General features: G+C 42.5%; 1 protein-coding gene and 3 long non-coding RNA genes across 6 annotated transcripts; 2 read left to right on the forward strand and 2 right to left on the reverse strand.

Annotated features, from left to right (window-relative positions):
• Positions 1 to 10,842: 10,842 nt before the first annotated feature.
• LOC143420449 (uncharacterized) lies at positions 10,843 to 13,206 on the forward strand. Of its 2 annotated transcripts, XR_013100278.1 has the most exons (4): positions 10,843 to 11,442; positions 12,449 to 12,543; positions 12,652 to 12,717; positions 12,881 to 13,206. It is a non-coding gene; the product is annotated as an uncharacterized LOC143420449 (long non-coding RNA). The 2 variants fall into 2 exon arrangements; XR_013100277.1 differs by lacking the exon at positions 12,881 to 13,206 and having other exon boundaries at positions 12,652 to 12,870.
• A 5,532-nt stretch (positions 13,207 to 18,738) lies between these two features.
• LOC143420564 (uncharacterized) lies at positions 18,739 to 21,758 on the reverse strand. Its single transcript, XR_013100376.1, has 3 exons — positions 20,873 to 21,758; positions 20,544 to 20,639; positions 18,739 to 20,371 (listed from the first exon to the last, which is right to left on the reverse strand). It is a non-coding gene; the product is annotated as an uncharacterized LOC143420564 (long non-coding RNA).
• A 13,808-nt stretch (positions 21,759 to 35,566) lies between these two features.
• Positions 35,567 to 39,132, forward strand: hccsb (holocytochrome c synthase b). 2 transcript variants are annotated; one of them, XM_004572065.6, is made up of 8 exons: positions 35,567 to 35,714; positions 36,198 to 36,312; positions 37,014 to 37,061; positions 37,181 to 37,272; positions 37,679 to 37,827; positions 38,031 to 38,150; positions 38,233 to 38,319; positions 38,537 to 39,132. In XM_004572065.6, the coding sequence occupies exons 2-8, from the start codon at positions 36,204 to 36,206 to the stop codon at positions 38,733 to 38,735; spliced, it is 804 nt and encodes a 267-aa protein (XP_004572122.1). In that variant the 5' UTR covers positions 35,567 to 35,714; positions 36,198 to 36,203; the 3' UTR covers positions 38,736 to 39,132. The 2 variants fall into 2 exon arrangements, with proteins under 2 accessions (XP_004572122.1, XP_014266460.1); XM_014410974.3 differs by having other exon boundaries at positions 35,569 to 35,714; positions 36,194 to 36,312.
• A 25,735-nt stretch (positions 39,133 to 64,867) lies between these two features.
• LOC143420450 (uncharacterized) lies at positions 64,868 to 67,499 on the reverse strand. The gene is made up of 4 exons (XR_013100279.1): positions 67,361 to 67,499; positions 67,136 to 67,283; positions 65,204 to 65,293; positions 64,868 to 65,000 (listed from the first exon to the last, which is right to left on the reverse strand). It is a non-coding gene; the product is annotated as an uncharacterized LOC143420450 (long non-coding RNA).
• Between the last annotated feature and the right edge of the window lie 4,590 nt (positions 67,500 to 72,089).

The raw sequence follows: 72,089 nt of genomic DNA on the forward strand, positions 1-72,089 counted from the left end.
GTTTTGTCTTTCGGGTGAACCAGTTTGTGTCTGAGCGTGTTGCTGGGTCTGAAATACACCGGGTTTCTCTGATACACCGGCTACATAGGGGGTGACAATGTTGTTGCGTCTGTCCTTCTTTTCCTCCCTCGCTGGTGTCTGGTCTTCTTTTCTGTGCCTCTTTGCTGACTTTAAGAACGCCCATTTAGGATAGCCGCACGTTTTGAGTGTTTCCTTTACATGTGTGTGTTCCTTCTTTTTCCCTTCAGGCTTAGAGGGAACATGTTCTGCCCGGTGGTGTAGGGTCCTGATTACTCCAAGTTTGTGTTGCAGAGGGTGATGGGAGTCAAAGAGGAGGTACTGGTCCGTGTGTGTGGGCTTCCGGTAAACTTCGATGTTGAGTTTGCCGTTCTCTTCAATGTGCACAGCGCAGTCCAGGAAAGGCAAACAGTTGTCCTTTGTGTCTTCCCTGGTGAACTTGATGTTTTTATCCACAGCGTTAATGTGCGCAGTGAAGGATTCCACTTCTTGTGTCTTGATTTTGACCCAGGTGTCGTCCACATATCTGTACCAGTGGCTGGGTACTCTTCCTTTGAAAGAGCCAAGAGCCTTCCTTTCCACTTCCTCCATGTAAAGGTTGGCTACAATAGGTGACACGGGGGAGCCCATGGCATAGCCATGTTTTTGTCTGTAAAAGCCTTCGTTGTATTTGAAGTATGTAGTGGTGAGGCAGAGGTCTAACAGTGTGCAGATCTGATCGGGTGTGAAGTTGGTCCTGTCCTCCAAGGAGCTGTCTTCTTGTAGTCGTTTTCTGACAGTCTCCACGGCCTCCGTGGTGGGTATGCAAGTGAAGAGAGAGACTACATCAAAGGACACCATGGTTTCATCTGGATCCAGGGTAAGTTTCTGGACCTTGTCGGTGAAGTCGGTGGAGTTCTTTTTTTTTTCTTTTTTTTTTGTAATTGAAGTCTTTATTTGTTTTTAACATTTAACAACATGAAAACATAAACAAAACAACAAACAAAACAACAACAGAAAAGAAACAAAAAAAGAAAAGAAAAGACAGCTTCCAATCCCATGGTTAATTCACCTTTGTATTTTGGGTCTATTTTCAATACTTACTATCGGTACACCCGCAAAAAAAAGGACAATAAAATCAAATTCTTAAGTTATTCCATTACTGAGTGCCTACACAAACATACAATACAGCAAGCATAATATTTAACTAAAGATAATTGCCCTGACCAAATAAATTCTAACCATCTCAGCCAAAAACACGTCCCCATGATTTGTCAAAACCCTCCCTATCATCATTAATCCTAGCCAAGAATTTTTCATACGACACCATTTTCAGCATATTTTCTTTCCACCTATTATATTCTGGAGGAGATGGTTCCTTCCATACATTGAGAATAACTCGAGCCGCTGCGATCACCCCCACCTTTATAACCACAAAGTCATATTTTGAAACCCCAGGTAACACCGACCGATCCCCTAATAAGCACAGTCTTGGTGACAAGGGTATCATCAAACCAATCCACCTTCCTATTTTGTCCAATACTTTTTGCCAAAAGGGATAAACTTTCTCACATTCCCAAAAAGCATGCATAAATGTCCCTGGATCTGAACTACATTTCCAGCATATATTACTGGGACTGATTCCCATTCTATAAAGTTTGGACGGAGTGAAGTACCACCTGTGTATTAATTTGTACTGAGTAAATTTACCCCTGACCTCTCTTATATATTTATCAGAGAATGACAAGATTCTACACCAGTCTTCTTTAGAAATTGCACAACTCAGATCTCTCTGCCATATAACCCTCAAGTTTTCACATATCTCTTTTTTTGGATTGTTAAACAGTTTGTAGAAAACAGCTGCTCTATGTGCTGTACTGGACAATTCTAAAAACTCCACCACCATATTTGAGCTTTGAGTAAATTTTCCTTTGGTAACACAATCCCTTATTTGTAAATATTTCCAAAAATTACATTCTCTTATCAAACCATATTTTTGGGTTAAGTCGGTGGAGTTCTTGATGTGATGTGGGGTGTTCCCCACAAGAGGTGCTAGGACGGTAGCAAGGTGTTTCGAGATGTTGTAAGTGGCTGAGTTTATGCTACTGACTATGGGTCTGAGTGGGACCCCTTCCTTGTGGATCTTAGGAAGTCTGTAAATGCAGTATATGGCATCCCCTGGATAAAGTGATATGTAAGGCGGTCAATGATTTTGTCCTTTTCAAGGTCTTGAAGGTAAACTATAACTTTCTTTTTGTAGCTGCTTGTGGGGTCTCGCTTTAAGGCTTCGTAAGTATTGTTGTCACTGAGGAGAGTAGTGATCTTTGTGTGGTAATCTGTAGTGTTTAGGACCACGGTGCACCTTCCCTTATCAGCTGGTAAAACAGTGATGTTGTGGTCTTTGCTCAGGGAAGCGACGGCCTTCTTTTCTTGTATTGTGAGGTTGGATGGAGGGACTTTGGCACTGGAGAGGGTGGCTGAGACTTTCATCCTGATTTGCTCTGCTTCTGTCTGTGATAATTTATTAATCCGTATGGCTGATTCTGTGGCTGTGATGAGGTCCACTATGGGCAACTGTTGTGGAGAAATGGCAAAATTGAGTCCTTTGGCTAATACTCTCTTTTCAGGTTCAGGGAGATTTCGGTCTGAAAAGTTCTTCACCCATTTCTCCTGACTGTCCTCAGCTGTGTGCTCTTCTCTGAGTTGTGACGGTTCAGACTGAGGAGTGTATGTTTTTGAAAGCAAGGTGTGGCATTTCCTGCATTGTCTTTCTTTTCCTTTAGAGTGTTGGGCCCGCTGAGCCTTGTCCACAAACTTGTAAACCTCTTCTAAAATAGGAGAGGGTTTTCAGTTCCTGCAGAGTCTGGCTATTCTTGCTCTGTAGGGCATTTATAGTGAAATGGACCTGTCTTATCCTTTCACTTAGAAGCTGATTTTGTGCTCTCCGTAGAATCAAGTCTGCTCTGTATCCCCTGATAGTGGATCCAAGACGCAAACTCTTAGGAACAACTCTGCTTTGTCTGACTTACCTTAACCACTACCTTTTCTAAATTTTGAAATTGGTCTGTAGCTACTGAGAAGAGAAGCATCAAGCATAGATTTTTTTTAACAACGGTGAATAACAGCAGTCTTACAATAAACAGGGACCTGACCAGAAATCAGTAAGGTATTGATAATTGTAAGCACACAGGGACCGATAGACCGAAAGGTTATCTAATGGGCTTCTTTTGATGCCCCCCCACAACACTGCACTCCCTGGTACTCACATAGAACACAGGCTGGTTGGATTCAGGAAGTAGGCAGAGCCCAGATGGTCTTGTCTCAAAGTTGACGCCTCCAGTCTTCAAAATGGCCATATGCCATCTAGTGCACTTAATTGAAAACACAGAAGCACCACCACCCTGAGGCAGGCGAGAGTGAACACAGAACACAATACAAAAGATATGACCTGGGTCATAACACAGGTTTTAAAGAGAACAGTAGTGGACAGTGTGGAAGAGAGAGCCGCTTGTTTCCAGTCCTACAGTAAGAACCTTGAGGCCTGAGACATCTGTTGTGGACTGGCCAACTGGCTCCAAGCTTCAGCACAAAGCTCTATTGTTGTCGTCTGTGTAGTAAGAGATAAATTTAGTGTTTTTGTTTTCCATTTGGCACGTCGCTGTGTCCCCTAAACAGATGCTGTTTAACTGTATTTATTACACAGCTGTACAGATGTAATTTGTGGACTGGCTCCATGTGAGCTGTGCATGGTTCTAAATTAGTCCCAAACATGAAGCACATCTCAGCTTTGGATTAAAACTGGCCACACACACACTCGGCCACAGCTGAAATAAATAGATTGTTCTACTTGATAGACACATTTTGTGAGATTTTACATGTTGTTAACACTATTCCTGCAATAATGTAACAACTCTGATGAGCAATGTTGACATTTGTTATAATGGTATAATCTCTTATAATAAATGGGATTATTTGATTCTGAACGATAATTCAACAAATATGACACAGACTGCTGTCGTACCAGCTACCATTTTGCTTAGTTTTTTGCGACCTCGTGTAGTTTGTTAAGCAGAGTATTTTAACACAACTATCTGTACTTCTACTTATGTGAGCAAAGTCTGTACTTTTTTACATTTGAGATGTGTCAAGTTTAAAGATTTTTTTAATAAATACTGTAGGAAAACTCTGTAAAAAAATACAATATAATGCACTGTATAAATGTGAAGGGATTTTTCGTGATAGTCATTTACAAGTATTTTTCAAAATTTTCTTAATTACTAAAATGCATTGTGGAAGCACGACCCCAAAAGGCGGGAAAGTGAAAGAGTGTTTTAATTAAGAAAGAATTGTTAATTTATTTGATATCTGGTTACAGCAAATACCAGTTAATTTAGGAATATTTTACTGACTCTTTTAAAACGCAACTTTATTTAGGTTTAACATGACAGACGCTTTCCATCTGAGTTAATATAAAATCATTTTTTGCTATGATATCACCAGATTTCCCCTCCAGTGGCTGGACCAGTTTTCATAAATATTACACTTAAATGTCTGTTTCTCTCTGGGTTTTAAACAGCTGTGACTGCTAGCTAATAAGCTAAAGCCAGTGATGTAAGTAACAGGGAAAAATAAAAACCTCATGGTTCTATTGATGTAGAGATAGAAAGGGATCATTTGAGGACTCAGGTATGGACAGCTTGCTGTATTTCTTAGGCACCTTCTCTGTCGCACCTTTCTGCAACTCCGTTAGTTGCTAACCTCCCTCCATGCTACTTTGATCTTGCCCTCTAGCCTCCTTCTCCATGGAGGGTACTGCCCCTTGTCGCTGTTCAACTTGTAGCCAAGCATCTCACTGATCACTGCTGCCGTATTGTAGATCAGCTTGTTAGTGTCGGTATTATAGTGCTGCATTAACATCATCTAGCAGACCTTCTGAGGGTACTTCACATAATCTTGGGAACCGGCTACGGGGGATCCAGGTTTCAAGCTTGGCCATGATCCTATTTTTCAGGTCAGTTCCTCTCGCACTCAACGATCCTTCTCCTATCGCACTTGGGGCTATGTACCCAATCTCGGGTGGGGGTGATGATATCGCCCCCCTGACCTGGCGTCCTGACTCCTCCTTGCCGTAGCATTTGTGTTGTACCTCGTCAATCTCTAGCTGTGAGAGCAGTCCCTTCTTTCGAATGTTGGAACACTGAGCTACTAGTTGTTTCGCCGTCATTGTGGATGTTGGGTATCGAAGAATCCATAGGTCCCTCATCCTATTCATGTAGCCCCTTCCGCCGGGGTTACTTGCGTAGTAGCATTCCAACAACGCCCTGTTTTCGTCTCTTGCCCACCGATGCCTTCTTGTTCCAGTAGCCCACTTTTCGTCAGGGTGCCCTGGTTCCTCAACACCTGACGCGGACCTTGTTGATCCGGGCGACGTCCGAGCCGGCATGCCTTCATATTTATCTGTCTCGCTCATGTCTGCGGTAGGCTTGCTTAGCATAGGGGGTCTAGCCTTAGGACCTTTACTGGATACAGACGCCCCAGGCAGGAATCGAACTTGCGATCCTCTGTTCCAAAGGCGTGTAGTCTAACCACTACGCTATCCAGCTGCTTTTTTTTATATATATATATATATATATATATATATATATATATATATATATATATATATATATATATATATATATATATATATATATATATATATATATATACACACACACACACACACACACACACACACACACACACACACACACACACACACACACACACATATATCTGGTCATTGGAGAGGTCTCCATGTGGCCTGCGAGAGAGAGCATCAGCATCTGGATTTTGCCTACCAGATCTATACATGATTTTGAATGAAAATGTGGAAAGAGCAGAGAGCCAACGGTAACTGGTGGCATCTAATTTAGCCGAGGTAAGTAGATAGGTGAGTGGGTTGCTGTCAGTAATGACAGTGAAGTTGGTGCCGTAGAGATAGTCATGAAACTTCTCCGTAACAGCCCACTTGAGAGCCAGAAATTCCAGTTTGTGAGCTGGATATTTTGACTCACTCCTCGACAGACCCCGACTCGCATAAGCAATCACCTGGTTTTGTCCTTGTTGCTCCTGGTACAGAATAGCTCCTAGCCCAGTAGAACTAGCATCTGTATGGAGAAGGTAAGGCTTCTGGGGATCGGTGAAAGCAAGTACTGGTGCTGTCGTGAGTTTTTTGATAATTGTGTCAAAGGCTTGTTGACATGCAGGAGTCCAGCGACTGGCAAGTGGTTCCTTAGGATCCAAATATTGCTCTCGCTTGAAGATGGCTCTGAGTTTCCGCTGTGATGGAGGATATCCAGCAGTAAGGTCATGCAAAGGTTTAACGATGTTGGAGTAGCCTTGGATGAACCTACGGTAATATCCTGCGAAACCCAGCAAAGAGCGGAGTTCTTTAAGATTCTTTGGAACCGGCCAGGACTCAAGTGTCTAGATTTTATCTGGATCTGTCTGCACACCATCCTTTGACACAACATGCCCCAGGTATTTAACGGATTTCTGGAAAAACATGCACTTTTCAACTGAGAGCTTGAGTCCAAATTCCTTCAAACGGTGAAGGACTTTCAGTAGTCTCCTCTCATGCTCTTCAAGTGTTGGTGCAAAAATAATCAAGTCGTCAATGAAGACCAAGACTTCTTTCAAGTTCATTTCTCCCATGCACTTTTCCATTAGTCGTTGGAAGGTACTGGGTGCGTTCGTGACTCCCTGGGGCATTCTGTTGAACTCATAGAATCCAAGTGGACATACAAATGCTGTTTTGCTCTTGTCTTCCTCCTCCATTTCAATCTGATAATAACCAGATTTAAGGTCAAGGACTGAAAACCATTCTGATCCAGAGAGAGCTGTAAAAGTATCCTCCAACTTTGGCAATGCATATGCATCTTTGATGGTCTGCAGATTTAGTTTCCGGTAATCAATGCAGAGCCGCACACTCCCATTCTTCTTTCGCACCACGACAATGGGTGATGCAAAAGGTGACTCTGACTCTCTGATGACCCCAGAGTCAACCAGCTCCTTCAGGTGTTGGCGCACAGCATCCAAATCTTGAGGATGGATTGGTCTTGGGCGCTGTTTGAAGGGAGTAGGGTCAGAGAGCTTTATCTGATGTTTCACTTTGTCGGTTTTCCCAAAGTCAAGGTCGTGTTTTGCAAAGACATCATGGAGGGCGTTTAACTTCTCAGTAATACGACTCTTCCATTCCGGTGTTAAGGGGGAGTTACCAAAGTTGAAGTTGAACCCAGAGGTCACAGGGTTAGGAGGCATACTGTCATGACTCCTTTCCTGACACTGAATAGACTGAATGGCACTGATCTCCGCAATGATGGCTTTGGCTGGGAGGGTTACATCATGATCAGACTGGTTGCAGATTACCACAGGTAAGTGGTATGGCTGGTGAGAAGGGAAATCCATGACACAAGACGGGACCATTAAGCCACCTGGGAGAGGCGACGAAGTTGGATGTTCCACCAACACAGCCTTCTCGGCCTGGAGGCAGCGTCCGCAAATTAACCCCTCCAAGGCAACAGTTTTTCCAGCTGGGATGGTCTGTGGTCCGTCAGTGTGCAGCTTGATGATTTCATGATGGTTACTGTTGGCCAGTCTGTATCGTTGCTCAAGGATTTTCAGCACCGTTCTGTATCCATGTGGGGCTGGAATGGAGGGTTGTTGGTCTGAGAATGCTCTCTCATATGCCAAGTCCAGAGTGTTTGTACCAATCAGTATTGACGGCTGTTGAGCTGATTGGACATCAGGAACTACCAGGGCAAGTGTGTCAACAGCTGTGGTGGAACCCAAGAAGTCGGGAGGGAAAGTGACGTTCAGCTCCACATAACCAAGGTATGGAACAGCTTGGCCATTTGCTCCTTCTATCTCCAGTAGATTTTTCAGAGGTTGTATCTCATGGTCAGAAAGATAATCATGGTGGAAGGAGTGAGAGATGGTGGTTACCTGAGACCCAGTGTCTAACAGGCAGTTGAATACAGTTCCTCCAATCGTGACCTGTGCTGTGCTTCTGGTTCCAATGACTCCTTTAGGCAATGTGATGGAACGTCCATCCTGCTTGTAACTGGGACATGGGTCGATTGCAGCCTCCGTCTGTCCCTCCACAGAGACTGCCTCTAGTTTGACGATTTGTTATTGCTGTCCCAAGCCTGCTGTCTTTTTTCAAGTTGTTTCTTCTTTTTCAGAACCAGTGTCGGGTTCGGAGGGTTGGCGCATCCTGCTGACATGTGCCCATCCTCTCCACATTTAAAGCAGTAGCCTGCTCTAGGCCGGGAACTGGTTGCACTGCTGCTGGGTCTTGGTTGTGCTGATCTGAGTTGAGGTGGTGCTGGCTTGGAGAATTGAGATTTCTGTGAGAGAAGAGCAGCCATTTGACTCTGCAGTTTCTGCATCTGTTGCTTCAGCTCATTAATAGCCTTGGTGTCTGAATGGCTACAAGCACATGTGCTCTGGGAATGAACAGCGGCACGAGGCTTGGATGCAGTTAGGTGCTTCTTCATGAGATTCTCCTTGGCCAGCTGTCTACCCTCCTCAGTTCGAAGCAGTAGGAGGAGCTCTGCAAAATATGGGGGATCGCTCCTCAAGTTCTCCAACTGTAGTTTGTTTAGGATATCGCTATCCCAGCATCCTCGACAAAACTGCTTGAGTAAATGTTTGTTGAAGTCTGAAGACAAGATACCACCTCTTTTCATCACAGTGTTTAATGTGAGTTGTAAACGTTGCAAAAAAGCAGAGGGTTTCTCACCCGGATCCTGTAACGTATTCAGGAATTGAGCAAACAACTCTTCACCATCTTGTACTAAAGCAAAAGCAGAATCCAACACTTTCAAATAGATGGATGGAATTGTGTTTGAGCCCAGCCCTTTCACAACATCTGCTGCCGGAGGTAGCAAACTTTCAAGGATGCGACGAGTGATCTGTAGAGGTGCCAAATTTGGATTTGCTAACAGCAGTTCAATGTGAGATCTCCAGGTCTCATAATCTGTTTCGTTAGCTGGTTTGGGGATCTTCCCAGAAAAAGGACGAAGTCTGAATGCAGATACGGTGTCTGTTTTTACAACATGCTCCACCACTAACTTTTGTATTTCCGGGGGGTTCATTTCAGTCTGTGACAGTGAAAATCTTTGTGGATGTGGCAGTGACCCCTGTTGGTCAGGTGAGGGATTGCTGGTAGCTGTCTCAGAGATTGCGGAGTGTCCAGACAACGACCCCTGCTGGCCAGGCAGAGATGATGCAGGCTCCACAATTTGGACTGAGGCTCCCTCTAAGTCACTGTCTTGTTCGATTCCTTCCAGATGCTCACTGATTTGTCCCATCATTTCCCGCAGAATATCTGGAAAATCCCTGCCGCTGCGGCGTGCAAGTTGCTTGAGCTCGCCGAGGTAATCTGCAGGGGTCCTGACTCCTCCTGTGGCTGTGCATTCTGCGGCAAGCGATCTTACACAAAAAGTCAAAGCCGAGTGATTCTTTGACTGATGAGTATATGGGAAAAACGTATTAAGAGCAGTTATCGCAGAACTATCACAATATTCAACGATCAGGTTTTTGTAAAAAACACTATTTGCGTCATCCACGAATATAACAGTTTTTATACGACCGTATTGTGTCAAATAATCAAGAATTTCCTCATCTTTCTCAGTGTTTGTGGCACCAGAAATAATGACAGAATGTGCAACATTGACCCCACTTTCCTGAATAAACTTCATTTTTTCTTGTCGCGGACCTTATCAAAACCACAGAAATTACCGAATATCAAATTACATCAAATAACACACAAAAAAAAACCCTCATTCACCCATCAGGCTCCTGGAGGGCTCGCCACGTGTAACGCTAAGTTATTTAAGGACTAGTTTATGGCAATGGATGAATTTACTGACTGACGCGCAGAAGAAATAGTTCTTTATGGAGCCTAGATGGTGTGAATGATGAGACCAAAAACTGCAATGTCTTGTACCAAAAATATATTGAATAAATAGGGGAAATGGAACAAAAATAATTAACACAACACACAACGTAAATGTCCACAATTAAATAATAAATCAGTGCTGTGATTTTTCTGTGCAAGAGTCCTTTTGCTAAGAGTCCTTTTTTTGGTCCTTTTCTTTTTAAAGTTCACTTTTAAGGTATTCCTCCTTAGGGTCCAGCTTCATACAAGGGGGAAATATGTCCGTAATCCAAAGACGGCTAAGTGGGGGAAAAGAGGGGAAAACAAAGGATCGTCCTACCAGCTCGCCACTTCAATATGAAGAAGATCAAATTCAAAGGGGGAAAAAAACCTGACCTGTAGGTCAGAAAAATGTCCATTAGCACATCAAGTTCAATTCAGTTTACCGGTAAACAAATATATTCTTCTGCAAGTCTAGGTAACAATGCAAATCATAAATCATCATCAATCTATGTACAACAGTTAAATCATTAATCATCTTGGCTACGTAGCTTACTCTATACATTCCAGTAGCGTTCGCTACAAACAATACAAAAACAACAATAAAGAAAAACAACTGTCTAACAGACAGCATAGCCGAATTCAAGGCAACACATAACAATAATCATTCAATCGCACTTTGTTTCAAAGTAAGCCCATAAAAATGCTTAAGTAAATAAAAGTGTTCAAAAACAGCGGTTTTTGAACCGGAGTTCTGCTCGCGGTGGGAGCGCTGCCGCACAAAGTCATTTTTTAAGTCGCGAAAACGATCGGCTGGTTACTGACAACCAAAGGTTGTAAGATATTAAGGACACTTACCGCTGAGGTGAAATGAGTTTATCGATGAATTGAGGAGAGAAAACTATGGAAGAAATATAGTATCATCAGAATTCAAGTATTTTTAGACATTGAATTTATGACACTGAATTTTTATCCTCCAAATTTCCCTGCAAAAATATTCACCTGCAAAAATTCACCTGCAAAAAATTCACCTGCAAAAATTCACCTGAAAAAAATTCACCTGCAAAAAATTCACCTGCCAAAAATTCACCTGCAAAAATTCACCTGCAAAAATTCACCTGAAAAAAATTCACCTGCAAAAATTCACCTGCAAAAATTCAACTGCAAAAGTGATGAACTTTAATGACCCAAGCCAGAGCAATCAGCACCAGATCGAGTCGAGTGGCTCTCAGCCAATTAAATTACGCTGTTTGATCACATGACACCGTTAGCCAGCAGTTTGTCTCCTAAAAGAGAGCTGTTTAGAGGTGAGTGATTAAGTTTTTCTCCTAAATAGAGATCATTACAGAACGCCTAGTCCTACTTAAAATCCCATTTATTTTTATTTTATCATCTACTCGAACTAAGGAAAACGTTTGACTAACTCAAAGACAATTTCCACGCCTCCCCTGCCTGACTGCAGAGGCAGTTTTGAATTTAGGAGCAGCAAGATGGCAGCGGCAAACCCTGGCGATTCTCCGGTAAGTATATTGTTTTTTATCTTCAAGTTTGTCTTTTGAAACCTTAATTTTATTTAAATCCGTTGCTCACGTATAAAGTACACAGACGGGGTCTTTGCTCAACTCGTCTGAGGCGTGTCTCACTAAGCGCTACATGCTAGCATCCTGCTAACCGAGCTACCCTTTACATGCTGTGCTTTAGAAAATAGGATACTCGTTAAAAAATACTCCGCAGATATTGATAGATAGACGAACACTGCAAATATAATGTTGTAAACGAAAACGGCCTTTGGTGAAGGGGTAAAATACACCATGAATAGAGCCATAGAGTGAATGGCTGCCATGGTTGCAGAACGGCCTGATTTAATGACAAGAATGGGGAAGAGTGAGGCGAAGTGAACCAAAGCCACAAAACACGGTCAGACAAGGCGGCAAAAGGGCAGTGATCTGTCAGTCAGTATGAAGTTGGTGTGTGCTTTGGTGAACAAAAACTCCAGACTGGTAGCAGGAAGATGGGAGACTCGTGTTTCACTGGAATAGTGGTGAATTAAAACATCCTTTGTTGGGGACATTTAGGTGTAAATGCATCCATACAGGCAAGACAGAGGCAGACCAGACAGTGAAGAAAACAAGGCAAACATTAGAAATATTAAAACGGAAATATAGGATTAATATAACATACAATTGGGGAAAATGTAAGGAACACAATGTAAATGATATTGTAAAGTCATTAAAACAGCATACTCTGATTAAAAGAAACAGATAATTGGGTAGGATGATGATGATGATGATGATAATAATAATAATAATAATAATAAAATAAAAAAACATGTACAAGATGGGTATGTATACTTGTAGCCAGAATACTACAAAGTTGTAGCATGCCAGACCATCTTGATTGAATGTAACTTCGCTCCACACAAGTTTTATGGTAGACATATTCATATTGGTATCTAATAAATGATTAATTCTTAGATTTTATCAAACGTTAATTTATAAATTGTTTCTGTCTTTATGTTTGTTTCAGATTATGCAAGATGTAATTATTCAGTCAGCAAGACACTTGCTGCAGTTGCTGACATCATCCAACTGAACTGCTGCTGTGATGAATCAGAATACAAGGTTTACTTTAGCAAGACTTATGAGTTAATGCTACATTTAACTAAATTGTTATATATTTTGTGTCCAATATTGTCTCCATATGATTTTGTTTTTTGCAACATCTTGCAGAGAACAGAGTCAAGGTACCAGCTTGGTCAACCCTAAAAGACCATCTGTTCATCAAGAAATGACCAGGTGAAAAAGTCATAAACTAAACACTCTGCATGAGCATGGAATTTAGGATGCAACTTTATATCTTACCTGCTCTACACTCAGGGCTTGAATTACAACAACAGTCAATCACATAAAAAAAAATATACTTTTGGTAGTTCTGTGTCTCTCTCTCCTCCAAACCCAGATGGCTGCTGGTACTGAACCGGGTTCTGCTGGAGGTTTCTTCTTGTTAAAGGGGAGTTTTTCCACTGCACTGTCACTTCATGCTGCTCAGTGTGAGGGATTGTTGAGGTTGAGTCCATATGTCCTGCGAACAACTGCTGGGCAATGACACCATGCAATCTTCTGGGATTCCTTGGATAGAAAACCTGTGAACTGCACTTGTCCTTGGTCTTCACAGCTCACCTTTTTACTGTTTATTGAATCAAAATGCTCCAGTGACATGGATTCTACATTGTAACTGATGTGATGTTCTATAAAGTGGTTTTAATAAAAAAAAGGCAAAAATTAGTTTGTTTCTTTATTCAATTTTTGAACAGTGATACTCATTCAGTAAATGCAAATTATTTACACGGCAGTGCACTATAGGCATAAATCTAGACCCCTAGATAAAACATGATGCCATTATAGCAGTGACAACTCCTCCACAGTAGCAGGTGGGATTTTTCTTTTTTGAGGACGGCTCCTTTTACCTGTCACTACAGATGGTTTGTTTGTTCTGATCAAGAGCCTTTTTTTGGGCAGCTGAAGAGGAGAAGTCTATCTTATGGCCAACCTCTGGCTGTATCTTGGTCATATTACCCAGCAAAACCCAGTATGCAGGTTCATCTGTAACAGTCCTTGTGCCACAGATCACTGTTGCTTCTAAATGGTAAATGGCCTGTATTTATATAGCGCTTTACTAGTCCCTAAGGACCCCAAAGCGCTTTACATATCCAGTCATCCACCCATTCACACACTGGTGATGGCAAGCTACATTGTAGCCACAGCCGCCCTGGGGCGCACTGACAGAGGCGAGGCTGCCGGACACTGGCGCCACCGGGCCCTCTGACCACCACCAGTAGGCAACAGGTGAAGTGTCTTGCCCAAGGACACAACGACCGAGACTGTCTAAGCCGGGGCTCGAACCGGCAACCTTCCAATTACAAGGCGAACTCCCAACTCTTGAGCCACGATCGCTAGCATGTAGCGCTTAGTGAGACACGCCTCAGACGAGTTGAGCAAAGACCCCGTCTGTGTACTTTATACGTGAGCAACGGATTTAAATAAAATTAAGGTTTCAAAAGACAAACTTGAAGATAAAAAACAATATACTTACCGGAGAATCGCCAGGGTTTGCCGCTTCCATCTTGCTGCTCCTAAATTCAAAACTGCCTCTGCAGTCAGGCAGGGGAGGCGTGGAAATTGTCTTTGAGTTAGTCAAACGTTTTCCTTAGTTCGAGTAGATGATAAAATAAAAATAAATGGGATTTTAAGTAGGACTAGGCGTTCTGTAATGATCTCTATTTAGGAGAAAAACTTAATCACTCACCTCTAAACAGCTCTCTTTTAGGAGACAAACTGCTGGCTAACGGTGTCATGTGATCAAACAGCGTAATTTAATTGGCTGAGAGCCACTCGACTCGATCTGGTGCTGATTGCTCTGGCTTGGGTCATTAAAGTTCATCACTTTTGCAGTTGAATTTTTGCAGGTGAATTTTTGCAGGTGAATTTTTTGCAGGTGAATTTTTGCAGGTGAATATTTTTGCAGGGAAATTTGGAGGATAAAAATTCAGTGTCATAAATTCAATGTCTAAAAATACTTGAATTCTGATGATACTATATTTCTTCCATAGAAAACGCTTTGTTTTCCAATACCGTTCTAAATGCCATAAGCTCACAGCCACAGCAGGAGTCGAACCCGGAAGTATCCCTCCACAGCCGGTTTTGAGAGTTGCCGCGACGTGGAAGGAGCCAATCAGAAGAGGGACCTCAAATCAGCTGACGTGGGTCATGTGACAGGGAGTAGTTGATATGGGTTACACACACAACTTTGCCGACATGTGGCCAACAGCAGTGTGCCGTATTTTGCGGCAAAATTATCCACACCCACAGCCGCGCTATGAATTGTGGGATATATGGGACCACGAAGCGTGCACCGGACCACGGTTGATATTTGGGGAAATCGACGGCACATTTGGAGTATGCATTTGAAGTACATTTCGGATTGGGACAGCCGTCGTCACGTGGCGGTGACGTAATCGCACTTAAAATGCGTACTTCAAGTGTGCAGACCCCGAATTGGGACACAGCCATAGAGCGAGCGATTCACTCAGGACTCACTAACCCCCTCCCTCCTGTGCTGAATCATAGAGCGAACGAATCACTCACTCACTCACCCCATCCCTTCTGGCTCACAGCTTCTTCTTCTTCTTGGTTGGCAACCAATGTTAAGGCGCATTACCGTCCCCTGGCTCACAGCTCAGTGGACATTTAGATGAGAAAATATATATTTGACACATTTAAGGAAAATACTAATAAAATAAAAATAAACAAAATAAATGTTTATTAAGCAATTTTGATAAGATAAGATAAGATAACCTTTATTAGTCCCACACGTGGGAAATTTGTTTTGTCACAGCAGGAAGTGGACAGTGCAAAAGTTATGAGGCAAAAATTAGAATACAATAAGAATAAATACAGTACACAGCTGTACAGAATAGAATAAAATAAAATAAATATACAATAAGATAAAAATAGAATACAAATACAAATACTATATACAACTGAGTAAAAATACAACGATGACAGAAAGGATTATTGCACTTAGTATTATTGCATATGTATGGATGTGTGTGCTTGATCAGTTAAAGTCTTTATTATGGAGTCTGACAGCAGTGGGGAGGAAAGACCTGCGATAGGAAATTGCTTAATTTTAGAAATGTTTTTGCTCTTTTTTGCTCTATAAAATAGTGGTTTTCTTTTAGAATCACTCATCTTAGCAGTAGGACATACATGAAAATGTACATTTTTTGAACTCTCTGGTCAACTGACTCACTGAATCAAATGATCCAAAAATCCGATTCATTTTGGTGAGTGACTCATTAAAACTCGATTCAGTAAAAAGAATCAAATTTACCATCACTACTCCCCATTAAATTCAGAATCCGCTTTAAGGTTTTGACCTTGACTTTCAGGGCTCTGCATGGACAAGCACCAACATATATAAGTGAACTTTTACATCCATACATTCCCAGCAGGTCCCTGAGGTCATGTGACCAGGGTTTGCTGGTTGTCCAAAACACAAGGCTGAAAACAAAAGGCGACAAAGCTTTTGTGACTGTGGCCCCCAGATTGTGGAACTCTCTCCCTTTGAGCCTGAGATCTGTGGACTCCGTGGTCGCTTTTAAAAAATAGCTAAAAACTCATCTTTTTAAACTTGCTTTTGGTTGATTTTTATTTTTAGGTTTTGGCTTCTGTGAAGCACTTTGTGATTTTTATCTTGAAAGGTGCTATATAAATAAAATTTTACTTTACTTACTTTACACACGGGTGCTCACACACACAAACTACACCCTTTTTGGCTCCTCAAAGCACACTGTGCGCTGTCGATCTTACGTGCTGCACAATAATGTTTAATATTTAGCATTTACTGTTATATTCCCATATATCATTGTGATGTTGTTTATTATATTGCTCTTTTTTTCTGCTTGTTTTCTCTTTTTTCTTTCTCAACAGGTGATCCAGGTGATTGATATACGTATTTTTTGTCTGCTTATTTTGTTGTTTTTTGTTTTTTGCCCTTTATCCCCGTCCCTCTTCCCCGCTGTTTTTCTTTCTCTCTTTCTTTCTCCCCTTTCTTTTCCCCAGTCAAGTCTGTTCCGTATTTAGCAAAGTGAAAATAAAATAAACAATAAAAGGTGAATCAAATAGACCATTACGGCAAGGCTGGGATGGTCCATTTGGTAAAGTAAATCCGTTGGGCATCTTTCTTTGCCTTTAGACAAGAATTCTGATGGCAAAAGAACCAAACGGGACAGGCAAAAAAAAAAAGAAAAAAAAATTCGATCTCTTTACCCGTCGGCTTCCCGTTGCTGTCATGCGACCGGCTGTTGCAGTTAATAATACAACAGCTTCTTGCCATTCTTTGTGTTTCTTTTTATCCCTGTGTGATTGTTTTCTTGTGAAAGCCAAATAATAGATCATGCCACCAGTGGAGTTTCTTGTAACTCTTTCACCAGTCAGATGTAGCTATGCAGTCACATGACCAGTTATACACTATGGCAGGCAAAGTGGGAAGAGCCAAAACAAACTGACATTTCAACGTGAAAAAACTCATTTCGTCTAACCTGAGGAAATGTGCCCCGGTAAGTTTACTCTAAATTTCTTTTTAGCTGTGGTTAGGTAGATGTCTGGCTAATGTTGTGTCGAGCAACTTTTTGATGTGTCCTTAGTTCAACACACATAAATTAAATGGCTGAATTGCCACCTCAGCATGCAGTAAAGTATTTGCTAATTAACTAATAATTTTATTCTGGCGTGTTGCGGTGAGGACATGTTTAATAGTTTTAGGACACTGGGGAGGAGGATTGGACCTTGGCCTTGTCCACCTCTAACATGTGGAGAGCTCCGTCACATGACTGTGGGGATATGGAGGCGGTTTTCCTCATGCCCTGAGTTTGATTAAACTAGAATTACATAATTTTTTCGGCGCTACGTTGTGGTGAGATACACTGAAAAAAATGTTTTGTTCAATTTACTCAATTTTTTTATGACAAGTGGTTGCACGAAATAAATTTGTTTGAATCCAGAAATATTTTTTAAGTACACTGAATTTAATTTAAGCGAGTAAAACCAACATATATTTTTAAGCTACTTTAACTTAACTGTTGTGGATACAACTTAGTCAAATATTATTAGTAATTCCAACTAAGGTCGTGTTAAATGTACCAGAATAATTTGTTTCCTTTACACTTATGTCCCAAACTTATATTCAAATCAATCAAATTGTTAATTTCTCTCTATTTCAATTAAGTTAAGTTTACTTAAAAAATATTGCTTACCCTGATTTGTAGTTTTTAAAAACGTCAATAATGAAAACTACAACATTCTTTCACATCATTTATTAATGCAAAATTTGTTGCAAACAGAATAAGAATCCACATCTCTAAGAAAAATTGCTGCAATTTGTGTAATACAAATTACAAAACTTTTGCCTATGAACTAGTAGCTTTAAAAAGCTGTATTCAAACAAAACAGAAACAACAGACAAGGGAAAGGTTAACCAATGTTTCTCTTCCTCTATAAAAAAAACAAAAAACAAAAAAAACCTTCTTACATAAAAGAATAAAACACTGCCAGCAGTATAAAGTATCACAATTAGAAACTGATGCATCCACAAACTAACCAGTTTCAGACTTGCTGTTCTGCGATCCATATTTAGAAATTGCATTTTAATAAGGTAATTAGACTTAAAATTAAACTTGTGTTTTCCTTACTGCTTATTGACCACTGTCTTTCCATTCTAGTCCTTCCTTGAAGATTCTGAATGTTTTACATATTTTCTGACCTAACATACTCGCTTCAAAACAATTAAGTCTTTAAAGTGTTACCAGTGTGCTGCAGTGTGGTAATCATGAATGGGTTTTTTTTGTTTTTTTTTAATTCGGTTGAGTTAACACTGATTATACGCAGGGCAGCAGCTATAACTGAATAATTACAAAGTTGCTCTTCAAGCTACTCAAATGTACCACACGTGAAACATTCATTATTGAAAGTTAAAATGTTCAATCGAAACATAACACAGAACAAATGATGGTTGTACAAGAGTTTCACTCCTATTCACAAGAGCACCAGTCATTGGTAATTTACATAACAGCATTCTCTTGATGTGTGGTTTTAGAAATCTTCCTATCCAGTAGCAATTTTGTTCTTCAGCCCAAAGACTTTGGGGGAGAGCTTTTCACCATCGAATCCCATCAACACTTTCTAAATGAATTCATAATAGTCCTTCAATTCCTTGGGGAAGGCTAGGTTTAGTGCATAGATTACTCCAAGCATCAATGCAATCAATCAAAGCTTTATTCGTCACATGCAGGTTGCCCTGCAGTGAAATAGGACCCCCCCCCCGACCTTACACATATAGCACAAACATTACATGGGGATACAGGTCAGAGATTGGTAGAATCAGAAAAAAACATTGAAATGTACACTACACTGGGGAAAGTACAAGAGGAAAAAAAGAGACCCCTACTCATGCTATGCTTCCATGGTAGGACAGCATGAGAACAGGAAACAAAAAAAACTCCTCTGCACAAGAAGCACATAAATGTCCACAGCACAACATTGTGAAGACATGACAAGCCACAGGGGTGGGTGGGGGTTGAGGAGTAATCCGAAGAAACACAGCAGCCACCCTGCACAGCGCTACCATTCCAGCGCGGCACACAGACCCGCCGTGCTGCCCCTTCAGGAAACAAGCATCGAAGGCGTTTGGAAGGGAGGGGGGATGTGTGAGTGCTTATCAGTGTAAGTGTATGTGTGTGCGTGTCCAGAGTTCAGCGGAGACAGTGTCCTTCGCTCTATCAGGCTAAGTAAACAGTCTGCCAGCCAACCCAGGTGGCCTTCATGGGACGGGAAGAATAGTCATCACACAGTCGTTATCAGGGAGTTGTTTTGGTGGGCTCCAGCCTTGGGCCTGCAGCTGGCGCCGTGGTGTCCGAATGTTGAATATTGTTAATTTCTGTTTTGTGAGCAGCTCGAATTTTAGCACTCTGAGACAGGTCCCTCAACTTCGCGTTGAAGAGCTGCGAGCCTCCCCATGATGGTATCAAACTTCAGTTCCAAGGTGTTGTCAGTCTTTTGATTCTGAGACTTCACAACTGCAGTGATCCGTTCCGCGATGTTTTCCAACTGTCGCTCAAGGGTGTCATTGTGAGCAGGCCTTTCTCTGATGTTTCCCCTCATACGCTCAATGGTGTTGTTTTGAGCCTTCACAGCAGCAGTAAGCGTCTCCAAGGTGTTGACCATATTACGTTCGTTGTGAGAGGTCGCACCTCGTCCCCGCGCTTCGAATCCAGCGGACAGCCATGTGGGGGTTTGAACAGCCGGTTCCGCTCTCTTATTTCTCCGATAAAGCAGGGCTAAGCCAACGCCGATCAGCATGAACCCTGTTATCATGGTTCCGAATAGGTAGATATCTTCAGCGTCCTCGATCGACAGTCCCGCCAGGCACACGGTCCTCCAGTTCTGCCACCCGTCCATCGTGTAACCGGCAGGGAAAGTCCCTCCAGGGCACTCAGGCTCTCCCGAGCCCCGACTTCTCGTTGAGAAAAGGGTGTCAATAGCACTCAGGGACCAGTTGATCAAATCCATAATTCTCTTTTAGGTTTAGAGAACGACAGTGAGAGACTGTTCCAGGGAAAGTAATGCACGCAAGACAGGACAAGGACATAGAGGCTAAGCAGGGAAGATAAGGGTGAGGAGGAGAGGAGAAAGTGCGACCGCCTTCGCTGAGAGCTGAGAGAGAAAAAGCACAAGCTTGGGCCAGAGATCCAATGTTGTCCATGACTATCTCCCCTTCAACAAATATTCCAATGTCATCATAATGTCCATTTTGTCCGTCCTCCCTGTTGATGACATAAATGCCCATGGTGTGCTTCTTCAGGTCTCTCTGGATATCATCTCCTTCAATGTCCTAAACATTTAATAAAAAGGTAAAAGAAAAAACAATTAACTCTACAATTAAATTCCAATCTAGTCGTTTGTGTGTGTGTGTGTGTGTGTGTGTGTGTGTACACACACACACAGATATCTATCTAAAAAGTGTGTGTATAGATGACTTGCTTACAATGACTTAAATGACTTACAAAGAACTCCCGAATAAAGCTTCCGTCCTCTTCACCAAGGTAGAGGCAAAGTGCCCTGAGAACTGCTTCCCTTTTCACTTTAACATCACTTTCAGCCTGTTTAAAGAGAGTTGCTGATTAAACCAATTTGGAAAAAAGAACAATGTCTGAAATTCGCAATAAGTAAATTTTATCATAAGTCAGTTCAAACATAGTAAATAAAATTTATATAAGAAATTTCAAAATTTAGATTGTTTGGCTGGTCACCTAAAACGGCTTATTGGACTCACCAGTGACCTGCCACTTAAGACAAAAGAAATCCAAATAGAATTTGCAATATTCAGATTTACCTCTTGCATGATCTACAAGTGGTGGGCAAGTTTCTGCCCAGAAACACCGCCCTTCTTCTGGAAAACTGTCATCAACTGAGGTGTAATTCTGTCTAACTGTGCCGCGAAGGTCATCTCCAGTTGAAGTGTTGTAATACACTGGAATTCAGCATTTACCTGTATCTCACACACACACACACACACACACACACACACACACACACACACACACACACACACACACACACACACACAAAAAAAGAAGACTGGTGCTTAATCATTGGTATGATTATTTTGTTATTTCTTCATTAAATGCTACAATGCAATTGCCATCACTTCATAAAGCATGATTATCATATGGGTTAGTATACAGTGCATGAAGGATGTTACTACTGTTAATCAAAGAAGAAATGAATGGCATCAGTCCATTTAACAGGTTTAAAGGGTTTTAAAAAGCAGATATTTGTCTGTTTCAGGTGGTTGGCAACACATTTTCCTGTGCTCTTTGTCCACTGGTGGGAGTGTCTCACCTGTGAGGTCAGCGGGGCAGAACTCTGCCGTCAGCAACAGAGAGCAGAGAAAATTTAGATGTGCAACTAAAAACATGCTTGCCATGTAAGCCCCAAACATCTCTGAAATTGCTCTGCAAACTTCAGAGTACTTGTACTTCAGGAGTCCTGTGGGTACCGTAAAGACTCATGTATGCACACAAACCACATTTTTTTTGCAATCTGATCCTCTTTCTCTTGGCTGTTTCCTTCAGGGATCACCACAGTGAATGATCCACCTCCATCTAACCCTATGCTCTGCATCCTCTTAACTCACAAGAACTAAATTCCTGTTTTTCATTTCACTTTCGCAAGTTTTTTTTTTCTTTTGTCCTGGATAAAAGAAATTTAATCATATATATTAACCCTCCTGCCATCCTTTAAAAAACTCACACCCATCACCCTAGGGACCATTCTCAGCCACGCCATAAAAAGACCATATATCCATATTTTATTCCACTTTAAATTAGCCAACCTTGTAAAACTACTTCTCCCTGAAATATTCATGTAAAGTTTTAATTATATTTTCGTTGTTTTAACCCTTCAAATCCCAGTGTTATTACATGAGCGCCCTGTGTTATAAGCCCCAAAAACCAAAAAACGAAACTAAATATTTCCACAAAAAACCAGTTGAAGTAATATGTGATTGTCATTATAAGTAGGCCTTTAGATGGACCAAAGATTGGCACCAACATACAGTTTGACCTGCCATTATATTTTTTGCATTTTTTTTGCAATTTAAAAATTAAAACTTCAAGGCCCTGAGTCTTCATTGACATCCAAGAAAAGAAGAAAAAATAAAATCATATGATGATAATTTGGGGTTGAAAAATAGCGTTTATAATGGAAGTCAATGGGCAGAAAATGGTCCCCAGGGTGATGGGTGTGGGGATTTCTGCTGCTCAGCCATTTTAGGCTGATTTAAGGAATTCACACTGGAATATTAACATTGACAGGTAAAAACTATCCTGTGGCAAGTTTGGTTATATTCCACTGAACACAGTGGAAATGGCAGCCATTTAACACATAGCAGTGGCACAAAAAGGTCCCAAGAAGGCAGGAAGGTTAATTGATATTAATTAATATCAATATTAATAATCACAAGAACCCTTAAGATGAGATAGATAAACTTGTCCCTGCAATACTGTGACAAATACTGTTGTGATAAATATGTAAGGAATTTGCATGTACTTACCAAAATAACACCATCTTCTTGAATAAACAGTAACACATAAGGGGAAGAAAATCTGCCAGAAAAGGAAGACAAATAAAAAAAAAAAAAACTTTAGAAAGACAAACAATTACCGTTTCCAAGCCATTAGTGCATTACTTCATGATACTCCCTTGTAACAAAACAAATCTTACTTGTGCCTCTGTGCAAACTACAGATGGCACGATACCACTTTTTTATGTCCGATACCGATATCATAAATTTGATTATCTGCCGATATGAATCCGATATAGTGTATTTTATAATAAATAAAATTGTATTTATAAATATTTTGCTGCATTTTGTATAAGTTCATACTCAGTTTTAAAAACAAAACATTAAAGCTATTCTGTTATACCTGTATGCAAAAAATACACTGCACCCAAAATATTTTATACTTCAGCAATACTGATCAACCTAAAAAACTTACACCATCCTCCTTATTCAGGTATTCTAAACAGTACATAGAAATATTAAACTAACTAATAGGGCTGCCAACTCCCAGCAAAAATATTAGGAAACCACCCCGCACCCTTCGCCTGATAATGCTTAATTGACGTAATCTACTTTAATGCACAGAAATCAATTATTTTTCTATAATAATTTGATTCAACATTTTTCTTCAATACAGTGGCAGACAGCGCAGATGGTACCTTCCCAAAGGAAAAAGTGCTATATGTACTACTATTACTAGGGCATATATTAGACTTAATATTTACTACATACAATAATGGATCTCTATACATTTAACCAGATCACCACTTTGGTAGTAAGATTTAGAATAATTATTTATTAAAAGCGAGACATTTTAAATGAGAATAAGAAAGAAAATTATGTCTTTGTGCCCCCCTTTCCTTGTTAATGCCCTACCTGGCCCCTGGCAAAACTTTGCTAGACCCGCCCCTGCACAGTTACCAGCTGTCAGCTACCTAAAAAAGGATCCTGGAGTTATTTGTCTCTCATAAACAGTTCATAACTTCAACTCATTCATGTCACCTAAAATGTAAACCTGTTTCTTCATTACCTGTTCAGCTCTAATGATTCAGTAAAAACTTCTCCTGGTTTCACCTTCATGTTTCCTTCTCACCACATATCCAAACTATCATGACCAGCAGCTATTACGGCTGTGGCTCCAGAAAACACAAGCGGATACTAGAAGTAATATTAAAAAAAATTCTAGCAACAGCTTATCAAGCTTAAACGTGCTGCTGTTGTTTATCTGCCGTTTTCCTCTTTCTAGCGCAAACTGGGTGACTAACAAATGAGAGAGACTAGCGACAGAAAAGCCGATCACCTGATAATCGATCAGTTTCATGATTGAAGTAGCAACAGGAGAGGGAGGGGGGAGAATGAGGGAAGAAGTTTTAGCTGTTCAGCATGAAGACACCGAATAACTCCAGCTTTGTGTCTTTTTTTCATTCTAGCTGAAGTATAAAACAAATCGCTTCCTTTCCCCCTCAATACAAAACTCCGACAGCCAGTCCAGCTGTGGCTCCATACATCGGTTGTTAAGCTCAACATGAAAATACTATGCAAACATAAAGAGATGAACTTACACACTTGCTTTACTTCTCTGTGTTAGTTTTCTCTGAGATTAAATGCAGCGGTTTGGAAGCACGTAGCGAGGCTTCAAATGCTAAACCAGACCGCTGACAGTTCTCGCACTCAGCTCTATCAAGTGAAGCAACTTCTTTTCTGAGTTAATTTCAGTCCTGACAAACCTCACTCTCAGTGCCTTTTGATCTCACATTTTTGGCAACCACTGAGTTATTCTCCTCCACAGTTTACAACCATTATTTGTTTCTGCACAAAAGACGTTGTGCAACGCCAATCCTACTTATTTCCTACTGCACCCCTGACTGTGCAGGTGCGTTCAGAAGCCCCCTCCCCCGCCCGACTATTCCTTAATGCCAATGTTGTGGCGGGAGGGACGATTTCTCAACTTAAAACTGCAGGCGACTGTAAAGTGAACTTTACAGCTAACTACAGAGAAATTGCCTCGTTCCATAATTTGTTAGTACAAAGTGTGCCACCAGAACTAAGCTAAAAACATATGACATTTTAACGCATCAATACAATTACTCTTTTAATAGAGCAGTAGCTAATAGAGCACATAGCTAGCTTAAGTCAAATCACGACAAAGTTCAGAGCTGTACAACTACTTAGACTTCTTTCTCCATGTGCACACGTCTTAAAGAGTCAACATGCTTTGACTGAGGTAAAAAAACTAAAACAAAAACGACCGTAAAAGGTTTACTTACCGAAGCTAGACCACCTTTATATGAAGTTGTGCGATTAACTTGAGCCTGCTTGCAGCACACAAAGAGTCCGCTTCTTCAGTCCGCGCGCAAAATGGTGGCCTGTCCTAACGCATGCGCAAAATGGCCCAGCAGGAGGCTATGAAAAACATACTTACGCATTTTGAGCTACATTTAATTAACTAAAATTAATTGGATTAAAACGCAGGGAATGTATTCTGGAGTTACTCGAATTATATATGTAGACAGGAATTACTCATTTGAATTGAAAAGATATACCAAAATATAATATGCTATATTTAAAAGGAGACAATATCACTTCTTTCAGTGTAAGTTTGTGGGTGTTGTGTCCGTAGCTTCGGCTGCCCTTTTGCTCGCTGGTTAGCTAGCGTGAGCTATAAGCTAACAGCTAGCCTGGTTAATGAAGCTAGAGTTCCAAGCACATGAAAACACAGCTCATCTCTACTGCTTTAACTGTTAAATCAGAAGGCAGTACTGTGGTTGACAGGGGATTTCTAAGAATCGCCCCACAGTTCTTCAGCTGAGACACCCGAGTTAGAAAACACAAACACTGGAGTTGTCTTTACTTGCGAGGGCGGCCACAGAGCGCTCGTCCTCGCAGGAGGCACTCACGGACTCGCGCTCTGTCACTGTCTGCGTTCTTTATTTATACAAGCTTGTGTGTGTACAAAGGTAACAAAGTTATTCCAAGAACTTAGAGCTGAGGTTCCCCTTTTCTAAATCTGTATGTTCTTAGAAAAGTGGAAGCTGTTAAATGCTAAAAAAGTTTATCACACAAGAGTTCATGTAAAAGGTCACGTAGACATGTGGATTGCTTAGTGATCAATAAAAAACACATTTCATGTAGCTGATCATGCTATGTACAATTTTCTTCTGACAGTGGTTGACAGGGTTTATTATGTGAAACAGCAGCTTGTTTAGCTTAAACAGCCTGCGTTAGGAGGCTAGCTTCATCAGCCACCAGGAAACACTCGCAGATCCTCAATGCTATGGAGATGAAGATGCTCAGGTGGATGATGGGCTTAATCCGCGTGGATCGTGTGACTAATGAAGGTGTTCGAAAACGACTCGGAGTTGTCCTGATGGAAAGGAAGATAAGGGAAGCATGCCTATGGTCGCATGGACACGTCATGTGCAGTAAGGAGAATTTGGTGTCAAGAACAGCCCTCCGACTCGACCCTGGAGGCCGCCGACCGCAAGGAAAACTGTAAAAGCGGTGGATGGATACAAAGACCGAAGACATGCGCGCAGTGGCTCTCACCCCAGAGGAGACTCAAGACCGATCCAAATGGAGAAGACAGAGCCACGCAGCAGACCCCGCGCTGGGAAGATGCTAGGAAAGAGTGAGAGACACCAAACAAGAGTCAGTAGCAGAGGAAGTTGTTTGGCAAGTTTTTCATAGATGCAAACCACATACTCTTATACTTAGCCCCAAATTCATTTTCCTTGCAATGTTTCATCATGTAAGAGGAAATAAACAGGCTTTCCAACAGTATAAGATTTATTTCCAAGAAGTATTTTTAAAACAAAGAAATAATCAGCCCCCCAAAAATTTCTACAAGTTTAGAGTTTTTCACAGTTTTTTTCTTCGAGGTAAGTTCATCTATGACATTAAAATACAGGGAGTGCAGAATTATTAGGCAAGTTGTATTTTTGAGGAATAATTTTATTATTGAACAACAACCATGTTCTCAATGAACCCAAAAAACTCATTAATATCAAAGCTGAATGTTTTTGGAAGTAGTTTTTAGTTTGTTTTTAGTTTTAGCTATTTTAGGGGGATATCTGTGTGTGCAGGTGACTGTTACTGTGCATAATTATTAGACAACTTAACAAAAAACAAATATATACCCATTTCAATTATTTATTTTTGTCACGGTCCCCGTGTCTCTCTGGTTGGCCCACGCTGGCTACAGGTTTTGTTGTTGTTAGTTTTAGTTTTTTGTCTCTCCTCCTCCTCTCTGCCTGGGTGGAGCTCATTACGGGCTCTCACTCTTGGCCCACGCACCCCTGTGGATGGTGTCCACCTGCGGCTGATCTGGCTGATTTCCCCAGCTGCTATTTAAGGCAGTGGCACAGAGCAGCTCACCGCTGGAACGTCGAACCACCTGAGTTCGTGCTCGCGGCATATTCAAAGCATATTCGCTTACACGTGTTTTATGTTGTGGAACTAACCTTTGACCTTCTGTCTGTAGATTCTGGACCGAATCACCGGACCTGTCCAAGTGGGGCAGTGTGTGGAGTGTTGGAGCGAGTGCGGCTGAAGAGGAGTGCGTGTGTGCGGAGGAGCGGTGGCGGTGACTGAGTGGAAGAGGAAGCGTGTGTGTGGATTCCCCCCCCCCCTTCTCTCCCTGGAGCCCTGGACCCCCTCCCAACTCACTGTACATATATTTTGCACTAAGGTGATCCCTATTGTAAATAAATCCCCTTTTGTTTCCTTGAAAGAACTGTCTGCGCGTGGGTCCGTTCAGTAGCCATGACAATTTTTACCAGTGAAACCAATATAACATCTCCACATTCACAAATATACATTTCTGACATTCAAAAACAAAACAAAAACAAATCAGCGACCAATATAGCCACCTTTCTTTGCAAGGACACTCAAAAGCCTGCCATCCATGGATTCTGTCAGTGTTTTGATCTGTTCACCATCAACATTGCGTGCAGCAGCAACCACAGCCTCCCAGACACTGTTCAGAGAGGTGTACTGTTTTCCCTCCTTGTAAATCTCACATTTGATGATGGACCACAGGTTCTCAATGGGGTTCAGATCAGGTGAACAAGGAGGCCATGTCATTAGTTTTTCTTCTTTTATACCCTTTCTTGCAGCCACGCTGTGGAGTACTTGGACGGGTGTGATGGAGCATTGTCCTGCATGAAAATCATGTTTTTCTTGAAGGATGCAGACTTCTTCCTGTACCACTGCTTGAAGAAGGTGTCTTCCAGAAACTGGCAGTAGGACTGGGAGTTGAGCTTGACTCCATCCTCAACCCGAAAAGGCCCCACAAGCTCATCTTTGATGATACCAGCCCAAACCAGTACTCCACCTCCACCTTGCTGGCGTCTGAGTGGGACTGGAGCTCTCTGCCCTTTACCAATCCAGCCACGGGCCCATCCATCTGGCCCATCAAGACTCACTCTCATTTCATCAGTCCATAAAACCTTAGAAAAACCAGTCTTAAGATATTTCTTGGCCCAGTCTTGACGTTTCAGCTTGTGTGTCTTGTTCAGTGGTGGTCGTCTTTCAGCCTTTCTTACCTTGGCCATGTCTCTGAGTATTGCACACCTTGTGCTTTTGGGCACTCCAGTGATGTTGCAGCTCTGAAATATGGCCAAACTGGTGGCAAGTGGCATCTTGGCAGCTGCACGCTTGACTTTTCTCAGTTCATGGGCAGTTATTTTGCGCCTTGGTTTTTCCACACGCTTCTTGCGACCCTGTTGACTATTTTGAATGAAACGCTTGATTGTTCGATGATCACGCTTCAGAAGCTTTGCAATTTTGAGACTGCTGCATCCCTCTGTAAGATATCTCACTATTTTTGACTTTTCTGAGCCTGTCAAGTCCTTCTTTTGACCCATTTCAAGGTTCAAGGTTCAAGGTTCTTTATTTGTCACATGCATAGTTATACAAGTATAACACACAGTGAAATGTAGCCTGACACGCTCCTCGACATGTGCAAAAATTGGGGGGGGGGTGTAGAGGAAGAACATTATATATATATATACATTCATATAGTATATACATTGGGTGAATGTGCAGTAGTAGCAGCAAGCAGGTGAATTCTGTACATTAATATGAATAGACATCTGACTATTTTACAGGATAGACAATATAAACATATTTAAAATTAAAGGAATTGAAATGTACATTGTGCCTTGGTTTAGTGTCTGGAAGAGAGTCCTGTCTCAGTCAGTTATAGATGATGTGAGAGGGCGGGTGTGTGTGTTTAGGGCACGGATGGCTTGGGGATAGAAGCTCCTCTTGAGTCTCTCTGTCCTTGCCCAGAAGATGCGGAACCTTCTACCAGATTGCAGAAGTTGGAACAGTTTGTTGCCAGGATGGGACAGGTCCTTCAGTATCTGCGCTGCTCTAGTCCGGCATCTCCTGGTGTAGGTGTCCTGAAGCGGGGGGAGAGCAATCCTGCAGCAGCGTTCTGCTGTACGGATCACTCTCTGGAGAGCTTTTTGGTCCTTCACACAGCTGTTCCCAAACCACGATGTCATGTTCTGTGTGGGGATGCTCTCCACAGCGCCTGTATAGAAAATCCTGAGGATCTTTGGAGAGACCCTGAACTTCCTCAGTTGTCGTAGGTGATACAGGCGCTGCCTAGCCTTTTTGGTCTGGACCTGAATGTGGGCAGCCCATGTCAGGTCTGAGGAGATGTGGACACCAAGATACTTGAAGGACTGCACCCTCTCCACTGGAGCTCCATTGATGATGATGGGCTTGTAGTCTCTGTGCTGACCCCTTCTGAAGTCCACCACCAGCTCCTTGGTCTTGCTGACGTTCAGCTGGAGGTGGTTGTCCTGGCACCATGATGCCAGATTCTTCACTTCATCCATGTAGGCCACCTCATCTTTGTTGGAGATGGCACCCAACACCACTGTGTCGTCAGCAAACTTCACAATGGTGTTGGAGCCATGGGTGGCCACACAGTCTGAAGTGTAGAGGGAGTAGAGCAGTGGCGAGAGGACACATCCCTGAGGTGCTCCTGTGTTGATGGTGATGCTGTTGGAGAAGCACCTGCCCACCCTCACCACCTGAGTTCTGCCAGTGAGGAAGTCCAACACCCATGCACACAGACGGCTGTTAAGTCCCAGATCCCTCAGCTTTGTGAACAGTCTGCAGGGCACTATTGTGTTAAACGCTGAACTGTAATCAACAAACAGCATTCGCACATAGTTACCCTGTTTCTTGTCCACGTGGCTGAGAGTGGTGTGTAGGACGTGGGCGATGGCATCCTCTGTGGATCTGTTGGATCTGTAGGCGAACTGCAGCGGATCTGTGGTGTCTGGGATGGAGGAGGAGATGATGTTCTTCAGCAGCCTCTCAAACACCTTCATTACTACCGAGGTCAGTGCAACTGGCCGGTAATCGTTCAGGGATGAGGGTTTGCTGTTCTTGGGCACAGGGATGATGGTGGATCTTTTGAAGCATGTGGGGACCACAGACTTCGCCAGGGACTCGTTGAAGATGTAAGTGAACACACCTGCTAGCTGGTCAGCACAGCAGCGCAGCAGATGCCGTCTGGCCCCGCCGCTTTCCTTGTGTTCACTCTCCTCAGTGCCGCTCGGACGTCATGCTCCGCGATGCTGGTCACCGGTCTCTCGCTGATGACGTCACTGTCCTCGGTAGTCAGGCGGTAGATAGCATTAGCCGCCTGGCTAACCTCGAAACGGGCGTAGAACCGATTCAGCTCGTTGGTGAATGCAGAGTCGGCGTTGATCGGCGCAGTGTCCCTGGCTTTGTAGTCCGTAATGGTGCGTAGTCCGTGCCACATACTCCGTGTGTCGCCCTGGTGGAAGCGGGACTCCACACGTTCCCGGTACCTGCGTTTGGTATCTCTCACCGCGCGCCGCATGCCATTTTGCCAAAGGAAAGGACGTTGCCTAATAATTATGCACACCTGATATAGGGTGTTGATGTCATTAGACCACACCCCTTCTCATTACAGAGATGCACATCACCTAATATGCTTAATTGGTAGTAGGCTTTCGAGCCTATACAGCTTGGAGTAAGACAACATGCATGAAGAGGATGATGTGGACAAAATACTCATTTGCCTAATAATTCTGCACTCCCTGTATAAAGTATATTGTGTTTATAGCTATTTGTAGCATCTGTGATACAGCATTTACTCACCCAACTAACACAATCTCTTCATTTTTATCATGCAAAATAACCACAACTTGTTATTTTTTCCATACATGTAACCAAAACTTTTTTCCCAAAATCTATTGGAGACAATATATAAAATGAACAATATCTGTCTCAACATATGACATATTTATATATATTCATCTTTGGCAACAACGTCTCTGAGATGAGCCCTGGTAAAGAAGATAGAAAGTTATATAACATTGAAATAAATGTACCTTGAATTTGGAGTGTAGCACAATCAACTGAATTAAATTCACCGCTGGTCATTTTTAGTATATTTCATATATTAGTATGGTTAATGTAGGCCCTGTTGTTTTATATTCTCAAAGTGAAATGACACTAGTTTCCTGAACTATGCTATTTGCTTATTATAAACTAATATTCACATTAGTTTTGGCTAAAGGGACACAGCTTAACAAATCTTATTTTTACATGGCTGTGGTCTTTTGGCCTCAGATAGATTCCTTCATTTTTATCATGAAAAATAACAACATCTTGTTAATTTTCTGATATGTACCTATGAAACATATCAGTTTTCTTCAGTAAAAGTAAAAATAAAGAAAATGAAAAAGAAGAAAATAAAGTCAAGATTTCCACCCAACAAAACATCATGTAACGCTATAGTGTTGTGGTTGCTAGGCAACAGGAGCAGGCCTAGACCAGAGCCACTGCAGGGACTCACGGGCAGCCTTTACTCCCTAATGTTGATTTTAAAAGCTTAACATTAGAAATATTTTAATCCAGGAGGAAAGCGTGAGCATGTTTACTGGGAGCAGAAACCTCTGGGCCCCTGTTGATGCTCTACGTGGTTATCCTCCTGAAGACTGTTTCAGAAATGATCAGATCATGTTTTTAACATTTATTCAACTCTATTCTAAACACCAACTGTATATTGTCTTAGGGGCCTACTACAAAAATAAAATCATTCTAACATGTGACCTGTTTTTTTTTGTTCAACAATGTTTGTTCAATAATAATGTTGTACATAATGTTTGTATTAAAAGATGATTTCAGACTCGACTATTTATGCTTAAGTGTATGAAGCTTACTATACACTGTGAATCAGATCATGTAAATCTCTGAATGTTAGAAGGCAGCTTATAATGACACATAGGTTTTCTCTAGATTTAAAAAAAAAGATTAATATAATAGTCAGCACCTCTAGGTTTGTAATGGAAAGTCAGTGCAGACCAGTATCCGATCGTTCAGTCTGACGTCACTAGCCGTGTCTGGGACTAAGCTCCGCTGCAGGTCCATATATCAAACGATCACTGTGGCATTACTGAGAGTTGAAAAACTGTCTAAAGTCTTTCATCTTTAATAAAATGATCAGCGTTCTGCTCTACCAGGTGTAACAATTGAGTTTAACATCCAGGCATCCATGAAAACGGAATTTATGACATTTAACGGAGTTAGTTAGCAGGACGTTAGCTCGCTTCTATCTAAATAGAATATAACATGTCCTGACTGCAGGGTTTTGGAAACAAATTAAAAACGTACAGCTCTGTTATCACTTCCAACATAAATGAAGACAGAAAACTAAACAGCAGTGACGTTTGTAGGGTTACTGAAGTTGGGCTAGCTGGTATATAATGATGTGCTATGTGACCGCTAGCGACACAGCTATGTTAGCACAATATTAGATTAGATTAGATTAGATTAGATAGAACTTTATTAATCCCTCGGGTGGGTTCCTCTGGGAAATTCGATTTCCAAAAAAGCACAGCACCGACAGAAGTTACAGAGTTACAGAATATTATATATACAGTATATATATATATATAATACACACACACACACACACACACACATATATATATATAAATACAGAGACAATATAAATAAAATATACGAAGGGGATAAATAGAATAAATAGGAATAAAAATAAAAATACAAGTGAATTGCACATTTCAAGTATTGAGTCTATTGCACCGTTGACTATTTACAAAAGTATTGCACAAAAGGTATTGCACAGTGAGGTGAAGAGGCACTACAGCTTAGTTGTTCCCCCCTCCTTTGTCCTCCTGTTTCCCCTCCCTCTCCCCTCCAGAGAGGAGTTAAACAGTCTGATGGCGTGTGGGACAAAGGAGTTTTTAAGTCTGTTAGTTCTTGTCTTTGGGAGAAGCAACCTGTCACTGAACAGACTCTTCTGGTTGTTAATGGCCGTGTGCAGAGGATGCCTGGCATTGTCCATAATGTCCATCAGTTTCTTTAATGTCCTTTTCTCTGCCACTGTCACCAGAGTGTCCAGCTTCATGCCGACCACAGAGCCAGCCTTCCTGATCAGTTTCTCCAGCCTGGATGAGTCCTTCTTTGCTGTGCTGCTCCCCCAGCACACCACAGCATAGAAAAGTACTCCAGCAACCACCGACTGGTAAAACATCCTCAGGAGCTTCCTGCAGATGTTAAACAAGCTAACTTTTTTCCACTCGATAAAAGTTAACGTGAGTGTTCTCGGTGGTCAGGAACAAATGTAATCGCATGGCAGGATGCTGTAAAAGGACCAAACTTCAGCCAGGAGAACAACTGAGATAATCCATCCACAACATGAGGTTAGTCATTCATATACTGCTGCATGGGCTGGGCTGTAGTTACATCCTAAGGTTTTAAAAACTGAGCTTAAATAAATGATAAGATAAGATAAGATAAGATAAGATAAGATAAGATAAGATAACCTTTATTAGTCCCACACGTGGGAAATTTGTTTTGTCACAGCAGGAAGTGGACAGTGCAAAAGTTATGAGGCAAAAATTAGAATACAATAAGAATAAATACAGTACACAACTGTACAGAATAGAATAAAATAAAATACTATATACAGTAGAATAAAATAAAATAAATATACAATAAGATAAAAATAGAATACAAATACAAATACTATATACAACTGAGTAAAAATACAACGATGACAGAAAGGATTATTGCACTTAGTATTATTGCATATGTATGGATGTGTGTGCTTGATCAGTTAAAGTCTTTATTATGGAGTCTGACAGCAGTGGGGAGGAAAGACTTAAGATTAGCGGTAACAAAAGCCGAGGGAGGTCAACAGTGATCACTGACTTTTTAGGAGCTTTTTGAGATTAAATAGAAGAAAATACAAAACATTAAACATGTTAACAACACAAAAGCCATATTAAACACAGACTACTTTAGGCCCGGAAGTAGGATTCGTCACGTCATCACTGATACTCTGAGTTAGCGATCCAAGATGAGGCACTGAAATTAAACAGTAGTAAAACTGTAAACTTGTAATCTTTACTGCCATCGTAGTGCAACTCACTGAATAAGCCATATACAGAGCACTGATCAGGCTCAGTCCATGAATGTGTTTTTAAGTGCAGAAAACGTTTATTATGCTGCATTGTAGTGATGCCTGAATGGCTCTAGCTTGCTAAGAACGAAAACAAATCCTGTTTTCTTTCCATCACTTACCTTGGCATCATCATTAATAAAAACCAGTCCTCTAGATGTTCACTTAATTTTATTCCAATTTTGCATAAAACACAAGATAAACTAAATACTTGTCTCCAGAGTTTTATCACCAGAGCGGAGGGATTATCTCGATGGAGCTTTGTCTCTTGATGTAAATAAAGAAACCCTGGTGGATATTGACAGACTCCTTTATAACTTTGTATGGAAGAATAGAATAGATTATACTAAGAGATCAGTTGTATCAAACTCAAACCAACATGGTTCCGTAAACTTGACTTTTCTACAATAAACAGTGTGTTTAAAATAAACTGGATCAAGAAATTTCTCAGGAACACAACATCAAGTTGGTGAAAACAATGGTGGTGTTGACCTTGTTTTACTTTGTAACTACAACATTTATAAAATCTCCTTAAAACTGTCCTAATTTAATAAACAGAAACAGAAACAGTTGCTGCTTTATAAACACAACTTTTCTCCACACAGATATGATATTTGGAACAACAGAGACATTTTATACAAACACAAGTCTTTATTTTTAGGCGACTGGTTTATTCATGGGATTCGTCTTGTTTTGCAACGTCTTAATCCAAATTTAGGTTTCATTTCTTACTCTGAATTTTTGAGTGTATATGGTCTTCCTGTTCCACCAAAGGAATATGCCATAGTGTTTGATGCTATCCCTACTGGTGTTTTAAGACTGTACAGAAATTTTGTTGTTAATGATCTGACTCCTCTACAACTGGATCCTGCTGTTACCAGATCTGTTTTCACCTTAAAGAGGAAAAACAACCGTGACATATGAACTCTTTTTCAGAAAGACAGAACTGGTGTCCCAGTGGCCGTAAAGCAAACATCTTTTAAAATCATTCATCATTTTTACCCCACCCGAACTTTTCTTGTATAATATAAAAAAGACTGATGTCCAGTGTTCATTTTGTAGCCGTCAGAAAGAAGATAGTTCACACTTATCTTTGTGCTGCTTATGCACTTCTCTTTTCTAACACGATTTTTGCACTTTTGTTGTTTCTTTTATCTATTCTGACTTCTCTCTGTGTTATGAAAAAATATTATCTGGCTTTTCTGATTACCCTATCAATAGGCAAAACGAATTTTATTTCATTAATTTACTCATTTTACTGGTTAAATTTCAAAGACATGAATCCAAATTTTCTAACGCAAAACCGTCTTTTCAATGCTTTATGAATGAAACCAGACAATATTTTAAAACTATACAACAGTCCCATAATATAAAAGCAATTCTTCTGCTGATTCAACCCCAGCCTGCGTTTTTAACCCCCCGACATTGAATTCTGTAATGTTTGAAGTGCGTTCAACGAGAAAAAAGATCCCGCAGTAACTTCCGGGTCACGTCTTTCAACATCCTATCAAAGCGTCGTGACGCTGTGGGCATACGTACAGCACGCGCTGAGCACAACTGCTTGTGCAACTGTCCTGCACGTTGACATTGAAACGCTCCGAGAGACCGCCGCGCTGCTGTCGTCTCTCACAGGTCAGTGATTTAACCTGCTGTTCATTATGTGACGAAACTACAGCTGAATATCTTCGTAATACGCTGTTTGAATTAAGTCCACACATCCGCTAACAGTGGCTGCTGGGTAACGTTAGGGCCACAACCATACCTGCTGTGTTTTTACTCTGTGTTGTTGTTAAGTCTTATTTGAAAAGCCGAATAACTCGAACACGAGAGCGGCGTGGAAGTGGGCTGTAACATGATGCTAGTGATATTAGGATAACCGGGCGGAGGCTAGTTTTGACCCGGTTAGTTGCACTACAGCTAAACCTGAGGTTACCGAGGGCGACATCAGTCAGAGTTAGCGATATAACGACAGTATTAAATAAACACACGACCCACACAGCCCACTGATCACAGCATTAGCCCAGCTGTGTTACGGCTGAGTGTCCACAGATGATCTTTGCCTTTTTCGTGTTTAAATCCTAATGTCCTGGGTGTATTTGTTCCCCTGTCAGACAGGCTAACATGGGATCCTCCTGGTCCACAGCAGAGCCCTCTGTAGTCAAAGCTGAGGCTATGAAGACCGTCTCTGCTCAGCGCTGCCCAGTGCAGGAGGAAGCTCAGCCTGTCAGAGGTACTGTAGTTTCATTACAGTCAGGATGTCATAGCGTGAAATGCTGGGCCGAATTTCTTCTTCCAAATTCTCCTTTGTAAGTGCAAGGTGAAGATGGCATGCGATTTGTGAAACAGATATTTTTTATTGCTACTAACTGCACATTTATAAAATACTCTGACGAATGTCGACAAGCCAGGAATGGAAAATCTGATAATCACTCTAAAGAGGCATCAGTGGCTGTTAATATGTAAAAACAAATACTCAAAAAACTGTCTGAATACAGTGAAATCCATATCGACAAGCTGCTGTAAGCCAAGCTGTGGCAGAGCAGCTAGCATCAGGCTGAATGCTTAGAAAGCAGAGAAGTTGCAACAAAACAGTGAATAAATGGAGCGATCTTTCCTGCACAGACTCCAGAGCTCAGTGGGGGGTTCGTGGAAAGTGAATTTCTTCCATTGTATGAGGAAGATAACAGGTTTATCATAAATGTTAGTATATTGTGACACCCTTAACTCGAGCAATTAAGAAAAGAAACGGCTTGTGTCAGAGAGAAGGTCCTGTGCACACAGATAGTGTTTTACTCCCACAGAAAACTGCATTTCATGGTATTACATAGGTCATTAGCTCTCATTCTTCACTGTTATCATAAACTGTACAAGTTTTACTGAATGATGTTGAATTATATCTTGACTGTGGTTGTGTATTTGTGTTTTTCTTAGCATCTCCGCCTTCACAATGTCCCATGCATCAAGCTCAGGCTGAAAAAGGTAGGGACTTCAGTCTAAAGGATAGCCTGTGGCTTGCCTGCACTGCAACACATTTCTATGTTCAGATGGTTGTTTTAATGAAATGATCAAACCTGTGGCTCGCACGTGTTCTCCTGCAGGTCCGGCCCACCAGGATCAGGCGTACAACTTTGTGGAGTGTCCCATGAGAGCTGCAGCAGTCACGAAGGGCGACATCGATCCAGCAAATATGGTACCTGTGCAGCTTGGAGCAAAGAGGCTTTATTTTAGAAGTAACTTTTATGTTTTAAGCTACGGTTGCCTGATCCTTAATTCGTTTTAGTTCTGATACACTGGCCTCGTTTGCTGCCACGCACTGTTGTTGTCTGCGGTGGCTCTAGTTTGTGTGCTCGTGTATTCAGCCAGCTGACAACAACATGTTAGTGTTACTTCCCAACAACACCAAGCACAACAAAAGAGAAGCAGCTTTGTTATGCGAGCTTTTCAGTTGTTTCAACACTTGACCAAAGGTATGAAACACATGTATGCTGCACTGACCATGTTCTCTCCTGGAGGACTTATGGCTGTCATGCCTGACATCTTTTCTATGTTTTAAGGTCATGGCTCAGACTATAATTTATCTTTTTCCACACGTGCAGATGCCTCCTCCCAACCAAACGCCAGCTCCAGACCAGCCCTTTGAACTCTCTATCAGAAGAGAGGAGTCCACTATCCCACGTCACGACACAGAGAAGAACTGGGTGTACCCGTCGGAGCAGATGTTCTGGAACGCCATGCTGAGGAAGGGGTCAGTTGGCTGGTGTTAAGACTACTTCAGGCTACCATATTGGAAACTATGAACTTCTATTTAGTGTCTCATTGAACCTCAAAGTCAGTGTTTTTAAAAATGCTTGGATTTCACATATCGGTAGCTTTAATTATTGCAGTAGCACAGTGATGGAGAAATATCTGCTAAAGACACTGTTTCCTTTGTTCGATCCTGTGCTGCAGGTGGCGCTGGCGAGATGATGACCTCAGCAAAGGTGACATGACCAACATCATTAAAATCCACAATCAGAACAATGAGCAGGCCTGGCAAGAGATCCTGAAGTGGGAGGCTCTGCATGCTCGGTGAGTGCGTACGATCGTTTGCAGCGAGCTGCCTGTTGGTCAGAGAATTGAGCCTTAACTGATGAACATTTACCTCGTATAGTGAATGTCCATGTGGACCAACTCTGAGGAGATTCGGTGGGAAGGCTAAAGAGTACTCCCCCAGGGCCCGCCTCCGACACTGGATGGGGTGAGAATGAAACATCCTGATGCACATTTAATAATTTTGGCTGTGTTATGTTTCTCGTTTGGGTCTGCATTGCCAGCTGCTGGTCCGCTATAATGAAATCAGGGAAATGCGGACATGCCGCGCAAAGCAACCCATGCAGCGGTCCATTAAAACATGATGCATGTAAACCTCATGTTGGGGAAGATCCTGGTGACTAATTGAGTTTGTCTCTCTGCAGCTACGAGCTGCCATTTGACCGTCACGACTGGATCGTTGACCGCTGTGGGAAGGAGGTGCGCTACATCATTGACTATTATGATGGAGAAATCAACAAGGACACCTACCAGTTCTCCACCCTGGACGTGCGACCTGCTTTTGACTCTTTAGAAGCTGTGTGGGACCGTATGAAGGTGGCCTGGTGGCGCTGGACTTCCTGAAGGACTCTGGCTCATATTTGAGTCGCAAATTTTCAAAAACTGTTGTTACCCATTTCTGCTCTTTGCAACTTGTGTGATGCTGAAAAAAGAAACGAATCAGACCTCGTAAAAGATGATTGGATGTAGAAGAGTTTGTCCAACAGGTCATACAAGACCCTGTGTGTCTATGAAATCTATTGACTTGCGCTTAAATTTAACTGCTTGCTTGCTTACAGCTACCTGACTCTAGGTAATTTGAACCTCATCTAGCAACAGAAAGTTTAAATGTTTATTTTTCTCAGTTGGGACATTGAGACAAGCTTTAAAACCTGCCAATATTCCTTTATTGGCTAATGGTCATAAACCAGAAATCTAGGAAAGTTCATATGTTGTGTTTTAATAAATCACCTTTTCTGTGTTTTGTTTGTAAACACTGCGTATTTAATTAAACCATTTTTATGGGCCAGAGAGGTTAAACTACCTGTCCAGAATGAATTCAGTCCCCTCCTGTGAACTGGCAGGACCTGGTGTTTGAAACCAGGGTATTAGCAGCTGGTCCTGTGGGTTGTGGTGTGGAGGTCTCAGAGAAAAGGCCATGAAGCAAGCCTAATGAGCTACACTGAACCTAAAGCTGGAGATTTCAGTGACATGGACATGGTTGACTGATGTCCTGTAATCATTATGACGCTATAATTTGAGATCCAATAAATAAAATAAGTTTTTGTACAAAGTATCGGATCAGTATCGTCGATACCACCCTGAATATTACTTGGTATCAGATCGGAAAGAAATTCAGTGGTATCGCACATCACTACCACTGATTTAAGAACACAGTTGTGTGAAAGAAGCAAAAACTTCACTGCATACTCGGCTGTGGATGAAAGTACAGACATGATGGACACTGCACAGCTGACCATCTTCATCCGTGGAGAGGAAATATTGAACATTAAATAGATGCACAACGACAGGAAAAGACATTTTTTTAAAATGTATGTCAAAGTGTAACCGACATGAAACTGCTCTGGTTAAGGCACTATGCTGACACGAAGCTGAGAAACGTAACAATGACAAACACACGCTTGATGGAAGTGTTTATAAAAAGCTATAACTCAGAAACTATTGATAGAATTGTATCATGTCTCTATAAGGGTCTAATGGATTTGAAACCACATTCGACTTCATATATTAGAACAAAATGGGAGAAGGAAGGAGGGATAAAAATATTAGAGGAAGAATGGACGGCAATATGGAGATATCAGTGGATGTGTACCAGCTCACGAAAGTGGAGGGAATTCGGCTGGAAGTGCCTAATTAGATACTTTATAACACCTTCTCAGAAGTCTCATTATGATGATAACCCCCCTGCTTGTTGGAGGAACTGTGGAAATCAAAGTGCAAATCACTACCACATTTTCTGGGACTGCTCTATCTTGAGGGATTATTGGAGAGAAATACATAATGCCTTACAGGATATCTTTAAACGTGAAATACCCCTCGAGAGTAAGACTATGTTCTTTGGATATATACCTCAGGAATGGCCTAAATATGATAAACATTTAGTAAATATTCTACTGGTGGCCTGTAAAAAGAATATCACCAGAAAATGGTTATCCCCGGAGAGCCCAAACATAAGTACATGGATGGAAATCTATAACATGGAAAAGATAACAGCTTCTGTTAACCACAAGCTGGAGAAATTTACATCATACTGGGAAAACTGGGTCAAATATATCACGCCTCATAGGCCAGATTTATTTTTACAAACCAATAACTGTGATGTATGAGAGCATATATTTATAGGATCACCCCCTACCAACACATCCGTTTTTGTTTGTTTTTTTGTTTTGTTTTGTTTGTAGGTTTGTTGGTTTTGTTTGTTTTCTTATTTTGGATTATGTGATTGTTTCAATTGCTTCTATAGTTGTAAATATTCTCTCTTTATGACTCGGATGTAAATTAAAATACTATTTCGGTATCTAAGGTAGATAACCTAAGCAAGAAGTATGCTTACATGATGTACAGACTGATGCATATATACCAACAAGACAGTGTACATCACTGTGACAACAGCGTTTGTTTTCATTCAAAGGCTTTATGGTTTTTCCTATAATACCTGGTGGGTCGGTCTCTAGTCGGGACGATTTTTTGTCCCAGTGCAGCCCTGGGTGCGATCCACCGGTAGTGATACTTTGTGAGTTCATGATTTAACAATCAGCTCTCATATACTCAGGCCTGAAAAATTGAAATTGAAAGTGCTATGAAATATTCTTACTGGGAACAGTTGTAAAGTGTGCTTCTCCAGGATTATAATGGGCTTTGGAGAAGTTCACTTCTATTGGACACTGACCACATGAGATGGTAAGTCCTGAGTCTAAAAGGATTGCACCGAGTCAATCCAGTCCAAAATCATAAAGAATTGTTGATGACGTCATCTTGCTGATGATGGATACTCGAATAAGGCAAGGCAAGTTTATTTATATAGCACAATTCAACAACAAGGTGATTCAAAGTAAGTAAGTTGCGCGTGAGACTCCACTGTCAGCAATATCTGGCATGGATGTGTGTGAATGAATGTGTGTGACTGGACTGTGATGGACTGACGATGTGGACTAAAAGTTTTGACTGACTTGATACTGAGACAAAGACTGCACCAACCTTAGGATTAGTAAATGTCGACAAACAATTCACCCAGCCTGTAAGAGAAGGGTGGATGTTTTGTTTTGTTTTATTTTTGCAGGAGCGGGAGCATAAGAGAGGTTTATTGTTTTACTTTTAACTACAACTCGTTTGTGCTTCTATATCTTTTCCCTTCTGGTCTGTTTGTCTTTTGGTAAATGGACTGACTCTATAGCACTTTTCAACTCTCCCAGAGCACTCAAAGCACTTTATAAAACATGCCATACACTATGCTTTAATTGCTTTATAAGCATCCTCACACACATTCATCGGAGAGCAACCTGGCATTAGTGTCTCGCCCATGAATACTTGGCACACAGACTGGGGCAGCCAGAGAGCGAACCACCAGCCTTCTGATTATTCTCCCTCTTGAGCTACAGCCATATTTGGTGTTATTGTGACATTTTTATTTTTCAAGTGCTTTATAAATGAAGTAGTGATGGGCAAATGAAGCTTGGGTTGAAAACAGGTTAATTACTCAAAGCTTTTCAACCCAGTCCTCTTTAGTGACATCTGGTGGCCAAAAATATGAAGCACAGCTTAAATCTACAACTTTAAAATAAAGTGCTTTGTTGTGATTGGCCACAGGAGAGAGCTGAGTTGGCAGCCTCTGTTTAATATCAGTGATAATTCTGTGTGACACCAGGCTACCACTGTGGTGCATTGAACATGTAGGTTTTTTTGGGTGGTTTTATTTTATTTATTTTTTTAATGTCTATTTGATTAATACATTTTGAGGAATAAACCTTCCTTGTTTAAACATCTGACATGGTGTGGTTTCTCTTCGATGTGACTTCTTGAGATTTGTAAACATAATGGATGAAAAATACATTTTATATAATAATATGCAACAGTCTTACAAAAGGCTGGGAGCATGCTTGTGCTGTAAGTCCCTACATTCATGTGATTATGTAAGTAACCAGTTGACAGGTACATTTATATATAATATATTATAATGAATACAATAATATTACATAGACAAAGAGCTGTTTTGTGCAGAATAAGAGACAAGCAGGTACCTTCAGAGGAATGGGAAGTCCTCGTCAGCATTCATGTCTTTCCACACAAAGTGGGGAGAGAGATTATGTTAAGAATTACAGTTAGATGGACTTCTTTAAACACCACTGGACCATCTGTGTCCCATTGAGTGTGTGTGTGTGCATGTAGTTGTGTTCACTTTGTCACTAAATGGACGGTGTGTACTCCACACAGAAATTCTTACATCAGTGTGCAATAACCTGTGCACACACACGAGAGATTCCCCTGCATGTTTGTGTGTGTCTAATTTCTCTGTGGAAACATGTTGCAGGAGCATAGGTAAGTTTTGCATAAACACATCTCAGTGGAGCTTTAAAGCAACGCAGACTTTGTGCTGGCAGTCTATTAAAAATGTTAAACTCTTTAGTTTTTATTTCTCGAACATGTTTAAAACCTCAACAGGTTTGCATCGTCTGACATCAGAGAGCAAGACCAAGGTATCTCTGACAAAGGGACAAAAATAGACTTATTAATGATTTCACTGCAGGTTTCATATTATGTAAAACCATCCACTGGTATGATTTGGACCCTTTGGTGTTCTGATTTTGTCTTCTACTCGACAGTCCTGTTTTAGAGGTTATTGATGAAACATTTATATCCTGATGAGAACGGTCTCTTCTACGATGATAATGTTCTCAATCGCAGGAGGCGAGTACTCAGTAAATGGTTTGATGAGGATGAAAATAAACTCAGTTTTTACCATGAACTTCCTTCTAGAAGCAAGTTTTACCAAAGTTATTGTTTTTATAGATTGTGAGAGATCCCTAATAAACCCTGTCTTACTTGGTTTAAATCACTAGACTCCAACATTTTGAAATGTTAAGGTGTTGTTGGATGCTTGTCTTATGTCTTTTTTATCCTCCCCTACCTCAGATAACACATCACTCACTCATGTAGGGTTGTGAGGGAGGGTTATGGGTCACGTAGGTCACAGTGGGTTGGGACATTCATGTGTGCTGAACCATGTGGGACATGGTCATGGAGGGGATGGGTGCCCCTCTCTCTGGGATACTGCTCCTTGTTGGTTTGGGGTGGCTTGGACCTTTTCCGTGCTGGCGGGGGCAGTTCTTTGGCGCGTGGGGCCCTGGGACCCTGTTCTTAGCTCATACCTGGGTTGCCAGACTCTAGCGGCGCGCAACCACATTTTCAAGTACATTTCATGACAAAGGCACATACACAGGCACACACACTCTCTCTCTGTCTAACACACACACACCACAAGAAGTATGCTGATCTGTGCATTTTTCATATTTCAGTTTGTGTTTTAGGTGCTGTAGTTTGTTTTTTTATTAGTTGTTCAAACATAAGTAGGTACGAACAAGATATAAAACACAGCAAAGTGACAACAGTCGGCTAGGTAGCGTTGCACAGCAGTGACGTCAGGCCAAGGGCTTATGTGGAGTGGTTACACTGGCAGAGGTATTTGCTTATGTGCCTTCAAGCACACATGAACTTTAGTGACATACTGTAGGATCCAGTTTTTGTGTTGTTACCTTATGTGTGCCGCTAAGGGTCACTTTTTGTGCTTTTACAGTATGGTATGTTTTATGGTACGGTGTTCAAGGTAGACACACACAAGTCAGGTGTTGCTGGTTGGAAGGAACGAGCTGTTTGTGATTCATGGTAAATGACGTTAAGATAAGATAACCTTTATTAGTCCCACATGTGGGAAATTTGTTTTGTTACGGCAGTGGACAGTGCAAAGCTACATAGAAAAATTAGAAACAACAAAAACAAAACAAAAAAACAAGACAAAAAACACTGGAATAAGATATCAATAAGATACTGCACACAATAGAATAAAATACTATATACAATCAAATCAAATAGAATAAAATACAATACAAATGCTATATACAATATGGGTACAATACAATGATGCCAGAAAAGAGTATTACAGGGAGTGCAGAATTATTAGGCAAATGAGTATTTTGTCCACATCATCCTCTTCATGCATGTTGTCTTACTCCAAGCTGTATAGGCTCGAAAGCCTACTACCAATTAAGCATATTAGGTGATGTGCATCTCTGTAATGAGAAGGGGTGTGGTCTAATGACATCAACACCCTATATCAGGTGGGCATAATTATTAGGCAACGTCCTTTCCTTTGGCAAAATGGGTCAAAAGAAGGACTTGACAGGCTCAGAAAAGTCAAAAATAGTGAGATGTCTTGCAGAGGGATGCAGCAGTCTCAAAATTGCAAAGCTTCTGAAGCGTGATCATCGAACAATCAAGCGTTTCATTCAAAATAGTCAACAGGGTCGCAAGAAGCGTGTGGAAAAACCAAGGCGCAAAATAACTGCCCATGAACTGAGAAAAGTCAAGCGTGCAGCTGCCAAGATGCCACTTGCCACCAGTTTGGCCATATTTCAGAGCTGCAACATCACTGGAGTGCCCAAAAGCACAAGGTGTGCAATACTCAGAGACATGGCCAAGGTAAGAAAGGCTGAAAGATGGCCACCACTGAACAAGACACACAAGCTGAAACGTCAAGACTGGGCCAAGAAATATCTCAAGACTGGTTTTTCTAAGGTTTTATGGACTGATGAAATGAGAGTGAGTCTTGATGGGCCAGATGGATGGGCCCGTGGCTGGATTGGTAAAGGGCAGAGAGCTCCAGTCCCACTCAGATGCCAGCAAGGTGGAGGTGGAGTACTGGTTTGGGCTGGTATCATCAAAGATGAGCTTGTGGGGCCTTTTCGGGTTGAGGATGGAGTCAAGCTCAACTCCCAGTCCTACTGCCAGTTTCTGGAAGACACCTTCTTCAAGCAGTGGTACAGGAAGAAGTCTGCATCCTTCAAGAAAAACATGATTTTCATGCAGGACAATGCTCCATCACACCCGTCCAAGTACTCCACAGCGTGGCTGCAAGAAAGGGTATAAAAGACGAAAAACTAATGACATGGCCTCCTTGTTCACCTGATCTGAACCCCATTGAGAACCTGTGGTCCATCATCAAATGTGAGATTTACAAGGAGGGAAAACAGTACACCTCTCTGAACAGTGTCTGAGAGGCTGTGGTTGCTGCTGCACGCAATGTTGATGGTGAACAGATCAAAACACTGACAGAATCCATGGATGGCAGGCTTTTGAGTGTCCTTGCAAAGAAAGGTGGCTATATTGGTCGCTGATTTGTTGTTGTTTTGTTTTTGAATGTCAGAAATGTATATTTGTGAATGTGGAGATGTTATATTGGTGTCACTGGTAAAAATAAATAATTGAAATGGGTATATATTTGTTTTTTGTTAAGTTGCCTAATAATTATGCACAGTAATAGTCACCTGCACACACAGATATCCCCCTAAAATAGCTAAAACTAAAAACAAACTAAAAACTACTTCCAAAAACATTCAGCTTTGATATTAATGAGTTTTTTGGGTTCATTGAGAACATGGTTGTTGTTCAATGATAAAATTATCCCTCAAAAATACAACTTGCCTGATAATTCTGCACTCCCTGTAAACTTAGTGTTATTGCTATTGCACATGTGTGGATGTGTGTGTTTGATCAGTTGGAGTCTTTGTTGTAGAGTGTTACGTCCCCACATGAAAGCTAGGCAAAGAGGGTGGGGGACGGTAACAGTTGGATTCGGGTTGAAATGAAAAGAACACCAGGCAGAGGTATTTAACACAAAATATCTTTATTATAATCAATTGCCTCAATATTCATATAAACAGTAACAGCAAAAAGAGACAGCAACGCTGCTTTAATGATAAATCAGACAGGCCAACCCAAAGAGATGGTGACCACTTCAACAAAGAAAACAACTATAAGGCTTCAACAGAAAAAGACAGCAACGCCACTATTAGCAATAACTAGGCAGGCCAAACAAAATAATGGAGGCCACCAACACTTAAGGAAAACCACTGCTCAGTTAAGAGCTACTCACAAAGAGCCACGCACGGTGGGGTTGGTCACACACAGCAGGCCTTTTCCACACCTAGACCAGTATCACACACTGACCAGCACAGAGGAAAACCACCAGAAGCCTCTCCCACTGCTCCTACCACTCCACACCGTAGGCAGGACGATCACACACCTAGCACTCAACGCAGCGACACCAGAGAAAGCCACCCTCCCACATCCAGCCCATCCCCAGCTTATAGGGCTTTGGAGCGTGATGTCACGGGGGTAGGCGTGGAAAGGATTTTGGCCCGATCCGCCATTTTGGGGGTCTAAGTAAGGAGCGAAAGCATAGCCATGGTTCGTACTTGCTGTGTGGTCGGCTGCAATGTTCGATCTTACGACCGGCACAGGAATAAGTTTCGATTGTCTTTTTATGCTTTCCCAACCTGGAAGCAACATGAAGGAGCTCATGTATCGGATGTTACCAAACGAAGGCGTCTAGCCTGGATAGCAGCCGTGAGACGAGCTGATATCAAGTTCTGTTACGTCTCCAGATATCAGCTGGTGTGCTCAAGACATTTTCATTCCGGTAAGTTCTAAATATGTTCACATCACACTTTATAGCTGAATAATATCATCGTTGGTGGTCTCGGAAGTTATAGAAATTGCGATCAAACATAGAATGGAGTGACTTGATTGGTTGATGTAAAGACAATAAATGAAATGAGACAGGAAGGACACAAATTGGCGTTAATAATTTACCCGATTATCAATGTGTTAATTTGCATGTACTTTACAATTATGGGCATATAATATGTTAACGATATTTTAGCAGTTAAATGATAAATGTGTAAAATTAATTATGGTGGGGGGTGGAAAATGGCTATTTCACTCGATGCACTCCAGCTGACTTACTTTGACGACGTACTCAGAGTTTGGCGGCTTGAAAATAGCCAAATCTTGCACCCAGCCATTTGTAAATTGGATGTGCGCCTCCAGTGACTTGTAATTACGAAACTGGTTCGCTGTGTAAGCGCTTACTCCACAAACAAGATACGTGAAGATATCGGGGTAGGACAGTGGCGGTAAGTCGTCTGGGTCTTTACTCCACTGCCGTATTTCATATGGGTCCAGATTTGCGATGCACTCTATTTTTTTTTCAAGTAACGCTGCTTCGCCTCTGGACGCAATCGGTCTCTATACCGTCTGTTTTCTTTTGAGCTGCTTTTAAGCATGATTCTTGTCGTCGTCGTGTGTTTGTTTTGATTCGTAGACCCCGAAAATGGAGCTGTGCTCCCACAATGCATTGCGGCGTGACGTCAACTCCAAAGCCCTATATAACCTCAGAGAGGTGATTGCTGACTGGGCCCAGGTGGCAAACGAGGCCAATGAGCAGCAGCTGTGTACTGGGGAGAGAGAAGAGCAAGAGAGAGACAGAGGGGTGGAGCAAGAGAGGAGGAGGTGGAGAAAAACACCACGCCCACACAAGGGCAGTATCAGGAGGCCCAGCTAGGGCCGTAACATAGAGTCTGACAGCAGTTGGGAAGAAAGGCCTGTGAAATCTCTCCGTCCCACACCGTGGGTGCCGCAGTCTCCCACTGAAGGAGCTGCTCAGTGCTGTCACAGTCTGCTGCATGGGGTGGGAGATGTTGTCCATCAGGGATGACAGCTTAGCCGCCGTTCTCCTGTCACTCACCACCTCCACTGGGTCCAGAGGGCATCCTAGAACAGAGCTGGCCCTTCGGATCAGCCTGTTCAGTCTCTTCCTGTCCCCAGCAGAGATGCTGCCGCCCCAGCAGACCACACCGTAAAAGATAGATGAGGCCACCACAGAGTCATAGAAGGTCTTCAGGAGTGGGCCCTCCACTCCAAACGACCTGAGTCTCCACAGCAGGTACAGCCTGCTCTGCCCTTGCCTGTAGAGGGCGTCTGAATTATGAGTCCAGTCCAGTTTATTGTTCAGATGAACACCAAGGTACCTGTAGCTGTTCACAGCCTCGATGTCCATACCCTGGATGTTCAGTGGTTGCAGTGGAGAATGTTTGTGCCTGCGGAAGTCTACCACCAGCTCCTTGGTTTTACTGGCATTGATCTGGAGGTAGTTCAGCTGGCACCAGTCCACAAAGTCTTGGGTCAGTTCTCTGTACTCCTTGTCGTCCCCATCAGTGATGAGGCCAACTATTGCAGAGTCGTCTGAGAACTTCTGCAGGAAGCACTGGGTGGAGCTGTGGGAGAAGTCTGCAGTGTAGATGGTGAAGAGGAACGGAGCCAGAACCGTTCCCTGTGGGGCCCCCGTACTGCAGACGACCCTGTCCGACACACAGCCCTGAGTCCTCACATACTGTGGTCAGTCGGTGAGGTAGTCCAGTATCCATGTAGTGAGGTGGTGGTCCACTCCAGAGTTCTCCAGCTTGTCCTTCAGGACCATGGGAAGAATGGTGTTGAAGGCACTGGAGAAATCAAAGAACATGATTCTCACAGTGAGAATCTCCAGGTGAGAGAGGGAACGATCTAGGAGGTGAATGACGGCATCATCCGCTCCAATGCCAGGTTGGTAGGCAAACTGAAGTGGGTCCAGTGATGAGCTCACAAGGCGCCGAAGCTGAGCCAGGAACAGCCGCTCCAGGGTCTTCATCAGGTGGGATGTCAGAGCCACCGGCCTGTAGCTGTTGAGGTCCTTGGGGCGTGAAGTCTTTGGCACTGGTACAACACAGGAGGTTTTCCAGAGCTGTGGGACTCTCCCCAGCCTCAGGCTCAGGTTGAAGAGGTGCTCAATCACCCCACACAGTTGGTCTGCACAGGACCTGACCACTCTTGAGCTGATGCCATCTGGACCCACAGCTTTCCTGGCTTTAATCCTCCTCAGTTCCCTCCTAACCTGGGTAGTTGAGAGAGGCAGGCTGGAGCCTTGTGTTGAGTGTGTATTGGATGCTGTTGTTGGGGGTGGGGAGGAGTGAGCAGGGTGAGGAGAGGAAGTGTGAAGTGTCTGAGGTGTCAGAGGTGGAGCAGCAGTAGTGGGGGTGGGTGAGTCTGCAGCCGATGTTGAAGACTGCCTCATGGGTGAATCAAATCTGTTAAAGAAATGATTCAGTTCATTTGCCCACCTCACATCCCCCCCGAGATGGTTCTGAGGCCTCTCCACACTTCTACTGGTTACTAAGAGAACTGTTGAACAACAAATGCAACCAGTTCAGAGTAATCAAGGTGTTAAACAGACAAGAGAAGTTCAGCTGGAGTTACTGGACCAAGTTTCATTTATAATAGTGGTACCGCGTCACCCACGCCATCGAACATCTCAGTGGCTTCAAGCGTAGGCTTAGCCTCTGCACATACTATTCTTAATCCATAGGGTTTAGGTGATTTTGGCCCTTTGTAGGTATAACAGCTTCAACTCCTCTGCGAAGGTCCCAAGAATGTGTGCTTGAGTGATGTGTTTCTAAGATATTACAAGGTTTCAAAGTTGCATTAATCACATATTTAGCTTTCCATAGAAGCCAGTATTAAGACTCGACAATTCAATAGGCAGTGCATTTCAACCAATAAAAACGTCTCTCTCCGAGTCCAAACCCTCTGAGCTACAGTCGGTAACCTTTAGTGAGCACTTAGTCTTCGACATAATTTTCTGTCCAATCCCTGATTCACTGCGTGCACCCACACCTCATCTTGTGACCCTGTGGCTTTTCTCTCTGCAAAGATTACTAGTCTGACTGTTAAAAGTACAGCTCTACTCTTTCTGCAGTTTTATTCCTTCCAATTAAGCCTTGACAGTCTGGGGTTTGCTCGTCTTCTCTGCAGGTTATTGATCATCAGCTGTGTTGGCAAGCTAAGACTCCTCTGCTACAGATAGATCCAAAATGGGCTCAGGAGCCATGTTTTCATTAAGAAAAAGGCACGGATGAATGGCAGGGAAGAGATAAAGGTCATCAGACCTAAGAGTCTAATAATTAAACCTGATAGCTCTCAGCCAGCTAGTCTTCAGTGTAATAGTCAGGCTGTTTGTCTGCTTTCTTGACCCAACTAGCTTTCTTGTGATTGAGGAAACTTGTAAAAGAAAGGAGGTGAAAATAAAATTGCTCATAAGCTACAGGGAAGCTGGTCAGACTATGTTATTTCATCAGTAATAAAGAGACTCAGGCTACGTCCACACTCGTCCGGATAAATCTGAAAACTGCGTTTTTGTCTGAAAACGCTCCGCGTCCACACTATCGTTTTCAGTCATTTTCACAGAGTTATGCGTCCACATTGAAACGGCCGAAAACGCTTATGTTCCAGTACTGCGTATGCAACCTGCCTCATTTCTGTCTGCTGTTTATTTACTTTGTGCGTCTTTGAAATGTCACGGCAAAATGTCGAGGAAAAGCACCGAGTTTTTGAAATAGACTAACAATGAGGTGGAGTTATTGCTGCGAGTAACAGAAAAGTACAAAGTTGCAAAAGCAAATGAGAGTTAAAGAATTTGAAGAAAAGCTATCTGGAGCACGTACAGACTGATATTAATCTTTAATAGGGCTGTCAAACAAAACAACTGCTGTGTAATGCCCTTCGCCATCTTAGTTTAATTGAGTCAGGAGACAGACACTATCTCTACTTTCAAGATTAGGCTTCAAACTTTCCTTTTTGCTAAAGCATATAGTTAGGGCTGGACCAGGTGACCCTGAATCCTCCCTTAGTTATGCTGCAATAGACGTAGGCTGCCGGGGGATTCCCATGATGCACTGACTTTTTCCTTTCCAGTCACCTTTCTCACTCACTATGTATTAACAGACCTCTCTGCATTGAATCATATCTGTTATTAACCTCTGTCTATCTTCCACAGCATGTCTTTATCCTGTCTTCCTTCTCTCACCCCAACCGGTCACAGCAGATGGCCCCGCCCCTCCCTGAGCCTGGTTCTGCCGGAGGTTTCTTCCTGTTAAAAGGGAGTTTTTCCTTCCCACTGTCGCCAAAGTGCTGCTCATAGGGGGTCATATGATTGTTGGGTTTTTCTCTGTATCTATGAAGCACCTTGAGGCGACTTTTGTTGTGATTCAGCGCTATATAAATAAAATTGAATTGAATTGAATTGAATAGTATCTACAGAGCAATGGTTTTGCTGAAAGAACAGTCAGAACAGCCAAATCAGTTCTGGATAAAGCTCATGCCCAGGACGAGGATCCCTACCTGTCTCTTTTAGAGCAAAGGAACACGCCATTTGATGAGTGTAAATCACCAGTACAGCTCCTAATGAGCCGACACCTATGATCAGTGCTTCCAGTCACCAGATATCAGCTAAGACCCTGCATCATAAGTCAGACAGTGGTACAAACTAAAACGATAGAAAAGCAAGAACACCAAAGGCAATACTACAATGGGAACGTCACACCACTACCAAAGCTGTAGCAAGGGGACCAAATTTGTTTCCAGCATAGGACTGGAAACTGGAAACTGGCTGCAGAGACTGACCACTCTTTTATAATCCACACCAGCGAGGGACAGACCATGTGTTGCAACCGACGGCACTTGATGGGCGTTAAGTTTTACCAGCACCCTTAAAACCAGCAGCTGATCTGGAAAACCAGCATGAAAGTTCAGCTCAGCAGCAAGCAGAGCCTCAGTCACCATCAACACCAACCATGGAAAACAGCCCTATAGTGACCACCAGATCAGAGTGAGCGGTTCAGCCAAGAGCAATTCTTCAATTTTGATTTTGAAGGGTGCAGGTGGATCGCTGTCCTAAAGAGAAAAAATGTTTTCAAATGTTGATGTGAAATAATGACTGCAGTTCCCATTTTGTGGAAACTTGATATGTGTTTACTATCTAGTATCTACAGAGCAATGGTTTTGCTGGTTTTTCATCACTCCGCACCTGCTGGTTCTGCATCTGTTCCTGCTGGATGGTCCGAGGGGGCGCTTGAGCAGTCTGTTTTGCTGGAGGGTCCAAGGGACCCATTCAGCCGTCTTCTGCCTCTGCTGCAGGGTCCGATGGGCTCGTTCAGTCATCTGTCTTTGCTGGAGGGTCCGAGGTGCCGCTCCAGCCATCTTCTGTCTTTGCTGGAGGATCTGAGGGGCCTGTTCAGCCATCCGCCTCTGTTGGAGGCTCCGGGGAGTTCATCCAACCATCAGTGCGCCCATCAGCACCACCAGATCCTCCACCTGCGGCTTCCACAGCGTTGCCTGCAGCGCCATCGCCTGCTCCATTGCCTGCGGCTGCCATGGCGCCGTCTGGTCCTGCCTGGTCTGGTTCCGCCTCGTCTGGTCCTGCAGCTGCCACGCCGCCATCCAATCCATGTCCTACTTGACTAGCACGGCCAGCTCGTCCACGCCCAGCACACCGTTATTTATTAAAGAAATTTAGCAATAGCAAAGCTAAAGAAAAATTGAATGGTAACAATCACAAAACAATAATAAAATCACTTAAACTATACTTATCTAACTGACCGACTCTGAGCTAAGGCTGATTTTGTTCTTATCCTTGGTGATGAGAGGGTGGAGAATGGATGACGGCAAAAATGAGCAGATGAGAGCCAAAAATTACAAAATCAATTCAAAGGTTCACAGGTTGGAGTGCAGTTCCCTTTCTAGCATCTCTGCTGGAATTTCGACTGTGAAGCTCTTAGATCCCATCTTGAACTGCTCAACTCACAAGACAGACAAGACAAAAGGGAAGAACCCCAGATATCCTTTTAAACTCCACCTGGTCACTCTTTCTCAATCCTCTCCTACTGGACGTCACAGCTTCACATGGGTATCCAGTATCAAGTTAGTCGGAGCTGGCGAGTCCCCTCACCCAAATCGGCTCCATCTGAAGTCTGCACTGGCTGCTCGGTGATACCCAGAGGATCAGAGATGAGAACATTTTAATCAGAGTGCTGAACCATACTTCCTGTACAGGGGTAGATCAACAGTTTGTTTCCTTTTTTTCACCGTTCCTGCTTCTTTGCTGTCTCATTAACGTCTTGCACTCTTCATCTCCTCTTCTCTCTCTTTCATTACTGCCCTCCATTTTTCTCCATTTGAGTTTTTTTTCACAAACTTGTCCAAATAAGACAGGGAAATGTAAATCGGGAATTACACAAAATGCACTGAAACTAAGGGTTCGCTTTTTACTTCTAAAATATGATACAGAGAGCGTACATTTTTCTCTTCGGTCTAAACATCTCATAACTCCAAAGAATGAAAAAGTCAAAAACCCATGACCATGTCACATGTGCTCTGGTTTCGCTAATTACTCCATTACTACCATTGGCATTGCACTATTGCCCAGTTTCATTTATTCCTCAAGCCTACAAATCTCAGAAAACACATAGGTTGCCAAATTGGTGTGACCAAAATCATGCCTAAGATGCAAGCAGAGTGAAAGTGTGTCCTGTGTGATGGTTTTAGGTGGTGTACACAAATGTATAGGTGATTTCCACAACAGGGATCAATAATTATATCTATCTGGACACTACCCAGACTTCCATAATAGCATCCAAACTATATTACAAGCCTTTGGAATAGACCACAGGCCACCTGCATCAATGATGGTGATGGATGGAATATTACAGCCTCATCCTTGTTGGAAGCTTGCCATTGGTATAAAATAATAATAAATAAATAAATAATCACAATAGGAACGTCCAGTGTTTAACTCCCACACCATCCTCACACTGGCTGCCAGTCTGATTTTGAACTGATTTCAAGATTTTATTATTTATTTTTAAGGCATTGCGTGGAACAGCACCTTCGTATCTTTCTCATCTTTTGAAATTGTACACACCTTCAAGATCATTAAAGGCCAAATGATCCCAGCTGTCCTGAGGTCCAGACTAAAGCATAGAGGACAACCTTTACTGTGGCTGCTCCTAGACTGTGACACAAACTGCCCCTCCACATCAGTACACATTTTCAAACCCGTTTGGAAACCCACTTTAATTCTCTGGAAATCAGAAGGAGTTCTGACTTATTCTATTTGTGTTATTTCTTTCTCAGGGTTTCTCATTTTATATTTCCTTTCCTAAATCTGATCATCCTTTCCTATGTTTTTTAGATGCACAGCACTTTGGTCAGCTGCCGCTGTTTTAAATGTGCTATAGAAATACATTTGATTTTAACTTTTTCACAGCTTAATGAAAGGTTGCATACTGAAATGCATTAGAGTTTTTTGTTTTTTGTTTTTTTGGTTAAACGTGACCATGTCATGAGAATAAAAAGTGCGTTTACGTTTACCAGTAGGTGGCAGACTGCTGCTACTGGGAGCCCACACTTCCTTTTTTGTTCCTTGGATAAAGACAAAAAAGAACTGGAGCTCCACCTGCCTCCTTTTTGGCCTCCCTCACAGATCCATGCTTGCATAAAACAGTTGACTGTAACACACATTTTTGAAATCAAATCCAGATTCCAGTTATTGTTGTAGGATTGCAAGGTAAGTAAAACCTTTGGATTTTTTCTTTTCTTTTTTAACTGAAGTTATATTTAGGGTTGTATTTCTTGTACTTATTAATTTAAACCAAATACTGTTCACCAGAGATGGGCAGTAACGCGTTACTTGTAATCTGATTACTTTTTTCAAGTAACTAGTAAAGTAAGGGATTACTATTGCAAAAATTACTGACCTTACTTTGAGTTTGATTCCATAAAAAGTGACAAAAACATTAGTGTCCGCTGTGCGTGGGAAGAAAACTTCTTTTTACAGCGAAAAAAACCCCTAAACTTCCAAACAAGCACCGAGTGCGCTACCACGTAATGGGAAACTCACAGAGACACTGCCGTATCCTTCCACTGACCGCGGCACACCTGCACCAGGGTAAACCTCCGCCTACCCCACTCCTGCTTTACAGGTGAAAATAGAGCAACAGGACCGCTGAGTCTTTGACTTTATTTATTTTCTGCTGTGTTTTACTTGCATCTATTTGAAAGACTGAGTGTAAACACAAAAAATATTTTATTTTATGTGCTGGAATGTGCAGAAAATAGGTTTAAATGTTAAACTAATTTATTCAAGTCAGAGAACGTTGCATATAATTAAATCTTTTCTTGATGCATAAAGTTAAAAGATTAAAACTGATAAAACAAGTTTTAAAAAGAGACTTTTCCATTTGATTACATTTTGTATGATGGATTATGCAGAAAAAGTAATATTGGGCTGAAAGATCTATCACTTTATCACCTATTCAGGTTGTAAATCGTGTTTTTAAAAAGTAACTAAGTAATTAATTACTTTTGAAAATAAGTAATCAGTAAACTAACGGGATTACTTTTTTGGGGAAGTAATCAGTAATTAGTTACTGATTACTTTTTTCAAGTAACTTGACCAACACTGCTGTTCACTTACACTACTAACAGAGTAGTTATCAGTAGCTCAGATTTATTTAGACTTTAAGTAGTCCAATATGTTATTTTGGGCAGAAAAGACAAAAGATTTTCTTTATTTTACTGTTTACACAAAAAGTGTTTTTTTGATTGTTTGTTTGTTTCTAAATAAGACAGTCTGTATCTGTGAAATTGTTGCTCAAAGAACTGCCAATCACATCATGCTTCTTTTAACATTTTTATTCTTTCAAAAAAATGTCAGTACGCAATCATGCTTGTTTGGTGCTCCTTGCTGCAGGAGAGGCTGGATCTTTGGATCGTTAGAGGTCAGTTAGTGATGAAGACGGTGCAGCCCCCCACAACCCTGTAATGGATATGCGGGAGAGTATGGATGACATCGTATTTTTGTGTAGTGGAGATTTTAAATATGTATCCCATGACCACTTTTACTATCTTATGTATTGTCATGCAGATATTAAATATGCTGTGAAAGAGGGTATTGTTCTTTAGGTTTCGTAAAAGGTTATTAACATGGCTATTAATTAATTAATATGTAATTAATTAATAGCCAGTAATTAAATAGAAAATTTATTACACAGAAAATACCACAGATGTATCCAAGTAAATACCCAGAGTATAATATTTATAATGGATTGGATTTATATAGCGCTTTTCAAGGCACCCAAAGCGCTTTACAATGCCACTATTCATTCACTCTCACATTCACACACTGGTGGAGGCAGCTTCATGTCACTTAGATTACTGTGACAGTCTTTTTCTTTGTTTGAGCAAAAGGAATCTTGACCGTCTCCAGTTAGTCCAGAATGCTGCTGCAAGGCTTTTAACTAAGACATGAAAAAGAGAGCACGTTACACCAGTGTTACGTTCATTACACTGGCTTCCAGTACATTTCAGAATTAATTTTAAAATCTTAGTACTGACTTTTAAAGCTTTGAATTGTGATGCGATGCCCTGCCTGCATTGTTGATCTTTTAGAACCCCACGCTCCCTCTCGCAGCCTGAGATGATCTAATCAAAGGCTGTTGGTAGTCCCACGAACATGTTTTAAGACAAGAGGTGATAAATCTTTATAGCAGGCCCCCAGGCTGTGGAATGCTCTCCCTCCATCATTACGTTGCCTTGATTGTATTTATTCTTTTAAAAAGCAGCTTAAGACTCATTTATTTAGATTGGCTTTTAATTAGATATGTGCTGTATGTTTGATTTTTCATGTATTTTATATATTTCTGTTTTTATATTACTGTGAAGCACTTTGTGGTTTTTATCCCATGAAGAGTGCTATATAGATAAATTGAACTGAAATTGAATTATCACTATTTAAAGTCTGTATAAAAGGTATTACACTACTGTTACCTCTTGGTTACCTCTGGGGAAATTTTTATTTTCTACAATTTTACCTCGAGTTTTGGGCCCGTATTATCCAATTACATAATAATTTTTGGGTCCTGTCAGAGACAATTGCATTTTAGATGAAATATAAATGTACAAGTTGGACAGTGAGCAACTATAGTGTATCATGACTGGTCCATCTTTGAACAGCAGGACCTGGAGACCTTCACTCAGTCTAAAACCATCTGGGTTTAGTCCACCTTTATGTAGGTCTGATGGATGGTAGAGGTGGTTGCCAAGGTGACGAGTGAAGTGACCACAAAGCCACAGAAGAAAAAACCTGAGCCGACATCAGACCTAAGGCCACCCTAAACTGTCACCTTAGTGTCATGTTTATTGCACATAATAAAAAGCATTTACTGTCTGTGATGCCTCAAAGGCATTTATGTCATTTATATTTAATGTTTGCTTTAAATTAATTCATTTCTATGTATTTAAGTTAAAAAGAACGGTAAAAAGAGTTAAAAATGTTAATGCTAATAACCTCACTTCCTGGTGGGTTACCTGTATTGCTTCATTTCCTGTTTACTTCCTCTTCTTGGTTGCTCTAAGAGGGAGGCTGTGTCCGAATTCAGGGGAAGGATGCTCATAAGGACACTACCTACCTACATCACAAGGCAGTGTCCTTAGACAGACGGGTAGTCAGGAAGTGAGCAGCTGTGGACAGCCCCCTTTTTTTCTCCATAGAAACTTTATTGAACAAACAATGAGTATCCAACATAACAGATGGGCTGTGGACAGCCTCCTAGCCTTCAACTCCGCCCTTACTTGCGTGTTTTTCCGTCGCTAGCACCACAGCGCGAAAACTTTAAAATGGACCCAGAAATGTCGCTCAGTTGTTTGGACAATTTTAATTCTCGAGGAGCTAGAAAAACCTTATCGTCGTCGGCCGCACGTTTTGTACCTTAGGCTCATCAGAGACAATCGTGTCCAGGTAAAATAATTTCCTTTAATCTACACGCATTTAGGAATTACTCAGCTAATTACACGATAATTGAATTATTGCCGGTGTTGTGCCAAAAAGTGTTCGCCTGCCAAAACTGATTTCCAATGTTTCCGTGTGTAATATCTTTATGTATGTTGGTAAATAGACTTCGGTGAACATGGTTTACAAAGGGGTTTTATATATATAATAATTACCTGTTGTTCAAGTATCTTTATAACTCTGGTTCTAATGTAGGTACAGCTGATATATTTGTTTTGCTGTCTGCTGTCCTCTTGGCCAGATTACTCTTAAAAAATAAATTTGCAATGTCAACAAGATTGTTTGTAAACTGGATAAATAAAGTCAGTGTCAAAAACTGGTTGCAGCTTCTACCTGTTACAGGAATGTTGCTGGTGGCTCAGAGTGACTTGATATCATTAATGAGGGAAACATCTGACATATGTTTCACGTATTACAGAACAAGAAGTTATTCATAGCAGGTTAAAAACGAGCAATCAGTTTAGGGCAAAAACCGGAAATCAGTTTTTGGCAGACGATCATTTTTTGGCACATCGGTCATTCTTACACATGTACTGTGTCATATAACATATATAAACTAAATATCTTTGAAACTTATAGAATCTAATCTTTTGTTTGTTTTTACACAGTACTTTATCAAACTGTTGTCTGCTACAGAGTTACAAGTATTATACTAATAATACAGCATCCACCATCTCCTGCTTGCATATTTCTGAAAACATCTTAGTGGTGTGGCAGCCACGAGTGAGCCCTGCAAACCCTGTGGATGGACGATGCAGTGGACAGTGGGAGGATCTTAAAGCTCTCTTTGCAGACCACTCTGTGTGATTCTCCACTCGCTGACCAGAAAAGACAAACCTCAGGTCTCAGTTGCAGCACCCCATCCACGTCTGATCTTCAGCGACACTGCCAGAGACTTCCTGTAATCTATTACAGTTGTAAAAGAAACCGTCCAGGATCAGGTCACTCAGGTTAATCCTGTGTGAACAACTGTAAATATTGTTTTTCATCTTTACATGCTGTGTATTTGAAATATTAATATTAATTACTTTATTGCTATCAAATAAATATCCATGTAATATTGTTCAACGTTAGCGTTATGTTCATACATGTTAAAAATGCCTGTGAATCAAATTGAGTTCAGTGACAATTACTGTTTGTTTGAATCAATTTATTAATACCATAAAACCTTCAAACCAATGCAACACATAACAAATATATTCAAATAAATACATTTCTCAGTACGTAACTCATTTGGGAACTGATCTTTCTAGAAGTGAAAACAGTCGGTCCATCCTCTCCCTACTCTCCTCTCCTCAGCCTCTCTTTGCTGCCTCATGTCCTCTCTGATGAGGTCTAGCAGCTCATCATCTCTTTTCCTCTTTCTCCCTGTCGTAGGTGGCTGATCCTCTTCGTCATCGCTGTCGCTTTGGTCACACACTGCTGTGCTTGGGCCTGGGGTGTCCTCAGGGAGAGAGGACATTAGGACAGGAGGCTTAGTGGAAGGCATCTGTCCTATCACCTCATCCATGAGGGCAAACCAGGGCCAAGCACAGCAGTGGGCTTCCCACTGACCCCCTCTCCTGAGCCTGGATACTTGCAATCCTAAAGGCAGAGGAAATCAAAGATGACAGCAGGCAAATAAAAACACCACAACAACTCTTAGTAATTGCACATTTATTAACTTGTGTTCTTAAGAATTATCTTCTTGATAACACACATACTTACTTTGTATTTTTTAAACTTATCTCATGTCCTCTGGCCTGCAAGGGGGTGACTTTCCCCTGCAGGCCCATCTTCTTCAGAATTGTCCTGATCACACACAACAAATAAGAGAAGAAAGGAAACCATGACAACTACACTCAACAAAAATATAAACGCAACACCTTTGTTACTGCTCCCATTCCCCATGGGATGGACGTAGAGGCCTAAAATTCATTCCAGATACACAATATAACCATCCCTCCCAAACAGTGGTCACAAATCAGTCCAAATGTGTGGTAGTGGGCACATCTGCCATATTGAGATCATCCCACCTCACAGGTGTGCCACATCAGGATGCTGATCTGACATCATGAGTAGTGCACAGGTGTACCTCAGACTGCCCACAACAAAAGGCCACCCTGGAATGTGCAGTTTTTTGCACTATTGGGGGTCTGGGGACCCAGAACCGGTCAGTATCTGGTGTGACCACCATTTGCCTCATGCAGTGCAACACATCGTCGCATGGAGTCTATCAGATTGTCAATTGTGGCCTGTGGAATGTTGGTCCACTCCACTTCAATGGCTGTGCGAGGTTGTTGGATATTCGTGGGAACTGGTACACGCTGTCGTATACGCCGGTCAAGCACATCCCGAACATGCTCAATGGGTGACATGTCCGGTGAGTATGCTGGCCATGCAAGAACTGGGACATTCTCAGCTGCCATCTGCCCTGAACAATGTGAACCATGATTCATCCGTGAAGCGCACACCTCTCCAACGTGCCAGACGCCATCGAATGTGAGCATTTGCCCACACAAGTCTGTTACGGCGACGAGCTGGAGTCAGGTCAAGACCCCGATGAGGACGACGGGCATGCAGTTGAGCGTCCCTGAGACGGTTTCTGACAGTTTGTGCAGAAACTGTTTGGTTGTGCAAACCAATTGTTCCAGCAGCTGTCTGGGTGGCTGGTCTCAGACGATCTTGGAGGTGAACCTGCTGGATGTGGAGGTCCTGGGCTGGTGTGGTTACACGAGGTCTGCGGTTGTGAGGCCGGTTGGATGTGCTGCCATATTCTCTGAAACGCCTGTAGAGACGGCTTATGGTTGAGAAATGAACATTCAATGCACGGGCGACAGATCTGGTTGACATTCCTGCTGTCAGCATGCCAATTGCACGCTCCCTCATTGCTTGTGGCATCTGTGGCATTTTGCTGTGAGACAAAACTGCACATTCCAGGGTGGCCTTTTGTTGTGGGCAGTCTGAGGTACACCTGTGCACTACTCATGATGTCAGATCAGCATCCTGATGTGGCACACCTGTGAGGTGGGATCGATTATCTCAATATAGCAGATGTGCCCACTACCACACATTTGGACTGATTTGTGACCACTGTTTGGGAGGGATGGTTATATTGTGTATCTGGAATGAATTTTAGGTCTCTACGTCCATCCCATGGGGAATGGGAGCAAAAACAAAAGTGTTGCGTTTATATTTTTGTTGAGTGTATGTTAATCCCTAAACCCAAAGTTTTCACAGCAGAACACCAGAGGAACGTCATCTGGACATCACAGGTTCTGTACAGCAGCGGTCCCTGAGTCGTTTGGTACCGGGCCACGAGAGTTTAAATTTATGGTTTTCAGGGTTTGTATTGTTCCCTGGGTCTTTTCCCTTGTTGTAGTTGTGCGTCTTATTTTGAAAGAAATATTTACATGTTATCATAGCGACCAGAGAGCATTAAGCGGCAGAGAGGAGGATGTTACTGTCAATGTTGGCGCATTTTCAGGAGGACGCTGCTAATAAAGTTACACAATTACACAGTACATTCACGTTTATTATTATATTTACAAAATACCAGTTTTTGTCTTGGTCGGATCATTTTATGTGGTTGTATTCATCCGTGTCTGACATAAACCGGGCTGTGGCGCAAAAAGGTTGGGGACCGCTGCTGTGCAGCATGAGGGTTAATAGGACCGCACTCATATGAATATGATGTGTACATTGATTTATTCGTGTACATCCATGCTGTACACCTGGCGGTGTACGGCGTGGAGGTGTACGATCACCTCTTCACCCCAGTGAAGTGATCGTTTTCTCCTCGTTTTAATAAATTAAGCCGTTTGGTCTTTGTTCCCCACAACATATCACCAATTCAAAAAATCTAAATTAGCTGTATGTAAGCGGCAATACATGAAAAACCGCGGGACCCACCATACAAGCTGGTTTACGGTTATTTTAAATAAAAGAAACATGTCTATGCAGATGCCCAAAGCTTAACAACACGACCGCTATAACAATTTAACTTTTGTACAACCAGATGTTCATATACTTACATTTGAAAGTGTTTTCCTCTCCTGCTTCGACCACCATCGTTATCAGAAACAAATCTCCTCTATGACCCGCAATGAATCCTGGGATATAGTAGGACACGAAGGATACATCGGACCCATCCTTAGAATTCAGGGCAAAGTAGGACGCATTTGTCGCCACATTTTGAGCACTCTTTGGATTCGGACAGCCTTCGTCACGTCGCCGTGATGTCATTGCCTCTAAATGTGGCATTGGCGCATCCTTCCCCCGGTTTCGGACACGACTAACCCTCAAATTTGCGGAGAGGTAGGACGCATTTGTCGCAACATTTTAAGTGCTCTTTGAATTCGGACGGCCTTCGCCGTGTCGCTGTGATGTCATTGCATCCAAATATGGCATTTTAAGCATCCTTCCCCTGAATTTGGACACAGCCGGAGAGTGACATGCGGTCATGCTCTGAGGCTTATCCACAGCCATCCACTTGGGAACATTGTTCAGGCAATGCTGTAAGTGTATATATTTTATGAGGAAGTTGTTAAAAAAAAGCATAATTAGCGGTATTTGTTAAAAACTATATTTTATTTGTAATTCATGAAGGTTGATTTGTCCATGTTAAACAAGGCAGTTTTGATGATCATTACTGTTGCTCAAGCTAATACAAAGATGTAAGGTCACATTTTGAGTTATTTCGTGATTCAATATTTATGTAAACACGATCATTTTTTCTATCCTGTATTTCTTTTCAACTACAGTTTTCACCACTTGTCAAATGAAGATTCTGAGTAAAAAGTCAACTCTACTCAGACTCGTGTATTCATTGACAGAGGTTTAGCTTGGTGTTTAATCAGAGTTGCTACACTCTGCAGCAGAACACTACACTGTGTGTGTGTGGTGCTCTTTGTTCGTTTGGGTATCCAGAGTGAACAGAGAGACATGGCAGCCGTTTTTTAACTTGGACTTTCAACTGCTTAATACATTTCAGAAAATGCACTTTGAGCATATTTATCTTCTTTCTCCAGAAATGAACCCAATATTGACCATGTGTTTAGTGAATACCTCAGGCAGCAGAAATCCAAGAAACAGGAGGAACCATCATGGAAGGACAGGGCCCTGCACGGTATGTACCACCGGCAGATAGAGGAGGTGGCTGATATCTAGAAATCCTACCAGTGGCTGGACTGAAAGACAGCACAGAGGCTCTAATCATGGCAGCACAGGAACAAGCTCTGAGCACAAGATCCATAGAGGCTGGGGTCTATCACACCAGGCAAGACCCCAGGTGCAGGCTGTATAACGATGCCCCAGAGACAATCCAGCACATAACAGCAGGGTGCAAGATGCTAGCAGGCAGGGCATACATGGACGCCATAACCAAGTGGCTGGCATAGTGTACAGGAACATCTGTGCCGAGTATAACCTGGAAGTCCCGAGGTCAAAATGGGAGACGTCTCCAAGGGTGATGGAGAATGACCGAGCTAAGATCCTGTGGGACTTCCAGATACAGACGGACAAAATGGTGGTGGCTAACCAACCGGACATAGTGGTGGTAGACAAACAGAAGAAGACGGCCGTAGTGATCGATGTAGCGGTTCCGAATGACAGCAATATCAGGAAGAAGGAACACGAGAAGCTGGAGAAATACCAAAGGTTCAGAGAAGAGCTCGAGAGGATGTGGAGGGTGAAGGTAACGGTGGTCCCCGTGGTAATCGGAGCACTAGGTGCGGTGACTCCCAAGCTAGGCGAGTGGCTCCAGCAGATCCCGGGAACAACATCGGAGATCTCTGTCCAGAAGAGCGCAGTCCTGGGAACAGCAAAGATACTGCACAGGACCCTCAAGCACCCAGGCCTCTGGTAGAGGACCCGAGCTTGAAGGATAGGAATTATATATATATATGCGTTGAGGTCAAATGTTTGTGCATGTTGGAGGTATTTTTCTAGTTTGTTGTGTTCAGTGTGGGAGTGATAATTAGCATATTACACATAACACTTTTCTAAAGTTTACTCTAGTTTACTCTTATCTAAAGTAATTCAGAGCATAAATCACTCCCGCGAGAAACCAATTCGTTATATTACTTGTTAAGCTACTTTCACATTTCTCTGTAAAATCACCGAAAACTCATTGTCTCATAATTATAATTCAACAATATAAACCTATAGGCTACACTCCTATTCACGGGATTCTTCTATGGGAGAAGAAATGCCCTTTTAGAAGCTGTTCTTATCACTTAGCAGTCATATCAGCTATTTGAAGAGTGAAAATTCAGACATAGAGAAACCACTGTGTCATCGCCCACTTGATGTGCCCTCTTCATTTGGTAATGTTTCTCGTATAAATATGAAGCACTGAATCCCACCATATAAAGATAAAATATGAGGAAGATCATGTTAAAATACAAAATTTTTGTGCCATTTCTAACCTTTCATAGAGCAACGGGAGGTGGTAATATATAAACAGAAAAACGTACAGAGAAAGGTCAGTCATGTCAGTGTCACCTGGTCATTTGCTTTCACTGTGTGTAGCAACACTGAGCTGTGAGCCATCTTTCTTCTGCTGTTTGCTATGTGACTCGCCTTCCCACGCTCTGTATTTCTGTTCCTATATCTCCACTGTTTTAAGAACAAATATGCCCCTCCATGCATTTCTTTATGTGAAAGTGAAAAAGACAAGGAATACTGGAACAAACACTAGAATGTGGTTGACAGGTTTTTAGAACTGAGCATTTAGATAATATTTTTACAGACTGTTCAAAGTCTTAATATGGCTGACTCTTACCAACCGCTCCTGATTGAAAAGCGCTCTCTGGTGCTTTAAATGAGTATATCCTCTGCTGAGGACAGTGTCCATATTTCTATTTGCCAGGGCAAACCATGGGGATGTAGGGAAGGAGGACCCAGGCGCGGAGCTCTGAATATCAACAGTGTGTTTATTTACAGTGTGGCAACAACTGATGCACAATTAATCCTCGTGCTCCCCAAGACTCCCGTGTGTGTCTCCCACTCTGACGTTTGTGCTCCCCGCTGTCGTGACTCTGCACACCCTGTGCGTGCTGTCCTTCCTCTCCATGTTCCTCCTGCAGGAAAACAATGGAAGCAGCCGTTAGACACTGACCCCAGAACCAAAACACAAGCAAAAACAACAAAATAACAAACCCTCCCAGGTCACAGTCCCAAAGTCAGACCGCGCATCCCGCAGCAGTGCAAAAAAAAGAAAAAAAACCCCACAAAACAGTCTCAGGTGGTCCATCACTTTAACAAAAGAGTTCAGGTGGCCTACCTTGGTCCCGTGATAGCAGTAGGACGCTTTAGGCGGCCTACCTCGAGTCCAGTGGTGGCAGCGCTGTAGCTCCGGTGGTCTGCCACAGGTCTGGCAGCAGCGGCGAAACGGTTCCGGTGGCCGGAAAACAGAAATCAGAAACAGCTTGAGAAATATTTTGCATGTTAATTGGCAACAGGTCAATAACACGATTGGGTATAAAAAGAACATCTTAGAAAGGCAGATGTCAGATGTCAACCAGAACCAGAACTACAGCTTGGTGAGTCAAAAACAGAATTAATTAGTGGGAGGGGATATTTATTCTTGACGGTGATGTCGTTTAGACCCCGGTAAACGATGCACGGTCGGAGCGTCCCGTCCTTCTTTCCCACAAAGAAAAAACCCGCAGCTACGGGGGAGGATGACGGCCTGATTCTTCCTGCTGTTAGCGACTCCTGGATGTAATTCTCCATAGTTTCTCTTTCGGGGCGAGACAGGTTGTACAGTCTGCTAGAGGGTAGCGAAGCTCCCGGGAGTAGATCAATGGCGCAGTCATATGGTCGGTGAGGTGGTAGTGAGAGCGCCTCGTCTTTACTGAACACCTGCCGTAGATCGTGATATTCAGGGGGAACGGAAGAGAGGTCTAGTGCTGGTGGCGGGACTGGGCTCCGTTCCGTTGAGGCGGGGGGAACGGCTGACCCCAAGCAGTTTGCCAGACAAAACAAACTCCAGCTCGCGATTCTCTTTCCGGCCCAATCAATGTGAGGATTATGCCTCTGTAACCAGGGGTAACCTAAGATAAGCGGGGTGTCAGGAGAGGGGAAAGTGAAAAAGGAAAGCTGCTCCTGGTGGTTTCCTGATGCGACTAACTGTACTGGCGCGGTTTGGTGAGTGATATAAGCAAACACCTGATTATTCAATGTGGACGCAGGGATGGGCGGTTCGAGTGGAGTAAGAGATACCGCTAACCTCTTAGCCAGTTTCTCATCCATGAGGTTCTGTTCCGCCCCGGAGTCCACCAGCGTGGGGCATGTAAAAGTCTGGTTATTAGTCACAATGGTAACGGACAGTAACAATCGGGGTCTAGTAGTGCTGAAAGTGCTGCCCACCGGACTTACCGGTGGGCCGGGTCGTTTGGGCAGACCGGGCAAACAGCGATGCGGTGACCGGGCCTCCCACAGTACAGGCAATCCCCAGCCCAGAATCGGCGTTCCCTCTCCTCCGGAGAAAGCCGAGAGCGCCCGATTTGCATGGGTTCGGGCGGAGGAGGCGATGGAGAGCGCATACACGCAGCCGTGGGTGGGGACGAAGAAACACGGATCCCGGGGCGCAATACGGAGCCCATAGGCTTAAGCCGCCGCTCGGCATCCCTCTCCCGCAGGCGTCTATTGATCCTGCGGGCGAGGGAAGCCAATTCTTCGAAGGATTTAGTTTCCTCGTGAAACGCTAGTTGGTCTTTCATCTGGTCGGTTAGCGACCGTAAAAAGACCCCACGGAGGGCCAAATCGGGCCAACCCACGGCGACCGCTCTGGTACGAAACTCGACTAGGTACTCCGCAATACTACGCCGCCCCTGACGGAGCCCCAGCAATTTCTGCGCGGCGTCGTCCTCCGAGACTGGAGGGGAGAACGTAGCCTGGAACTCCTCCAGGAAATCGTCATAATCGCAATCACGAATGGGGTGAGAGGTTAAATAAGTTCCGCGCACAAGCTGGACCCAGAAGCAGAGCACACACACACCGGGGTATGAGAAAAAAATAAACTTTATTATAACTGAAGGTGTCCCGGGAGGGTAGAAGGAGAAAAACGCGTGGAACCAGAGAAACCGAAGGACCGGGAGGTGAGTCGCGCAGGAACGCCGCGAATGGGACTGTGGGAGGCTGCAACAGGAAAAGGATTATTGGGGTGCGGGGAAATGGCAGCATACGAGGGGAGGTAGAGTATGCGTCTTACGATGATAGCGGGGCCGAGGGAGCCGGAGGGAGGGGTGAGGGTCCGCGGGGGAGCTCCAGAAAAGTCGAGGCGGCGAGTGCTGATCGTGATCCAAATTCCGGACGGGCAGGTGGACAGGCAGGTGGCTCAAAACACGCCGAGTTGTGATCTGAGTACACAGGGCAGAGTTAGTGCTAGTTCAGATGAATAAGTTTTCATAAGGGCTTTCCCGCAGGTGTACGTTACCGCTGAAAGACGACTACGGACTGGCGTGGAGCAGCAGGCTGGGCAGGATTAAATAGTCCACCTGGTGATCGCCTGGGATGGGATGCAGGTGTGGAGTTAGCAGCCACGCCCGTGGGCGTGGGCATCCCATCAGCACCTCGGACGCTGGGCCGCGGACCATGACACACACTGGTTGCTAAGGTTGCTTAACATAAAATTATGAAGTATTTGAATATATCATCATCTACTAAACACAATGTACTCAAGGAATTCTGGAAATCTGTGAGAAGGGGAAAGGATTGGAAGTCAATGCTGTGATCTTCAGACCATCAGACAGAGCTGCATTAGAAACAAACATGATTTTGTCATGGTGATTGTTACCGGCACCAGACCTAGGGGAATCTGGACCGGCAGCAAGCGGCACACAGGCTAGAGAGCACTGCGTAGCCAAATATGAGCAAACTGTGGATTAATAGAGAGGACACCGAAGTTAGCGTCTTGCTCAGGCCGGAGCTCATTTATTTCTCCACATATACACAATACAAATCACGCTAGACCATGCATTCTTCCCATAAAATAACAGAGTTCATAAACATAAATAAAGTTACAAAAAGCATTCTCTCAAAAGCAAAATAAATACAAACTAATTCAAAATGACTTTACATACTCACAACTTAAAACACTCGTGGCTAAAGCATAACAACATACCAAAATAACCCATCTCACATTCACACCTTTCCCCACATTCGCGCCATATACGCTATTACTTTTGAACATGGCGTCCCTTGAACGCAACACAACATGGCGGCAGACGACTGCAACGTTGTTTCACCAACAAAAAGCTTTCCCCTTAATACATGTACTCAGTACTGCTTGGCTAACACTAAAACAAACACTACAACACATTTTCAGAAGTCGCAGGTTGCCACTGTCATAGCATATACTTATAGTGCTACGTAGCATTATAGCATTATGCCGATGATACACTAATACTCATTACAACAAAATACCACAAAACAACATCATCACTATCATCTCAAAATATAGCCGAACAGTTGTTACTCAACTTACATGACATTTAGAACCAGTTCGGTAACATAAAAGTTTGTTTGTCAGTACCTGTGGATTAATAGAGAGGACACCGAAGTTAGCGTCTTGCTCAGGCCGGAGCTCATTTATTTCTGAGCTGCGCATGCGCAGAGCCTATAGCTAAAGTCTCTCTGGTAGTTCCACAGCAGTGCAAAAGCACCATCTACTGGCATAATGAAATATAACCAATATAACAACACATAAAAATGTCAAAATAAGTCACAATAATAAACAAAAAATAAGGGGGTAATTGGTTTTCTTACAAAAATAAACATGTAGCTTTTTCAACCTGCTACATGATCACTGCACAAGCCTGCCTGACCTGTTAAAAAGTTAACTAGGCAAACCGTCCTCGCTGCACCGCAGGCTACTTTAGGCAAAAAGATAAAAAGCTTTTAAAAAAGATTAAATAAAAGATAAAAAGCCCTCTTTGACTCCTATGAGAAGTCACACAGCGAAGGTGTATGAAGGGACAACAGCAATCCTCCTTCTTCATCTTGCTCCTCAACTGTAGCCTAGATAGACAATGATGGAAAGTCAGAAATCAATTGATTACCTATAAAAAGCAACCCAGAAGAGCCCTTGGAGACCATCCATGACCTCTACTGTCAGCTTCCCCAGAACCCACTGGTAAAGGAATGAAGTCTGTGAAAGGTCCATGTCAGTCAGGTTTAGAAGAAAAAGATGCTTGTCATAAATCCTTTAATCTGTGAAGAAGTGTGGTTGCCATCTTGAACCAGGGAGGTTGTTCTTTATAATAAAGATAGCGTTTTGGTCTCTGAAGAAGAAAAACTGCCAGGCAGCTGCAAAGGCCCGTCCAACACAGGCAGCAGCACAGCAGACCTGGTCAAGTGGAATCGTCCCCAGAAGAAATTGACCAGTGCATTTTGAATCTCTCTGATTAATGCATCTGGAGGTTCCACAACAGTAGAATGGTGCCAGAGCACAGAGGTGGCCAAGATGTTAAAAACCAAAATTCTTCCCATGCAGGACAACTTCAGCTGGGCCCAACTCCATCGAGACAATCGGGCACTGATCTTTTCTGCTAGACCTTCCCAATTTTTCTTTTGGAATTCGTCTCTTCCCAGAAACACACCCAAGCATTTCATTCCATCCCTGTTACACTGTAGCCCCTCCAGTAAAGTGGGCTCCCTTATACCCTTTCAACAGAGGACCTTCACATTTGATCCAGTTGACGTCTGCAAAAGATGCTTTCTCGTATAATTCCAGTTTTATATGAGAGCGTTGATATCATTTTTAGTGGTTATAAAAACTGTAACATATTCAGGATACACAGACAGTCTCAGTGTGCTTCCTGCTCCTTCTGCAAAGTTCAACCCCATGAGTCCCTGTCTGAGGTGGTTTAAAAGGGGCCAGAGCATAGAGGATTCGGAAAAGGGGGATGTGGCGTGGAGGTGTAGTCTTTGGCTCTGCAATGACCCACAGATTTTCCTGGAAACCTTCCAGGCCACGGCAAAGGTATGCCAGTGGTCTCCCGCAGAATGGGCACTGTGGTTACTGCAGCTGCTGTTGCTATTGGGGGAGGCTCCGACAGCGGCTCTGAGCCTGCCATCAGCTTAGTTTTGAAGACAACTGCTGCGTGGTGCTGGATTGTTTGGGCCTCTCCCCGGAGGATCACTGGCGGCAGTTCCCAGCCATTCTGATGGCAGGGGAGGATTTGCCGTTCGCATGGCCCTGTCAGCTGTACAATGCGGCATCAAGGGGGCTGCAGCCTGGGCCGTCAGAGGGGGACACACGCATGCTGGAAAAGGTGGTCCTAGAACAGTTTGTGGAGGGCTTGCACAGGGAAATGGCACACTGGGTCTGCTGTCTTAGACCGGTGAGCCTGGAAGCTGCAGTCATCCTTGCAGAGGATCCCCCAGGCCACCCGGGTGGGGGGAGCAGGGAGGCACAGCTGCTGCCACTCACTAATCAGATTCTCCCCTTTTCCAGTGAAGCTGGGCCTGCGAGGACAGCTGAGTTTAGAGTGGGGAAGCAGCTGAAAAGCTGACTGCCCAGAGTGACGAAAGAAAACGTATTATGCAAATAAACACTAAGAAACCTGAAGTTACGTGGGGTCCGTTCATTTTACAGTGTGAATGCTTGAATGAAGCCAGTTGCATAAGAGCGCTTCAACTGCTCATAGTAAAAAGCAGTAGCAGTACTATAAGAAACAGTCCATTTACCATTTACCAAACTCACCTCTTCAACAATAAAAACAAAAAAACCTGCCACTGCCACTCTTGTGTAAAGTTGGGTTTCTTGAAAGGAGCTATACCAATCTGTCAAAACAAAGTTATCATTATTAATGCTTAGTGACAGTGATGCCAGACACATTACTAAAGTATCTTTCCATGCATTTCTGAAGTGGCATAGTGCATAGTATTGTGCATCCAGCAAAGGATGGATGACATGTAAATACCATCATCTCAAGAGACTTGCTATTGAAAGTTAAACCTTGTGCAAAAAAAATTAGAAAGTGAACCCGACAAGCACTTAAAGGCAGTGAAGAGGAAGAAGTCCCATTTCACACAAGGAGACTTCCAAAAACATCAGGCTCATGGAGAAGCAGGCATCTGTAACCACTGGCTGGGGGAGTTTACAGGGAGTGCAGAATTATCAGGCAAGTTGTATTTTTGAGGGATAATTTTATTATTGAACAACAACCATGTTCTCAATGAACCCAAAAAACTCATTAATATCAAAGCTGAATGTTTTTGGAAGTAGTTTTTAGTTTGTTTTTAGTTTTAGCTATTTTAGGGGGATATCTGTGTGTGCAGGTGACTATTACTGTGCATAATTATTAGGCAACTTAACAAAAAACAAATATATACCCATTTCAATTATTTATTTTTACCAGTGACACCAATATAACATCTCCACATTCACAAATATACATTTCTGACATTCAAAAACAAAAGAAAAACAAATCAGCGACCAATATAGCCACCTTTCTTTGCAAGGACACTCAAAAGCCTGCCATCCATGGATTCTGTCAGTGTTTTGATCTGTTCACCATCAACATTGCGTGCAGCAGCAACCACAGCCTCCCAGACACTGTTCAGAGAGGTGTACTGTTTTCCCTCCTTGTAAATCTCACATTTGATGATGGACCACAGGTTCTCAATGGGGTTCAGATCAGGTGAACAAGGAGGCCATGTCATTAGTTCTTCTTCTTTTATACCCTTTCTTGCCAGCCACGCTGTGGAGTACTTGGACGCGTGTGATGGAGCATTGTCCTGCATGAAAATCATGTTTTTCTTGAAGGATGCAGACTTCTTCCTGTACCACTGCTTGAAGAAGGTGTCTTCCAGAAACTGGCAGTAGGACTGGGAGTTGAGCTTGACTCCATCCTCAACCTGAAAAGGCCCCACAAGCTCATCTTTGATGATACCAGCCCAAACCAGTACTCCACCTCCACCTTGCTGGCGTCTGAGTGGGACTGGAGCTCTCTGCCCTTTACCAATCCAGCCACGGGCCCATCCATCTGGCCCATCAAGACTCACTCTCATTTCATCAGTCCATAAAACCTTAGAAAAACCAGTCTTGAGATATTTCTTGGCCCAGTCTTGACGTTTCAGCTTGTGTGTCTTGTTCAGTGGTGGTCGTCTTTCAGCCTTTCTTACCTTGGCCATGTCTCTGAGTATTGCACACCTTGTGC

This window comes from Maylandia zebra, linkage group LG9 (genome assembly GCF_041146795.1).
Source record: "Maylandia zebra isolate NMK-2024a linkage group LG9, Mzebra_GT3a, whole genome shotgun sequence".
NCBI lineage: Eukaryota > Metazoa > Chordata > Actinopteri > Cichliformes > Cichlidae > Maylandia > Maylandia zebra.

Bases quoted from the DNA above. Each gene is read 5' to 3' on its own strand.
- hccsb (XM_004572065.6), top strand. From the start codon at position 36,204: ATGGGATCCTCCTGGTCCACAGCAGAGCCCTCTGTAGTCAAAGCTGAG. The intron at 37,062-37,180 runs GTAGGGACTTCA...GTTCTCCTGCAG, and splicing joins TCAAGCTCAGGCTGAAAAAG to GTCCGGCCCACCAGGATCAG. The intron at 37,828-38,030 runs GTCAGTTGGCTG...CCTGTGCTGCAG, and splicing joins AACGCCATGCTGAGGAAGGG to GTGGCGCTGGCGAGATGATG.